Source organism: Schistocerca serialis, chromosome 4 (assembly GCF_023864345.2).
Source record: "Schistocerca serialis cubense isolate TAMUIC-IGC-003099 chromosome 4, iqSchSeri2.2, whole genome shotgun sequence".
NCBI classification, from domain to species: Eukaryota; Metazoa; Arthropoda; class Insecta; order Orthoptera; family Acrididae; genus Schistocerca; species Schistocerca serialis.
In genome coordinates, this window is record NC_064641.1 from 769,446,937 (window position 1) to 769,519,025 (window position 72,089).

Genomic DNA, 72,089 nt, shown 5'->3' on the forward strand with positions numbered 1-72,089 from the left:
TATGCTGTTTCGAGCCACTTACTGATTTAACGTAAGACCAGAACTTCCTAGGATTTTCTGTCAAGTCGGTACATAGAATTTTACTTTCGAATTCAATGAACGCTTCACGCATAGCCCTCCTTACGCTAACTTTGACATCGTTTAGCTTCTGTTTGTCTGAGAGGTTTTGGCTGCGTTTAAACTTGGAGTGGAGCTCTCTTTGCTTTCGCAGTAGTTTCCTAACTTTGTTGTTGTACCACGGTGGGTTTTTCCCGTCCCTCACAGTTTTACTCGGCACGTACCTGTCTAAAACGCATTTTACGATTGCCTTGAACTTTTTCCATAAACACTCAACATTGTCAGTGTCGGAACAGAAATTTTCGTTTTGATCTGTTAGGTAGTCTGAAATCTGCCTTCTATTACTCTTGCTAAACAGATAAACCTTCCTCCCTTTTTTTATATTCCTATTAACTTCCATATTCAGGGATGCTGCAACGGCCTTATGATCACTGATTCCCTGCTCTGTACATACAGATTCGAAAAGTTCGGGTCTGTTTGTTGTCAGTAGGTCCAATATGTTATCTCCACGAGTCGGTTCTCTGTTTAATTGCTCGAGGTAATTTTCGGATAGTGCACTCAGTATAATGTCACTCGATGCTCTGTCCCTACCACCCGTCCTAAACATCTGAGTGTCCCAGTCTATATCTGGTAAATTGAAATCTCCACCTAAGACTATAACATGCTGAGAAAATTTATGTGAAATGTATTCCAAATTTTCTCTCAGTTGTTCTGCCACTAATGCTGCTGAGTCGGGAGGTCGGTAAAAGGAGCCAATTATTAACCTAGTTCGGTTGTTTAGTGTAACCTCCACCCATAATAATTCACAGGAACTACCCACTTCTACTTCACTACAGGATAAACTACTACTAACAGCGATGAACACTCCACCACCGGTTGCATGCAATCTATCCTTTCTAAACACCGTCTGTACCTTTGTAAAAATTTCGGCAGAATTTATCTCTGGCTTAAGCCAGCTTTCTGTACCTATAACGATTTCAGCTTCGGTGCTTTCTATCAGCGCTTGAAGTTCCGGTACTTTACCAACGCAGCTTCGACAGTTGACAATTAGAATACCGATTGCTGCTTGTTCCCCGCATGTCCTGACTTTGCCCCGCACCCGTTGAGGCTGTTGCCCTTTCTGTACTTGCCCAAGGCCATCTAACCTAAAAAACCGCCCAGCCCACGCCACACAACCCCTGCTACCCGTGTAGCCGCTTGTTGCGTGTAGTGGACTCCTGACCTATCCAGCGGAACCCGAAACCCCACCACCCTATGGCGCAAGTCGAGGAATCTGCAGCCCACACGGTCGCAGAACCGTCTCAGCCTCTGATTCAGACCCTCCACTCGGCTCTGTACCAAAGGTCCGCAGTCAGTCCTGTCGACGATGCTGCAGATGGTGAGCTCTGCTTTCATCCCGCTAGCGAGACTGGCAGTCTTCACCAAATCAGATAGCCGCCGGAAGCCAGAGAGGATTTCCTCCGATCCATAGCGACACACATCATTGGTGCCGACATGAGCGACCACCTGCAGATGGGTGCACCCTGTACCCTTCATGGCATCCGGAAGGACCCTTTCCACATCTGGAATGACTCCCCCCGGTATGCACACGGAGTGCACATTGGTTTTCTTCCCCTCTCTTGCTGCCATTTCCCTAAGGGGCCCCATTACGCGCCTGACGTTGGAGCTCCCAACTACCAGTAAGCCCACCCTCTGCGACTGCCCGGATCTTGCAGACTGAGGGGCAACCTCTGGAACAGGACAAGCAGCCATGTCAGGCCGAAGATCAGTATCAGCCTGAGACAGAGCCTGAAACCGGTTCGTCAGACAAACTGGAGAGGCTTTCCGTTCAGCCCTCCGGAATGTCTTTCGCCCCCTGCCACACCTTGAAACGACCTCCCACTCTACCACAGGTGAGGGATCAGCCTCAATGCGGGCAGTATCCCGGGCAACCACAGTCGTAGTCCGATCAGGGGATGCGTGGGACGAGCTGGCCGTCCCCGACAAACCCCCATCCCGACCCCCACAGTGATGCCCATTGGCAACAGCCTCAAGCTGTGTGACCGAAGCCAACACTGCCTGAAGCTGGGAGCGAAGGGATGCCAACTCAGCCTGCATCCGAACACAGCAGTTGCAGTCCCTATCCATGCTAAAAACTGTTTTGCTAAGAACGTCTGAACTAATCTACAGAGAGCGCAAACAAATCGACAAAATTTAAACGGTTATTAAAATACAAGATTGCCTAGTAAATGCAGTAATGCTGCTACTTGCGCACTGCTGACACTGCTCGGCGGCGGAAGGAGACTAAGCGAAATTACACTATTCAGGTACTAAAACACGATGCTACACTCTCAAATACTATAATACGCTCGAAATTTATGAATTAAACAATGCAAGTACCAAAAACACGCAAAGAAATTAAGAATTAAACTATGTAACAAATGAGTGAGCTAGGAGTAAACGACTTGCTGCTCAGCTGCTTATCCAACGGCGGCAGGGAGCACACTGACTGCGACCAACCGACACTGGCCGTTCAAAACAAAACAGTAGACAAACGACTACGCGAATTTACACTATTCAGGTACTAAAACGCGATGCTACAACTCTCAAATACTATAATACGCTCGAAATTTATGAATTAAACAATGCAAGTACCAAAAACACGCAAAGAAATTAAGAATTAAACTATGTAACAAATGAGTGAGCTAGGAGTATACGACTTGCTGCTGCAGCTGCTTATCCAACGGCGGTTGGTGTAGTGGGACGAAATTAAACGTCACCCATCCACCAAGTCAGCCCAGTTTGCAGGTGACTATAAGTTTAATTTAGTTTTTGTTTATGTGTTTTCTTATTATTTGTAATAAATGTGAATTATCTAAAAGTTTTGTATTTTTTTTATGTGTTTCATGTACGGAGAGATCGGCGCAACGAACGGGGACAGCATCTTCGTTGCCGCGACCAGAGAGGAAATTGCTGGCCGCTATACGTCGCGGGTCGACAGCCAAGGAGCAACAGAAGATCCTGGAACCGAGTTGTTGCGTCGTGCTTCTAAAAATTAAAAATGAAGTTTTATACTCTTTTTGTACAACAATGACATCATATAGATCTTAAGCTTATTGAAATGTTAGTCACTGTCTGTCAAGGCTCAAGTTCACATCTGTATGTGTAGGAAGCTAATAAAATAGTGTATGCTATTAAAGTTGAAACACGTGTCTTGAAGATTTATTTATGAAGAATTGTGTGAACGGATTAATAATATATTTGGCAAGATTAGTAATTCTTACGTCGTTCACCGAAACTTTGAGTCTAAAAAGTTTATTTAATGTGTGATTCTGATATCGATCAGATCAAGATAACGTGTGTCGATATAATTTTCTGAGGAGAAACAAACGAACTTTAAATTCGAAAAAGTTACGAAAACCAATTGGCCCAAGTGATGTAATTCTCTGCACACGACTCAACTGATGTTTTACAGTTTCGTTCAAGAACCATTCTATGACAATTTAAAAAGAATATGAATCATTTTTGAAGTGGGTTGTAACTGACGTAGGTGACGAAGTCTGCACATGGTCATATATCAAACGAAAACCTAAATACGTCGTTACACTTCGCACCGTGGCGACCTTAGAAACAGGACTTGTGTGCAACTAAGGCACACAGGTACGAAACAAAACATCAAGAGTCCTTCGGAAGTCAACGCGAGTTTTCGTGGAGCCTTCACCAGCCAGCGGCGACTTCGTGGGTGTGGGCATCTGACGGAGCCGCAGCCAAGCAGTACGGTCACGCAGTTGTTCCACGAGAAGGCGCGTCTGTTGGGCAGCAGCTGAACGCTGCAAACCCCGACAACCTTTTTTCTCCCTAAACTAATAGGCCCAGTACGTCAGCTGCGGGGCGTTCCTCCGGCTGGTATTAGAGGTGTTGCTGAGGGCTTCGCCTGTCTACGGCGGTGCCGGGCGTGGTTGCAGCCAGCGACGTTTCCGGTGTTCGACTCAGCGTCCTGCCGGTTGCGGAAGCGGGGTCGCAGCATCTCAGCGGCTGCATCGACGGCTGTTTCTTCTGCAGCCCCATAGCAGCACACTGATCATCGAGAACTACAAATTACAATATTAGTGTCCGGTGAGTTTGTTTCAAGTTGGAAGTGGAGTGTTGTACATAGGAAGTGTGCTTTTACAGGATTGTTGATTACAAGTTTGCGTGTGTAAATAGTTAATATCTTACAATAATGTCGGGAAGTGAAATGTCAGACGAAGAGCAATCTATGTCCGATAGGAGCGTGAGATCCCTTTTTAGGGCGATCGCTAAATTGAAACAATCTAACGAAGAATCTACTGCTAGATTAAAAGAGGAATTAAAACAGTCTAACGAAGAATCTATGGCTAGATTAAAACAGTCTAACGAGGAATCTACAGCTAGATTGAAACAGGAACTAAAACAGGAATTAAAACAGTCTAACGAAGAATCTACTGCTAGACTTAAAGGGGAGCTAACAAAATCAACAGACAGGTTGCAGGAATATCTTAATGAAACCAGTCGAGAATTAAGTGATAAAATAGAGTCTTCTAAAGTTGAAATGCAGGAAAAATTAGTAGGACTTAGTAATAAGATTGCTGATAATTGTAAAAGGTTAGAAGAACATATCCAGGAATCGCGCGAGGAAAAAGCTCGCATGCGACATGATATTACTGACTTATCCGAGAGACTGGATAGTGTCAATATCTTAGTTGTAAATGAAATACAGAAAAATAACGATATGTTACGAGATGAATTTTCTATGCAAACAGAAACTGTTCGCAGAGAATTATTGAAATCTATTAAAGAGGTCTCTACCAAACCTGTAGAGATTTCTTCAATAGATAATGTAGAATTAGAAACATTAACTCATCAAGTAGAAAAGGACCATACCGAAATCGAAAACATGAAATTTTTAATTACTGAGATATGCAGTAATCTTGAGACTGCCAAAGATAATAATATTGACGAAGGTACAGAGCGTTCACATCGTGAACACAGTGAAGAATCGATATTAGCTAATCGCGTATCCAATACAGAAATGCGGATACAGGAAATTACGAAACGGTTATCGGAATTAGATAATAACGAGAACATTTCAGGTAGCAGAGGTAATAACATAATCAGAGACAACAGTCGCATCGAATTTGCTAGCACGGACGACAACAATATGAATAAGGCAATCACGGCAAGCCAATCCGATGCAACTCCGTCTCTGCAATCTAAACAAAATCCGACTATTTCTCTCGCAGAATGTCTGGATGATATAACGGCAAATTCAAATGTAGCAAGTCGATTTCCTGTATTCAAACCAGGAGGCGAACTTCATCCTATAATCTTTATAAAAGCTTTTGAAACATCATTATCTCCTAAATGGAGTAATGAAAAACGCATTCAATTTGTAATAGGACATTTAGAAGCAGAAGCTGCGGAATGGGCAGTACTGCATAGAAATGAATTCAGGGATTGGGATGATTTTGTTAAGCAGTTTAAACAAAATTATTGGTCAAGAGGAAAACAACAACACTTAACTTTAGAGTTGTTAGACCCTCCTCCATATTCTAAACGGTGGGGAGGTTATAGGAATTATTTTGAATGGCATTTAAACCGTGCTAAATTAATTGAAGAACCAATTATTGAAAGTCATTTAATACGAGTCCTAATTAGTAGGTTACCGTATTACGTAAAGGAAAGAATGATAGAAAGAGAATGGTCACAGCCGTGCGAATTGTTAGGATATTTAGAGCAGTTAGATATACTTAATAGAGAAAGGGAAGACGAGAAGTTTAGATTTGGTAGAAATGACAATCCTCGAAATAATAATAATGATTCAGAACCACGAAAAGCTAATAACAACAATCATAGTCGGTTCTGCTATATAAAACGTCAATCTAAAGATAAAGAGAGCCAACAAAATCGTGGTAATAACTCTAAAGTGCGGAAATTACACAATAACGATCAGGAGATAAATCATCCTCAAGTAATTAATGAAGGTGAAGTGGTAGGTGACGTCATCATAGAACGTTCGGAAAACTAGTAAAGTCCTTTAGTACGGGTCAACTAAAGGGAACTATTGGTCAAGATTACCCAAGACCCAATTGCAATTTATCATTAAGCTGCCAAAAGGACGATGACTGGCAACAAGATTTACTTCAGGAAGACAATCAGATAAGGGAGAATGTAACATATAAACCCGTTATTAAAGGTTATATTAAAGACACCGAAGTAAATATTATAGTTGATTCGGGTAGCGAAGTAAGTATTTTATCCAAAGAATTATTTCAGCTTAAAAGAAAATATTGGAATTTCCCGACTTTACCTGTAACTGGGGTGAAAATTATAGGAGTTACTGGTAAAAGAAGTCAAAATATTACTGAAGAAGTTTATGTAACTTTTGAAATTGCTGAACAATTAATTGCTCACTCTGTACTCGTCGTAGCCAACTTAAATGTGGCCATAATTTTAGGTATAGATTGGCTGTGTAAATATAAAGCTATATTAGATTTCAAAGATTCTTCCTTAACCATCCATAAGGAGGCATGTACTTTTAAGGTGAGGTTCTCTAATAGTCAAGTACCTGAAAATTGCTACGAGTCCTTACAGATTAAGTACGCACCGACCATGAATCTATTAACAGATTTTAGTGATCTTGGGTATGCAGTATACCAATGTCAGGCTAGTAATAGTATCGAAACCGAAGTGAAAGAAAAATGTTTATCTACGAATTGTCTATCCGAGCAAGAAAAGGAAGAGTTGGAATCTTTGATGTTAGAATTTAGAGCCGTCTTCTCAGATGAACCGGGGAGAATTAAAGATTACGTTTGTAAACTTAAGATTAAAGATAAAAAACCGCTCTTTAAGAAACCTTATCCCATTCCAGTGCAATTCAAAGAATCGGCTAGTAGAGAAATAAGTAAGATGCTAGAACAAAACATTATCGAACGATCATGTAGCGCTTTTAACAGTCCGTTGTGGGTAGTTAAGAAAGCTACTGGTGGGGTACGACTGGTTCTGGATGCCCGTGAATTAAATAAAATTATAGAGATGGAAAGAGACAGACCTATTCCTATGGAGGACGTACTTCTTAAGATCGCTGGTTCTCGTTATATGAGTACAATGGATCTAACCTCTGGCTACCATCAAGTAACATTACACCCGGATTCACGGCAATATACGGCTTTTCTTTTTGAAGGCAGATCATATCAGTTCCAAGTTTTACCTTTTGGACTTAATATATCAGTGTCAACTTTCATTAGGGCATTAGATTCTGCTTTGGGTCAGCAATTGTTACAAAAGATTATTTTATATGTAGATGATATTTTGGTAGCTACTAAAACGTGGGAAGAACACGTAACGATATTACGGGAATTGTTTAACCGTTTAATTGACAGAGGAATTACTTTAAAATTATCTAAGTCTTACTTCGGAAAGGAGGAAGTGAGATTTTTGGGGCATATAGTGGACAGTAAAGGTATTAGGCCAGACCCAGCACGTATTGAAGCTATTGCTCGATGCCCGAGTCCTAGAAATCGGAAACAATTGAAATCATTCTTAGGAATGGTAGGATTTCTGAGAAGATTTCTTCCAGGGCAGGATATTGTTAATCCTACATTACTAGATTTATTGAAAGAGAAGTCAGTATGGCTCTGGGGACAAAAGGAAGAGGAAGTTTTTAATAAGATAAAAGGAGCGTTAACCAAAGCCAAAATGTTATACCACCCAGATTTCGATCAGGACTTTGGTATGTGTACGGATGCCTCTGATTATGGTGTGTCGTGTGTAATATTCCAAGGTGATCTGACCAATGAAGAGGGATTATATCGGCCTATTGGATTCGCTAGTCGAACTTTAAATAAACATGAAAGAAATTATTTTGTATCCGAGAAGGAAGCTCTCGCAGTGGTATGGGGTTTTCAACGATTTAGAGGATTATTAATGGGAAGAAAAACAATGGTATATACTGATCATCAGGCTTTAATTTTTTTGAACAATTGCCGGTTACTTCACCGTAGGCTATTACGTTGGGTATTATACTTGCAAGAATTTCAGTACGAAATTAGGTATATAAAAGGATCTCAGAATGTAGTTTCAGATGCTTTGTCAAGGCTTCCCGTAGGAATGGAGAATATTAATATTGCAGAAGAACCAGGAACAAATTATCATGTTTATTTCCTTTTGACTAAGGAGAACGAACGTAAGGTTAAACGGATAGTAACTGCTGTTAAATGCAATCAAAGAAATGACGATCAATATAGGGACCTTATACAAAACCTTAATAATGGGGACGAAACAGTTAACACCCGGGGTGTGTGGTTATATTTTAACGACTTGTTGTATTGGAAAGCACAGAGGGAACACCAGAGATGGAAAATCTACATTCCGAAAACTGTTGTGGACGAGTTAATTACTTATATTCATGAAGGTTACGGGCATTTTGGAATTCATAAATGTATTAAACATCTAATGAAGTATTATTATTTCAAAAATATGTCACGTATTGTGAGAAGTATTATTAGGGCTTGTGAAACCTGTCAAAAGGTTAAAGTTAATAACAAATCCAAGCGTTATAAATTATATGCTGTAATTCCTCGAGGTTTGTGGGATCTACTATCATTAGATTTTTTCGGCCCTCTGCCTCGGAGTTCAGGAGGATTAACATATGTGTTTGTTGTAATGGAATGTTGGTCCAAACATGTGAAACTATATACTTTGAAACGAGCGAATACAGCAAGCGTTATACGCTGCCTCACCCGAAATTACTTTGTTAACTGGGGCATTCCTAAACGACTTATGTCTGACAACGGTAGTGCCTTTATTAGTCAAAGATTTCAAGACATGATAAGACAATATGGAATCAAACATATCTTAATTTCGAAATATCACCCTCAAAGTAATTTAGTAGAAAGAGTCATGAAAGAATTAGGACGATTATGTAGAACTTATTGTGCACATAAACATACTCGGTGGGCCAAACTAATGCCTGAATTCGAAAAGATATTAAATGAATTGCCTCACCTAACGACGGGATTATCACCTATAGAAATTTTAGGCAAACGAATTATAGGTGAGCCTTTACTAGCTGCTTTACCTTAGCCACCAGTAAATGAGATACAACAAGATATTCCAGACGAAAAAGTTTGCGAACAGATTGTAAAAAATGCCGAACGGAGAATTAAAAGTTATAATCAACAGGCTGTAGAACCCTCATTTCAGGTAGGAGATCTTGTGTTAGTACGATCTCATCCTAAAAGCTCTAAGATCGATAAGGAATGTAGAAAATTCTTCTTTATCTTTGAAGGTCCATATGTTGTACATAAGATTGTACATCCCAAAGCATTACTTCTTATGGAACCTTCATCAGGTGTAATTAAAGGATTATATAGTGTTGATCAAATGAAACTCTTCATTCCTAAATAAGTTAATATTTAGTATATGTTACATACGGAAGAGCGTTCATAGTTTATTCATGTGAAATTTTTCGTGATAGTTACGTATTATTTTAAAGAATAGAACAGAAAGCTTAAACAAGTGTTCTGCAATAATCTACTGGTACTTCAAAAAGAGAAAGATAACCAAAAAGGGGGATTTATATGGAGGAAACTTTGCTCTTAGGTCAAAAGGAATTTTGCATATTTTAAATTTACTCGGATAGTAGGAACCAAAGGGGATGGTTAATAGTTTTAGGGACCATGGGCGTCCAGAGCTATATGGCTCACGAGAACATAGCAGAGTGCCTTTAATAGAGGTTTGCAATAGTGTTAATATAGAACACACCAAACGGGGCTCTCTCGCTTGTTTCTCCTAAATAAATGGCCATTACCCAACAAGGTGTCCGAAGGTAAAGAAAGCCGTGCCGAGATTCTAAAGAGAGTTTTGCTGGATTTCTTCTTGACCTTAGGCATAAATAAGGCATTAGGGAAGAGAATGACGTAAAGTAAATAGTACTATTAGTTATTGTGAGAAACTTATTAGTAATATACATTCTTGAAAAGAATAACTCTAGTAAATAAATGAAACTGAAACTAATCTATCACAATTTGAACGCTCTGTCCTAATGTACAACGTTAAAGAACGTACTAAATTAGTATTTATTAGCAACTATTAACTGAAGAGGAGCAATCTCCCTATATTCGGTTACGAATTACCATAAGAGCACAATTAAGAGTAAATGACAAATAGTCACAACGATATCGTATTAAAAGGATTAAATCTCTCTAATAGCAAGGACTTTAGGTTACGTAAAATGTGAGGAAAATGTATTAACAGTTAAATATTGTATATTGAACAATTTTAATTTCGGTTAAAACCTGACAAACTGAGCTTGTGGGTGGGGTATGTAGTGGGACGAAATTAAACGTCACCCATCCACCAAGTCAGCCCAGTTTGCAGGTGACTATAAGTTTAATTTAGTTTTTGTTTATGTGTTTTCTTATTATTTGTAATAAATGTGAATTATCTAAAAGTTTTGTATTTTTTTTGTGTGTTTCATGTACGGAGAGATCGGCGCAACGAACGGGGACAGCATCTTCGTTGCCGCGACCAGAGAGGAAATTGCTGGCCGCTATACGTCGCGGGTCGACAGCCAAGGAGCAACAGAAGATCCTGGAACCGAGTTGTTGCGTCGTGCTTCTAAAAATTAAAAATGAAGTTTTATACTCTTTTTGTAAAACAATGACATCATATAGATCTTAAGCTTATTGAAATGTTAGTCACTGTCTGTCAAGGCTCAAGTTCACATCTGTATGTGTAGGAAGCTAATAAAATAGTGTATGCTATTAAAGTTGAAACACGTGTCTTGAAGATTTATTTATGAAGAATTGTGTGAACGGATTAATAATATATTTGGCAAGATTAGTAATTCTTACGTCGTTCACCGAAACTTTGAGTCTAAAAAGTTTATTTAATGTGTGATTCTGATATCGATTAGATCAAGATAACGTGTGTCAATATAATTTCTGAGGAGAAACAAACGAAATTTAAATTCGAAAAAGTTACAAAAACCAATTGGCCCAAGTGATGTAATTCTTTGCACACGACTCAACTGATGTTTTACAGTTTCGTTCAAGAACCATTCTATGACAATTTAAAAAGAATATGAATCATTTTTGAAGTGGGTTGTAACTGACGTAGGTGACGAAGTCTGCACATGGTCATATATCAAACGAAAACAAATACGTCGTTACACTCTATTGGTAGGACATGTTCTGAGGCATCAAGGGATCACCAATTTAGTATTGGAGGGCAGCGTGGAGGGTAAAAATCGTAGAGGGAGACCAAGAGATGAATACACTAAGCAGATTCAGAAGGATGTAGATTGCAGTAGGTACTGGGAGATGAAGAAGCTTGCACAGGATAGAGTAGCATGGAGAGCTGCATCAAACCAGTCTCAGGACTGAAGACCACAACAACAACAACAACAATGCCAATGATCTGAGAAATGCAAAAATAGTTGTTTGAAACACAGCAAAAAGATTTCTTGGGTCACACAAGATACTTCTTAATGTTAAAAAATGATTACAATTGCTAGAGAATGATGGACTTCATTATTAATGAAACAGTCACACATGAATGTTTCGAAAAGTTCTTTGAAGTGACTGAGAAACATTTGTGCAGAGATATTAAGACATTAGTAACTGACGATGGATTAAAATCCTGTAGTTAAGAGGTTGACATTTTGATTTTTCACTAAGGCTTTTTGTGATCAAAAACTATACCATACACTCCACAACAAAACAGAACAACTGAAAAGGAAAACAGGACTTTTGTTGAGTTGGTCAGTACTTCTCTGCCTGACAAGTGGATTGCTAGTTGAAATGTGGGCAGGAGCTGTGATTTATACAGCATTCACAATAAAATGGAGTGGGGCACCTGGAGAAAAGGAGGATACCATGTGAGGAATGTTGGCAAAAGGAAAGAATTTAAAGTTAAAAGTCCTCAGAACTTTTGTGAGAAATTTATGTTTATGTTAAAAAATGAAAAAAGAGGCAAAAATGAGAATTAAAAGCCAAATGTAGTTCTTTTGTTGTATATGGCCAGACACAAAAGATTATCATGTTTGGTTACCAGAGCAGCAACCAGTAAAATGCACCAACGTTTTATTTTCACAGGAAAACTGTTTAAGGACAGAGGACAGAGGAAATATCAACATCAAAAATTGTATATACAAATCAGTTATCATCTGAAGAAGAAACCTGCACGATGTTCCTTTGGTACGAAAGCCAATAGCATTCAATGAAGAGACAAACAATGGTGTATACTTCCATGATGTCAGCAGACAGGGCATAATAGCTAATGAGGGTGTTCAGACTAACAGCCAATATCAGCTAAGAGATTGCCATCATTTATATGTTTTAGATGTTATTGAATTAGATATATGTACATGATGAAGCAGTTAAATTTGATGAAGGATAATAATGCAGTGGTTGACGAAATTAATTCCATGAAGAGTATGGATATTTGTGGATGCTCTTGCACTCCGATAAGTCACTGATAACTGTTGGGTTCCGACTTCAAGGACTCTTTTGGTAGGAGTGACAAAAAATTTAAAAGAAGGACACATTCAGTTTTATATTAACTTAGTGAATCATATGTGCTCTGTTGAGCTTTCTTTTTGTGAACTCCTTGAAATATGCTGACCCTGAGGTTTTTTAGAGTCCTTTGGGAGTGAATGATGTTATCTTTGTACACTGTTTCTGAATTATCAGTGCTGATAGGATTTGCAGTAGTAAAAGTTCAAGTTTGATATTAATATTTAGTGATCCAGAACTTGCAATTAGAAGAAATTTGGTATGTTAACGACAGTTTATATGTAACAACACACAACATAAGGCACACATTGAGCACATTTCCTCTGCACTCTCTTTCAACCCCGCTGGGTGATTGACTTAATTTTGAAGCATTGTAATAACTAGGACCAGTATTATAAGGGAGTAGCCAGTTAATTATTAAGCTGTGATGTGAGATTTTAAGATGGGGAACAAAATAAATTTTCGGAGCTAAATAGTTCCCTTAAAATTGCTTGATAAAACTGGAAAAAATGGCAACCTACTGTGACTGTCAAGGTACTTTGTGCACCTACCAATCGGGTGAGACAGCCCTTGAAAGAACTGCTGTTGGGCGATGATAGGTGTTCATTGCTCATCTTGAGAGTTAGTCGCATTATCATTATTTACTGAATAAGATAAATTTGTTCTTGCCTATGTTGGAAGATACTGAACTAATGTAAAAAATGTGAAAAATATGGTATGTTGAGATAAATATGCTGCATCTTTCCTGTGGAAAGCCGTCATATAGTGCACAGACAGTGACATCACTGTCATTGCAGAAGGGTATTGGCCACTGTGAATGGAGAACTGACGCATTGCCATAGTAACCATGGCAACATCATGGTACCACTGATATTTGGGACTGGTTTGCTAATAGCATAGTAATTGTGAGGACAACAGAATAGCTGTAACTGAACTGCTGTGCAGTATACTACAAAAGTCATTGGGAGGAGGGACGATGAGGACATAGTTATTTTATTGGCAGGATGAAAGAGTAAGGTGGTGAAATGAAAGATCAACTGTTCACTAAGAATGATTCTGATATTATACACAGAAGATACATCTATTGTATGGGATGGTGAATCATAAATATGAGTGTTCATTTTTGGGAGTGAACAAACATCTGTATTTGAGAAAGTGAAGTTTCTGTTGTGTCAGCCAGACTTTTGACTAAGAATGATTCTGATATTATACACAGAACATACATTTATTGTGTGGGATGGTGAATCATAAATATGACCCTACCCCTGAATGCGCTACATTAAGGGGTAGTGTCAACACATAATAAATGAAGAAAGAATGGAATTTGTTTAGTGTTTTAAAGAGATTGTGTCACTGTCAAACTGATTGCTAGAACTGAGCATGTGCTGATGTCCTGGTAATGACATGGCTATGATAAGAACAGAATAGACAAGTGATGCCATTTCAGTTATCTAGCCAACTGCTGACAAATACTCTCCATGAGGTGTACAGATGACTGATTCTCATGTTCTTGTTTCTCTTTTTAGTTAAGTGTCATGTTAGTAATCCATTACACAGTTTGAAATAAGAGAATTGTATTTAAAATTAGTGCAACTAAAGTTGATTCTGTATCGAAACTCACACATGGGATCAATGGAGGCCATGGTATCTCAGTTATCATTCCAAATGCCTAACAGTCATTGGCTCCCTGAGCTGCAGCTGTTACCTGGCAACTGTAAGCAATATGTGTTGTGGTTAACACATTGACCATTCTCATGGCATACACACATTTCCTCACATTTTCAGTGGTTGAAGAAGCTAAAGTCTGATAATGATTGTACACAGGTTAGCAAAATAAGTGAGAGGACCGCGCTAAAAGAATTATGCAACTTCTCATTATACAATTACTAAAATAGACAGAGCAAGACAAATAGAAAAGAAGTACTGCACAATTATTTAACACACAAGAGAGAGGTATTATTCTAGATAGCAGTTTACTAAAAGACGTAAAGTAATCTTGGATGTAATCCATCTATAAATTCGGAGATAGGAAAAACTTCTCTAATTACACAACAATTTCACTCCTTATGACAGTCACAAAATAATGAGACCGTGATATAGAACAGATCACTGACTTAATTTTCAAATCAGAAGTTGTTAACTGCTGTTCAGTGTAGTTTTTTAAGGGGTTCACTACAGAAAAATTTCAGAGGGCTCTCAAAATTGTAATCTTTGCCGATGATACTAGACTAGCAGCCACACTTGCCAATGATGACTGTATGGACTAGTGTACACTATGCATCATTTTTCCACTCATTAGTTGCCTGTCTTGTAGCATTTTCTGATACCTAACTGCCAACTAACATCTGACCACACCATGTGTAATACGCAGCTGTTCCTCAGGATGCCATGCATTACCAACATAGCCTCTGTATAAGTTGTAGAGAGACACTCTACCATCTGTGGGACTCATAAGGGGAGGCCGCCAATTGTGAAATTCAGATTCGATTCATACTGCGCATAATGAAAGCTCACGGCCAGAGGTGTAATGTGGCAAAGCACCAAGATGCACTTCTCAGCCATTGTTGAGAAAATCGACAGTTAAAAGAAACCGTTGCAGTGAAATACTCTCTACCATAACAATTTTCTACAGCGTTGTGGCGCAGCGGTAAGCGCTCGGGTTCGTAATCCGAAGGTCGCCGGGTCGAATCTCGCGCCATATATATATATATATATATATATATATATATGAAAGTCGTTTGTCATGGAAACACTGGTGACTTCGAACATCATTATGTTTTCCGCAAACAAAGTTGTATTTCACAAATGTTATTAATTGTCTTCATAATGTTAACCACGTATAGTTAACGGAAGACGTAGAAGCGATATTCCGAAACGAATACGTATAGCGTAAGTCAAACGTGCGAATTAGAATAGAGACCCCACGAACACAAATTTGCTGTGGCAGGTATGAAATATAAACTCCGTTACTCGTTCGTTACACTTGAAGGACAGATGTTGAATGGGCCGAAACGAGCCACCACATAACAGCGTAGTTGCCTGCTAATTTCGAAAGAAGGTAGATGCGGTACCTAGCGCAACTTATAACATTGTCGAAATTCAGTGCGGACGGGAGAACTTTGGTACACCCTGTTAAAAAAACGGAAAAATGGAGGCGGTACAATTGGAGAGCGATCCGCCTTCACCAACATGCGTAAGCAATTCATTGATTTTTATATATATATATATATATATATATATATATATATATATATAATTACAGAAAACTAATAATAAAAGAAGTTGCATGGTGCGAGATTCGATCCGGCGACTTTCGGATTACGAACCCGAGCGCTTACCGCTGCGCCACGACGCTGTAAAAAATTATTAATCGTAGAGAGTATATTTTACCGCAACGGTTTCTTTTAACTGTCGTTTTTCTCGACAACGGCTGAGAAGTGCATCTTGGTGCTTTGCCACATTACACCTCTGGCCATGAGCTTTTATTATGCGCAGTATGAATCGAATCTGAATTTCACAATTGGCGGCCTCCCCTTGTCAGTAAAATGTATGTTCTACATTAAACTATCTTTCTTTGTAGGGCATTTTCTAATGTAGTCCTCTCTACCACCCACTTCATCTCCTTGCTGACAGTGATGATGTGCCACCAGTGTCTGGCTGTGGAATCTATCAATTCTGAGACTGTCCATCAATTGGTTCCAGGAGCCAAAATCTCGTGGTCCTTATTTTTGGTGTGACAATCAAGATCTTGACCAAAGTTTCCTTACAAATTCATAACCATCCAATTGAGAGTCAGTGAATCAGTGGCACTGAGGCACAAAGCATTACGATAGCAGATTGGCCTCAGTGCATGCACACACTGTATGTGTAGTACAGTGCGTGCCATTGTTCTCTTTTTTTTTTTTTTTTGTTTTTTTTTTGGGTTGTCTTTGGTCAGTGAATGGGTTCTCGCGTCCGTCGGCCGTCGTAATTTAATATATATATTATTATTGTTATTATTATTTTTTGATTGTTGCCGACTTACGTGGTGGGCCTTAATAAAAACGATATTTAAGTTGAACAATGTAATAAACTTTTCATATTAATTTCCTCGGCTAGTCAGTTCACTTTAAAGCAAAAGATATTTAGTTATTAATTACAATTGCAGCCCACACACGCGCGAGAGTATTTTTCTTACCTCCGTTAACCATTGTATTGTAGTCAGAGTCCTGGCTCTGGGTCTCGGCTATGGTACTGAAAATAAGAATCTTAAAGCTAAGTATTTCTGCAACTTCGTGCGGCTGTGGAGAAAAATTAATATTATGCTAATAGCGGGCGAGTTTTCCGCTTCCGCTAATTTTTCATAAGTTAATATCGCCACGTAATGGCGTCGTTGGCTGCATCGGCCGCTGCGATTGTTGAACTGTAAATTACTTGAATGCAGGTTAATTCAAGGAAGGCGGACATGAAATCGGGATCACCTCTTACAAATTAAAAGTGCACAATAATATTAAATCGGTATATTATATGCTTAACTCATACAAATATGCTTACATTTGCCAGCACTCGCAAGATGTTGTACGTACACAATAAAGACAAGAGAAGAAGTGAAGTCGACTAAAAAAATTAACAAAAGAGCGTATCTTGTCGTCTCTTTAGATCATTCTGTCATAAATTATTTCTTTGCAATCTAAACCTACACAGAGAAATTATTATTTTACGGCTACATGATAAAAATTTGGCACTGGGGACGCTATAGGGTCAAGAATGCCAGAGATGGAAAAGGTAACAACACAGGAGGTGGCAAAGCTCCTGTCACAAGAGATACCACAGTTGTACATGGGCAGTGCAAAACTGCACAGGGAAATAGAGTTGCTGTAAGAGGGAAGCAGTGAAAGCACACCTAATCCTACTCCGCCAATCTTAGCCATGGACTTTGGCACCTCAGCTTTGCTACAGACTTTTCTGGAAAGCTAGGTGAAGACATTATGTTATTTACAGAAAATATTCAGACCACAGAAGGGTTATGACACTGGGGTGAGTGATACCTAATGGACATAACCTAACTTAAGCTAAGTGGTGAAGCTCACACATCACTGCATGTCGTGTTCAGTTATGCATTTGTGCAGTTTTTGTTGCACTTCAGGAGGGCTTGTTAGTATGTTAACAACCAAAGAAGCTGATAATGCATTGGAAAATTGAACAATATTGGATTGAAACCCTTGGAAGATTTTACAATTTGTATAGGAAAATTGAACAAGAAGATCTATGTCCTTATAGATACAACACTGCAAATCAAGCAATCATATAAGAGATGGCTTATTGGACCTGGATGCATTTTACAGGATCAGCTGCTGAGGTTTCTGAGAACTTTGCAAGAGGTGACAATCTCAGTTGCAATGCTGGCAAAGGTCAACAAGTTGATACAACTTAAGGAGGAGAAGATAATCTTCTGGCAGAGGTAAATGTTACGGCTGCTGGCAGTCTGGGTACAGACAAAGAGCACATGGGGCTCCACATTATAGAAACTGTCATCAAGCAGGGCATCAAGAAACAGTATGTAGGTGCCACTAGGCATTGGCACAACATACAGCACCATGGTGTAGGTTCGGTGGAAGCACCAGAGGATTGAATGGGAGCAGTCATTGGGTATCACACTACATAAATATGGCCACTAATAAAAAGTGCACAGAGACAGGGTGGATTTTTGTTTAACAAGTGCAAAAAGGGAGTGAAGAATGGGGGGGGGGGGGTAGGTACCCACATGAATGTGACAGAGGGGGGGGGGGGGGCTGTCCACATGTGTGTGACATCAAGGGAAACTGTGCTGAGATGTGTATGTATGTGTAGTCAGCAAGCTCTCAGAAGAGTTGAGGCTTTTTCTAAATTTAGGAAGCGTAATCAGAAATGACATAATTATGTAACAATTATAACTGGGAGAATGTTAGCTGCTAATGACTTAGCAAGTGCATTAGGAGGGTGACAGAAAGTGTCAGGGAGGTGTAGATACCAACCTATTATGTATTATATTTATTTGTATTTATATGTATTTATGTATATATGTATTATATTTCACAAAATGGATATAGTTGACATTCAAGAAATGTTCAAAACAAACCATTAAATTGCATCACCACCACAAATGAAGAATAGAGTGACACAGAAATCACAAAGGTTTGCACAATCAAGATCAAAGGTGAACTCCTTGGTAGCTACAAACCATACTGGACATTCAGCTAGGTATCCACTCTTAAAGAATGCATAGAGAATCGTACTAGTGTAAAGGGGTGGTGAGAACTGATGGAATGTGATCACATGCAACTGAATGGGAAACATTCTGTGTGGAGCTTGTCATGAAACTCGCTATCCCTTAAGGCAGGTAGTGTGATGATACGTTTTATTGGCATGGAAAAAAAAATGTCCAAAGGCTGAATTTGTCCAGGGGTTCCAGGTGGTATGAATTGGAATGTCACACACTTTTCAGAAGTGATGTAAAGGAGTATAATTTTTATACACAGACCAGGAATAAAGAAAAACAAGTATTTTGACCAGTTATTGGTCAAAAGCAGTGCCCATATCATAGTTTTACTTATCTTATGCTCATTATCCCACACTCGCTTCCTGTGACGTAAATATTCCCTATTGCCCTTGCAAGATCATGCACACAAGAAAGAATCGTAAGGGGTAGAGCACCTCCAACTTCTCACAGCACAATAAATAACTTTCCAGGCAATTTACCATCCACATTAACATGACTGTAAATGCACATAATTGTTTATGAATGCATTAATGCACTTAAATTCGTTGATTTTGATACAACTCTCTTGGTACCTCTAATTTCTAGGGTTCTTTTCATATGCATCTCCTCTTCAAATCCCCATTGGTCAGATTTGAAAACAAATCCCTTATTGAACAATGGAATAAATTTGTTTATTTCATCTATAAATTTTCAGACTGATTCCACAGTTTGCTGTGCATCATCAAGTTGACACTTTGTTTGAAATTTCATTATCTTATGTCTTCTTTCATTATCTTATGTCTTTCAGTTTTGTAGCACTGTTTGAAGTTATGCAACATTCACTGTTTCCCTTGAAATCACTGTAACCTGTGTTGTGTGCAGTTTGATGTGCATAACATAGTAGGTAACTACCATTCGTATCCTGTAAATTGTATCAAGCATCCTCAAAATGTGCGAACACCAACTTTTGTAACAAGTGTGCCTTGTCCTCCCTTGAATATCCATAGTTTCTCCTATGCACTACCTGTTCATATTGCTGTGGACTTACTCAAAATCTGATCTTAATTGCATTTCTACCATGCTGCAGATAATCTTCCATGTATGTAATTATATTTGGTACCTGCTTCTAGGACAATGATTGTCCTTTACTATGTTTCAATGGAGACAGGATTTGTTGTTTCCTGTCTGACAAGATGATGAACTACATGGCTCAACATCTGCTTCAGTATCATTTTCACTTGTTAAGCATGTACTGTCCTCATTGTATACTTCATGTACATTGTGCATGCAGCTGAGCATATATGACACCCCACATTGCAGTGCCTCAGCCTGCAGAAGCGCTAATATTTCATTTACCATTTCTTTCTCACTCTGCAAAATTCCTTGGGTTCCTTACTGGTGAAATGCCAACATTGGCAACTGTTGTTGTAGATATAATGCAATATTTGCTTTATTTATGGTTGCCATTGCTCTGTAGTGTATCATCAATACTAGCACTGTAGCACTGTTGTGAGTTACCCGTTAACTAAGCAGTTCAACTGCGCTCCATAACCTCATGCTGTGCACCCATTGGACACCTCCAGTCCCGCCCCTGGTGTCATTAGCAGTCAGTATTGGGGTAGCATATAAGACAATATGTGGGGTGTTGAATGCAGTAAATACGACTGGCCTTTTACAACCTCGCACTCAACGGGTTACTTATTAGTCAGAAAAGTCTGAGGCAAGTCAAGACGTGTTGATGTTTAAACAATGATCTCTCTGAAGAGTAGCAAGAAAACAGCTACATGACTGTGAACAATGACAAGACAGCTGGAATGGAGAGTTTAATGGGAAGAGGTCCCAGAAGCGCACAATGATATTGGTAACCACCTTATAAATTTTATATAGTGTCCTCAGCATGCATCTATGAGAAACTTTACATCTTTTTTGGCTAAAGAATGTACTATTATCCGACTGGAAGCTATGATTTGTAACTACAGAATAAGTGGTGCATTTGACACTGTGGAATACTGTCTAAGTGTATTAAACATCAGACTCTATTGTGTGACAGCATACGTTACCATTATCAGCAGAAGATGGCAAGCATTATCTACTGCATGATAAATCTAATATCACAGCATGGGGACAACATAACATTTCGCTGGGTCTAAAAAATAACTGAAGGTAGGTAGTGGAAAGCATAGTGGCTCTCATTTGCCATTTATATGCATGTGTATTAAAATCAGATGTTAAAACTATTTTTGAGAATGCTATTTCATCAAAATGTCAAATAGTTTCTACTGTGTGACAACATAAGTTGGCATTATCAGCAGAACATGACAAAAATTTTGTACTGCAAGACAAAAATAGCATGTTGTTACATGAGTGAGGTGGCTCAGTAGTTAACATACTGGACTTGCATTCGGGAGGACAATGCTTCAAACCTGTGTTTGGTCATACAGATTTAGGTTTTCCATATTTCCCCAAATCGTTTCAGGCAAATGCTGAGATGGTTCCTTTTAAAGGGCATAGATGTTTTCCTTCCCTATCTGAGAATGTGCTCCTTTTCTAATTATCTCATTGTTGATGGAATGTTAAACACTAATTTCCTATTTCTCCTCCTTCTCCATGATGTTACTATAATGTTTAGCTGATTCTGAAAAGTAGTGTGGCTGAAAGCATAGCAATCCTTGTTTCTTACCTATATGATCGTGTATTACATTCACATGTTAAAACTACTTTTCTGTATGTTATTTCATTGAGTCTCATGTAGTAGTAATGCAGCCAATGGTGGCCAAGTATTTATTTATCATAACCTGCAAGTTAGATCAGTAATATCAGTAAACGAGCCAAATATGTTTTGTACAGTTACAGAAGGAATCTTGACATATTTTGATAAATAATACAGGCACTTTTTGATTTCCTTTTTTTGCTGTCAACAACTGCACCTTAACAAGTAAGTTAGATCAGCCAGTGCCAATAAATCAGCCATGTCGGATTTATACCATTATAGAAGAAATATCTACGAATCTTGATAAATAACAGACAATACTGACAATTTTTGGTGTCTTTAAAGTGGGGTACCAAGACTGAAACGATGTCACTGACAAAAGCTAGCCTGTAAACTAGACCAGTAGTGTCCATAAGAGAGCCACATGTGTATAGTTATGGAAGATCTCTTAATGTATTTTGATGAAAATAACAGACAGTTTTAAGTGCTATTTTATTTTGGTGCAAATCAAGCAGCCAACATGTTGATTTAAGTGTTTATGAAGGTAATATACTGTATTTGGAGCTTTTTAAAGTTATACTTGCGTATTACGAAAATATGTAGTTTAAGTTACACACCAATTTTGGCAAAATGCGCCATTTGAGCATGCTTTGTCGTACTGAATCTCAGAAAATGTGATGTTCGTGGATAAACATGATATACATTATGTTATCAAAAGTTTCCAGACACCTCCAAAACATACGTTTTTCACATTAGGTGCATTGTGCTATCACCTACTGCCAGGTACTCCATATTAGCGACCTCAGCAGTCATCAGACACCGTAAGAGAGCAGAATTGGGTGCTCCACGGAACTCCCGGACGTGAGAAAACTCGGATTTCATGGTCGAGCTGCTGCTCATAAGCCACACATCACGCTGGTAAATGCCAAACTACGCCTCGCTTGGTGTAAGGGGCATGAACATTTGACGATTGAACAGTGGAAAAACGTTGTGTGGAGTTGCGAATCATGGTACACAATGTGGCGATCCGAAGGCAGGGTGTGGGAATGGCGAATGCCCCGTGAATGTCATCTGCCAGCGTGTGCCAACAGTAAAATTCGGTGGCGGTGGTGTTATGGTGTGGTCGTGTTTTTCATGGAGGGGGCTTGCATCCCTTGTTGTTGTACGTGGCACTATCGCAGCACAGGCCTACATTGATGTTTTAAGTACCAATGTTGTAGAGCAATTCGGGGATAGCGATTGCATCTTTCAACACGATTGAGCACCTGTTCATAATGCACGGCCTGTGGCGGAAAGGTTACGCGACAATAACATCCCTGTAATGGACTGGCCTGCACAGAGTTCTGACCTGAATCCTATAGAACACCTTTAGGATGTTTTGGAACACCAACTTGGTGCCAGGCTTCACCGACCGACAGTGCAGCATTTCGAAAAGAATGGGCTGCCATTCCCCAAGAAACCTTCCAGTACCTGATTGAACGTATGCCTGCGAGAGTGGAAGCTGTCATCAAGGCTAACGGTGGGCCAACACCATACTGAATACCAGCATTACCGATGGAGGGCACTTCCGGTCCAGATTGCATTCTTGTCAGGTTCCTTTTAGAGTATGCTGATACAATATCTCAAGTTGCGCAAGTCACATCAATACCCAAGAAAGGAAATAGGAGTAAAATTCTGACTTAACAACACCCTTATCGCTAACGTCAAGCTGCAGTAAAATTTGGTTACATGTACTATGCTCGAACATTATGAATCACCACGAAGAAAACGGTTTATTGACAAATATCCAACACGGATACAATAAATATCGTTCTTGTGAAACACAAGTAGCTGTTTATTCTCACGAATGAGCGCTTTTGACAGAGGATTTAGAATTGAATCCATATTTTTAGATTTCCAGAAGCCTTTTGACACAGTTCCTCACAATCGACTTCTAATTGGAGTATCGTTTCAGTTGTGTGACTGAATTCGTGATTTCCTGTCAGGAAGGCAACAGACGGAAAATCATCGAGTAAAACAGAAATAATATCTGGAGTTCCCCAAGGACGCGTTATAGGCCCTCTATTGTTCCTGATCTACGTACACAAACGATTTAGGAGACAAACTGAGCAGTCCTCTTAGTTTGTTTGCAAATGATGCTGTCATTTACCATAACGTAAAGTCATCAGATGATCAGAATGAATTGCAGAATGTTTTAGACAAGATATCTGAATTGTGCAGAAAGAAGCAACTGACTATAAATCATGAAAAGTGTGAAGTCGTCCACAGGGGCACTAAAAAGAATTCGCAAAATTTCAGTTGCACGCCAAATCAGAAATCTGAAGGCTGTAGCCGCAACTTAATACTTAGAATTGCAGTTACGAATAACATAAATTGGAACGTTCGCATAGAAAATGTCGTGGGGAAAGCAAACCAAAGACTGCAATTTATTGGCCGAACACTTAGAAAATGTAACAGGTCTACTAAAGAGACTGCTTACACTACGCTTGTCCGCCCTGTTCTGCACTATCGCTGTGAGGTGTGGGACCCGCATCAAATAGGGTTGACGGTGGACATCGAAAAAGATCAAAGAAGGGCAGCTCGTTTCGTATTATCGCGAAATAGGGGAGAGAATACCACGGTTATGAAACTTGAATTGGGATGGTAGTCATTAAAACAAAGAGTTTTTTCGCTGCCGTAGGATCTGCTCATGAAATTTCAATCACCAGTATTTTCCTCAAGGTGTGAAAGTGAAAATATTTTGTTGGCGCCCCCCTACATAGGGAGAAATGATCATAATAACATAAGAGAAATCAGAGCTCGCACGGGAATATTTAAGTTTCCGTTTTTCCCGCGCGTTGTTCGAGAGCGGGACGGTACAGAAGTAGCTTAAAAGTGGTTCGGTGAACTCCCTGCAATGCACTCAATTGTGAGTTGCAGAGTAATCATATAGACGTAGATGTAGATCAATAGGCGATGTTATTACGGGGATATACAGGGAAATATTACGTGGTACTTGTCTAACACCTTTTTCATGGAGTACACAACTGTACTGGTATTAATACTTCAAAAGCCAAAAACGAAAACTGTCACAGATTCCTAACAAGAAATTTAGCTCAGTGAGGATTTCAAATTTACACGCGCTCGAAACACACGACTATGGCCACATTTAACCTATATCTTTGGACAATGTCAAAGGAGTGTGACCCGAGACCAATCAGTCTTATACACTGAAGTAACTAGTATAGGCATGCGTATTCAAAAACAGAGATACGTAAACAGGCAAAATACGGCGCTGCGGTCGGCAACGCCTATACAAGACAATAAGTGTCTGACGCAGTTGTTAGATCGGTTACTGTTGCAACGACGGCAGGTTATCAAGATTTAAGTGAGTCTGAACGTAGTGTTACAGTCGGCGCACCGGCAGTGGAACACAGCATCCCCTAGATAGCGCTGAAGTGGGGATTTTCCCGCATGACCATTTCACGAGTGTACCGTATATATCAGGAACCCGGTAACACATCAAATCTCCGACATCGCTGCGGCCGGAAAAAGATCCTGCAAGAACGGGACCAACAACGACTGAAGAGAATCGTTCAGTGTGACAGAAGTTCAACCCTTCCGCAAATTGCTGCAGATTTCAATGCTGGGCCATTAACAAGTGTCAGCGTGCGAATTATTCAACGACACATCATCGATATGGGCTTTCGGAGCCGAAGGCCCACTCGTGTACCGTTGATGACTGCACGACACAGAGCTTTACGCCTCGCCTGGGCCCGTCAACACCGACATTGGACTGTTGATGACTGGAAACATGTTGCCTGGTTGGACGAGTCTCGTTTCAACCTGTATCGAGCGGATGGACGGGTATGGAGGCAACCTCATGAATCCATGGACTCTGCATGTCAGCAGGGGACTGTTCAAGATGGTGGAGGCTCTGTAATGGTGTGGGGCGTGTGAAGCTGGAGTGATACGGGACCCGTAATACGTCTAGATACGAATCTGACAGGTGACATTTCCACAAGCATCCTGTTCGATCACCTGCATCCATTCATGTCCATTGTGCATTACGACGGATTTGGGAAGTTCCATCACGACAATGCGACACCCCATACGTCCAGGATTGCTACAGAGTGGCTCCAGGAACACTCTTCTGCGCTTAAACACTTCCGCTGGCCACCAAACTCCCCATACATGGACATTATTGAGCGTATCTGTGATGCCTTGCAACGTGCTGTTCAGATGATATCTCCACTCCTTGAACTCTTATTATGGACAGCCCTGCAGGATTCATGATGTCAGTTCCCTCCAGCACTACTTCAGACATTAGTCGAGTCCAGCCACGTCGTGTTGCAGCACTTCTGCTTGTGGGGGCCCTACACGATATTAGGCATTTGTCCCAGTTTCTTTGACTCTTCAGTGTATATTTTGGCGCCATGTAGAGATATCGTTAAACTAAGCTGGACGGCATACTTATTACATATCCATGAGACACGGCCATAATGTTCCTCGACTTTGACAAAGCCTACGATAAAAAAATATACACATATCTTACCAAAGTGATGGAAATGAACGGCCTGAGTCCCTCTTTCGTGAATAATGTTAATAATTGATTACGGGGGACTTGCACGAATTTTGTGACAAACGACACCCTGACAGTGTTCTCTCTAGACTTAGGAATAGAGCAATAAAGCAAGGTTGCCCTCTCTCAACTACGCTGCACACCAAGAGTATCCAGCCGGCCGCGGTGGTCTAGCGGTTCTAGGCGCTCAGTCCGGAACAGCGCGACTGCCACGGTCGCAGGTTCGAATCCTGCCTCGGGCATGGATGTGTGTGATGTCCTTAGGTTAGTTAGGTTTAATTAGTTCTAAGTTCTAGGGGACTGATGACCACAGCAGTTAAGTCCCATAGTGCTCAGAGCCATTTGAACCATTTTTGAACCAAGAGTATCCAATCCGCGGCCTGCGGGCCGCATGCGGCGCAAAACAAGTGTCAGTGCGGCCAAAGAAGTGAGCATCTATCACACGATTGGAGAAAAGTTCATAGAATTCAGTCTATGTAAAATGTGCGGCTCAAAAGCAGTGTGGTCAGATAAGCTAAACGGTTGGACACTCCTATTCTATACCGTAGTCATAGGCTCTTGTTGCGCAAACCACATCGTAACCTAACTGTATTCTAGTTTTATGGCTTAAAATCTGTGGTCTAAGCACATACTAATGATGTCAGCGAACTCCTAAAACGTTATCGAGCTATCGACGAGGTGAAGGGTATCCTAGAAGTTTTCAAAGAGGCTGTGGTGCACCTTTGAACATCAACAAACCTGCGATCTTGACAATTGGTCAAGGAAAATCTATTACAGGCGACTCTTGGCTTCCCTGTATGCTCATAAAGAAACAACTTGGCATGTACGATTTGGTGCGACCTTGGGACATACAGGGTAGTTATAATTAAACTTTCAAAACGCTGTAGAAATCACACCACTGGTCAGAATGACGTCAAATTGCAACGGAATATAATCGGAGAAGTGGGAAAACGTATGGCAGAAGAAAAAAATAGTGTGAAAATTGATCAATAGATGGCGCTGTATGTGTCACAATACGTAAATGAAAACACCTGTCATTCGCACGACCCATATAAATTGGTATAAACACGCTAGGTACACGTCTTTTCTTCCTTTCGCGTCTGCGACGTTCGCCATGACTGTCTCAATGCAGGATCGAGCTCTGCTTGTAAGGCTATATTACAAGCATGATTACTGTGCACACGTCGCTCTGCGGAAGTTCCGGACACTGAAGGGTTTGAAAGAAGGCGTTGGTCCGATGACTGCCGTGGGTCTGGAGAAAATGATTCGGAAATTCGAAAAGACAGGTTCTTTTTGTGTGCAACATGGTAGAGGGAGGAACCGAATTGATTCAACGTAAGTGGAAGCAGTGGCCACAGCAATGCAGGAGGAGACGAGCAGTGGTGGGCAATTGTGTAGTGCTCGGAGAATTGCCCGAACTTTGGACAAACCCGTGAGCACAGTGCGTAAAATCCTACGAAACATCCTTCTTTGCTATCCATTCAAGATTACCCGTGTGAACGAATTACTTCCTGTTGACCTGCCAGCAAGAGAGACCTTTGCTTTAGAATTTCTTGCTCGCACTGAAGTGGACAATGATTGGCCCTGTAAGATTTTGTGGAAAGACGAAGCCCATTTCCATCTGACAGGATATGTCAATACACAGAATTGTCGAATATGGGCAACCTGAAAAGGTCACTGCGTGGTGCGGGTTTACAGCATCATCTATCATAGGGCGATATTTTTTCGAAGAGACAGGTGTTTCCGGTCCTGTTACCTGTACCGTCACTGGTAGGCGCTATGAGTGTATTTTGCGCAACCACGTCATTCCAGCTCTTCGACAGCGTGAATGTGCGGATGGGATCATTTTTATGCAAGATGGCGCACCTCCTCACATTGCAAATCCAATTAAGCAGCTGCTGAAGCGCCATTTCGGAAATGCTAGAATTATCAGCCGCCATTTCCCTACAGCCTGGCCGTCCTGATCACTTGATCTTAATCCGTGTGACTCTGGCTGTGGGGCTATCTGAAAGACGTTGTGTTCAGTGTTCCGATTGCAAACTTAGCTGCATTGAAGGCACGCATTGCGCAACAAATTCTGAACGTGGCCCCGGAAACGATTCGATCAATTGTGGAACATGCTGTTTCTCGATCTCAGCTTTTTGCAGAAAACGGTGGACAGCATATTGAACATTCGATTTAATTTGGATTGATGCTTTTTATGTGGGTTTCGGCTTCAGGACAATTAAAAACAAATGTGATTGATGGTTTTTATGCGGTTTTTGGCCTCAGGAAAATTAAAAACCGATTTTTCCCATCCGATGTGATATGACCTTGCTGTGGTGGATGATAATTACGTAACTAACAGTATTACACCTGTACACCCATGCACATTGAGTATTATAGCTTGTTAAACGTCAAACGAACACCTTAGGCATTGTTGTATGATTCATTTGTCATTTGTAGTCGACCTCTATTAAATTATGATGGTTGCAGCGCCATCTATTGCTACATTTTGTAACTATTTATATTTCTTCTGCCATACGTTTTCCCCCTTCTCCGATAATATTCCGTTGCAATTTGACGTCATTCTGACCAGTGGTGTTGTTTCTACAGCGATTTGAAAGTTTAATTATAATCACCCTGTATAAAAGCATTCTTGCGTGCACGAAATATGAGAAAACTAGGTCGTCTATAGAGGACTTTTTTCGTCAGCCCTTACACTCTATCCAAACTGCAACACGTTGCCGCCATCTTGCCAGTGCCAACAAGGGCGGTCCAATCACTTTTGGCAGCGGCTGCCTGATACATTTAGAAGCTGAATATTTTTAAGGTATCCTTCAAAACAACAGCGACGACATGTGTCATGGGAGCCCTCAGCCTGAACAACCAAGGAATTCGTGCTTTGGCTATATGCCTGCGGCCATCACGGAAAATACTTATCAGCCAACGAGGACACTGTCACAAAGCGACTTTACCAGCTGTCACACACACGAAATACGACTCTGTCAGTAGATATTGCCAATATAAGCAAAAGCGTGAACATGTACCGCTATATTATCTAGAGAGCACATATATTGAAGACTGGCTTTTCCAGAAGAGGGCTGCTTAGATATACCATCGCCTATTACAGGAATCGTATCACGCCACTCGAAGAAAAATACGTGGCTTGCGATTGCACACTGGTTTGCGCTAATATCCTACGCTACCTACAGATGCCCGATCCAAATGATAAGATGTGTTACCTGAAATTGTCCCCCCTCAACAAAGAACACAGAATAAATTTTGAACTGAGTCTTCGACAGGACAGTGTCCCACACCATTCAAATCACAGACATCTTGCTGCCAGGCTCCATACTCTTCCCCAAAGCTAAGCACAGCAGTTATTTATGTCCGGCAGGTCGTTTTACATGCTACACGCTGTATGCCACGACTCCAGATGTGTTAGATTTTCGCATATACCTACTCAGCCAACACTGGCAGACCAAAAACAAATTTGGTCTTCGGTACGAGAGAAAATCCCGCAATTTCTGCAGCGTACGTCCCGTCCGCCTGCTACATCAGCGTTTCGCATGACACAACAGAGATGAGGGATGCCTTCATCACAGCGATAAAACCAAAGTAGATGCTTACGGTACGATCGAGGCTGCTGCCGCAGACGAAAACACAGCCTCATTTATCAGCCAACGGCTACCAGGGCCTGCTACCCGAGCAGGGCGGATCGACAGCTCCGCCAGAGGACTATTTTCCTATGCCACTCACCTGGTCGAAAATAGTCCCAGAGGATCCATCCGCCAACTGATCTTATAAGCCGGCTCACCGCTGGTTAGTAGCCCTGACAGTGTTTACATGCGAGTACGTGTGCGTTGTTCGTTACGGTCACGAGTGTTGCTCAGCGTTGTTCAGTCATAGTGTCTGAGCCGATGTTGATTTGTCTTTCGCCTTCTAAGGCAGCGTTGCTTTTTTCGTACTCGTCCCGTTGTACTGGGCCTTTATAGGCGACAGGCGTTAGTGTATTTCGCCTGCCAGCGGCCTGAGTATGTCAGTCGAGCCGAAACAAAGCATGAACAGGGCCAAGGACTGGAATCTGTGGCTAGGCGACTCTTCCACTGCCCCTTCATGCGGCAATGTGACACCGGCCGCTCGACGGCAGTCCCGGCAAGGTGCTAGAAGCACTGATACTGACATCAGCCAACACGCTAATGGCAGAGCACATTGTATCTCCTGCCACAAGTCACCAGTCATTACTGACAGTGATACCGATTTACGTGAAACCTGCCCACAGCCTCGCATGAGGGACCGATCTTCCTCTTCATCATCTGACGATTCCCATGGCCGCCTGGTGTTTGACCTCTCATCCAGTGATGGTCAAGCCATGTCGACCCCCAGCACTGATACAACCAACTCCCACTTGGACACCCCATCGGGTGCTGTTTCGTCTACACCATCTCGTTGACCCAATGGACCTTCTGGGGATTCCGAACCTGTTGGTCCCCCCCATGGTTGAAAATCTAAGCAGGCTTCTGCTCGCACCCATTTCAGCGGCCATGATTCGGATTCAGATGCCTCCACACATGGAGCAGCCGCACCTGTTGGTGCCATAGACCAGGACATGGGCCCCCTTCCAACCTCCACTTCTCAAAATCCACTGCCACCACCACCAAAGAAGGAGAAGATCCCATGAAATACATTAAACTGAACAATGAACTGCAACACCTTACTGCAGGCCAACTGTGGGCAGTTTACCAGAAAGACCACGTCAAGTACCTGCTTGACACAAAGGTTCATTATCTACAAATCCTCAATTTTGTGAAGTCATGGGTTATGTACTACAACACTCGTCAGGCTTCTGGCGACACAAGAACAAAAATCTTCATCAAAGACCTTCCCTGCGAAGTTACAGAAATGGACGTCAGGGATGAATTACTCTGTCTCAAGTTCCTGGACCCTTTGGTCCACCAATACAACAAGAGGGACCATGAGACCCAGAAAACAATCCCTACGCCCACCCATGTTATGTCCCTTATTAGGAGGGAGGATGTTGAATGCATTTACCAAATCAGGTTTCTCCTGTGCACCAAGGTGCATACTAAATCATATGAAGGCCGCAATGACCCCTCCATCTCCTGTCGGTGTCAACATTTGCGACACACTGGCAATTACTGTTCACTGCCATTTCAGTGTGTCAAGTGTGCCTGCCTGCATGTGTCAGAGGACTGCAAACTCCCAGCCTCAGAAAAAACCCACATGTGCCTGCTGTTTGGGCGCCTCTCACGATCCCCACCATCATGATTCCTGGAAGGGTTGCCCTACGTACCAGGAGGCTATGAAATCTTCCCACCCTCCAAGAAGGAAACCAAGGACAAATCGGTCACCCCCACCATTGTGGGACTCCAACCATTTCCTTGGTGGGGGCTCCATCTCCTATGACCACATTTGCTGCTGCAGCTGTCTCCTTCTGCTCATGTGTCTTCAGTGAATAAATACCAATGCACACCAAACTGAAAGACTGTCTGCACCCTCCTCACACCCACCTGTTGTAGTGCCACAGCCCTCCACTGCGGCACCTTCTCCACCAGCCACCACGATCGTCCTGCCTGCCTTAGGGCCCACCAGTCCACCCGGGATATTCCTCCAGTGGTGAACACAGATGCTTCTTTCCGGGATGACATGAGAGAGATCCTCTAGGTCATCTCTTTGTTCATGCAGCCCCACATCAGGGATGTCATTCGTGAAATAGCTCAAAAGATCCATTAGTCAGAGGAGAAGCTCACCAAGGTCATCGCCCTTGTTGATGGGCTCACACAGATTTTCTTATAATGGTGAATTGCCCACCACACAATCATCAGCCTCGTTAGGATCTAGTTGTCTGTATTTTTAATGCCAATGGCATTAAAGGTATCAATAGTGAACTGAACACTTTCCTCTATGACCATCATGTGGACATTTTACTTGTCTCAGAAACCCACCTGAAACCCACCTACGGTTTTCGTCTCTGCAACATGGTTTGCTATCGCACTGACCAACTCCATCGCTGAGGTGCGGGCATGGCATGTTCCTACATAAGACACTTGTCCATAATCATGAGGTTCTCCAACGACTAGAACATATAGAGGCTACGGCAGTCACTGTTTCTACCCACCTTGGTGCTATTATTTCTGCTGTGGCATATTTGAGCCCAAATTCCCACTTCTTGAAGCGGACCATGACATCATTTGACAAACTCATTGTTGGGGAAGATCTCAATGCCAAGCATCCAGCTTGATATTCTCGCATTGCTAATCCCAAGGGTGGACACCTCATTGACCTGGATGATCGTCTGGTGCTGTCAGTCTATGCCTCCCCCCCCCCCCCCCCCCCATATACAATTCCACTCTGACTGCCAGCTGGACATTCTGGATGTGGCCAATTTCAAGAACATTGTGGTGCAATTTTCGTTGGAAACACTCCACAAACTGGCCTCTGACCATGACCCTGTGCTCCTACAACTAACCAACGTCGTTCTGTCTTTAGACATCCGTTCTACCTTGACCATCATGGATTGGGACAAATTTTCTAGGATCATGAACAACACGACTTGGCAACACCTCAGCCTGACAACGCCTGTCTATCTGGTTAGTGCTGTTGATTGCCTAAGCACAAAAATTCAGAAGGCGATGAAGGCCTCTACTTCCTCTGTCCCAAGGGCTTTGACCCTCTGGATGATACGCCTCCCCTACTGCACGAACTCAAAATCGAGAAGAACTGCTACCACAGGTGGTGGAAAAGTTACGTGATCCTTGGGATAAGCATCACATGAAGTGTCATCACCAACGTGAATTCTGCCACCGCTTTGTCGATTGGAAAACAGGACAATGGGAGGACAATATGTCCGCTATTCTCCTCCAACATAAATCCGAATGGGCTGTTATCTGAGCCCTACAGCACTCTGCAGTGAAGACCAACCATCCCATCTGCAAAGTGCATGGCTTAACTTATGATGCCCTCCGTGTGGTAGAAACTCTGGCCAGTGCGTTTGTGGACCAGAATCAATTGCTCATCCAGGGCCTTACGCTTGATGAACTCCAGGATGAATGCGATATTCTGACGGTTGCTGCCACTTTTGTGAACTGTCATGCTCCCATGGAGGAGAGTGAATGTGAAATGAAAGACGAGTTCCATGCACAGCTAGAGGCAGTGAAGGACGCTCTACCAAATGGACACCTGAGGATCCTCCTTGGTGATCTGAATGCCAAGGTTGGGAAAGAACAAATATACCAAGACGCAACAGGTAGGCACAGTCTACACAACGTAAGCAATGACAATGGAGTTAGGTTCATCAGCTTCGCTACATCATTAGGGTTGTTCATCTCCAGCACAAACTTCCAGCGGAAAAACATACATAAAGGAACCTGGGTATCACCAGATGGGAGAACTGTAAATCAAATAGACCATGTTGCCATTGATCTCAGAGCCAAGAGATGGGTGTTAGACGTTAAGACAGCGCGGGGAGCCGAAGGTGGGAGTGACCATTTCCTGGTCAGAGGCCGTTTAAACATACAGTGTAAAGGAAGAACGGGGCCTAAGTTAAAAAGAGTGGAAAGGTACCATGTAGAGAAACTGAAAGATGAGGCAACGAAGACCAGATACCAGTTGCAACTTAGTAACCGCTTTGAAGCACTCAGTGAAATGGACGCGAATCAGGACCTCGAACTAATGTGGGGAAACATCCAGAGCTCAGTTAGGGATACAGCAAAGGAAACACTCTCGGGAAACCCAGTGGGCAAGAAGATCTGGTTTGGAAAGGAATGTGCAGATCCCCTGGAAAGGAGAAAGGAAGCCAGGAACAAATGGCTGAAGGGGACAAATCTGGCAAAGGCCAAAGCACAATTTGAGGAGGTCCGAAAGACTACACAAGCAATTGTGAGAAGAGCAAAGAGGAAATACATGAGGAATATCATCACTGAAGCAGAAACAGGCTTCAGAAGACTAAAGACTAGGGAAATGTTTCTGAGGGTGAAGTACCTCTGCAAAGGACACAAGGCCAAGCAGAAATTTGTCAAAGATTCCCGTGATAAGTACCTGACAAACGATAGGGACATATCTGAGAGATGGAAAGAGTACTTTCGACAGCTGCTAAATTGTGATGAACCAGAACTGCAGTTTGATTTCCAGTACCCAATTACAGCCGATGCAGACTATCCCCCACCTACCCTGGACGAGATAAAAACCAGAATCAGACACTTTAAACAGAATAAGAGTCCAGGTGAAGATGGAATACAGGCTGAAATGATCCTGGCAGGAGGAGAGAAACGTGCAGAACAAATACACCGACTGATACAGGCAATATGGACCGAAGAAGAACTACCAGGAGAATGGAAAACAGCTCTGATTTGTCCAATACATAAGAAGGGCGACAAACTGAAATGTGACAACTATCGAGGAATCGCCCTGCTTAACGTCTGCTATAAGATCCTGTCCAATTGCCTCATACATAGAATTCAGCCAGTGGCAGAATCGGTGATTGGGGAGTACCAGGGAGGTTTCTAGCCAGGATGGTCAACAGTAGATCACATCTTCAGTCTCCGGCAGCTCACTGAGAAACTGGGTGAATATGGTAAACATTTGCATATTTTATTCGTTGATTTTCAGAAGGCCTATGATTGCATACATCGCAAGAGCCTGCTCAACTGTTTAAGGGAGTTTCGCATAGCAGAGAAACTCATCAATCTGATAAATATCTGTCTGAACGAAACACGTGCAAAGTGAAGATGGGAAATCGCGTAACTGAGGAGTTTGAAATTGTGACAGGACTCAGGCAAGGAGATGGGTTGTCCCCTATCCTGTTCAACTTTGCCCTCGAGAAGATCGTACGTGAGACCTTCCAAGAGAACGAAGGGATTGAAATCGAAGGAAAGAGACTGGCATACTTAGCCTATGGAGACGACATCTGTTTACTCTCTAGGTCGGAAGAGGAGTTGGAGCAAATGACCAAAGCACTAAAGGAGGCTGTCAGCAAATTTGGGCTAAACATAAACGAAGCCAAGACAGAGTACCTCGTTATGACGCATGGACATTGTCAGACTGCTGATCATCTACAATCACTGCAGGTTGGGGACCATTCCTACAAGAGAGTGCAAGAATTCAAATACCTAGGGGCACTTTTCACTGAGAACTCGTCATGTGAAGCAAAGATCAATGCCAGAATACAAGCAGGAAACCGATCTTACCACAGCCTAGCACAACTGCTTCGGTCCAAATCTCTCTCCAGACAGTTCAAGATTCGACTGTACAAAACCCTGATCCAGCCTGTTGTTCTATATGGCTGTGAGACATGGAGTATCCGGAAACAGGACTTCCATAAGCTCCTTGTTTTGGAGAGAAAAGTGCTTCGGAAGATCTTTGGTCCGGTTCTGGATGCAGATAAGGGAAATGGAGGATCAGATACAACCAAGAGCTTGAGGAACTATACCAGCAGCCCAAAATAGCAGGAACTGTCAAAGCCAAACGAATGCAGTGGGCCAGCCATGTGGCCTGGATGGAGGATCACAGATGGCCTCGGAAGCTCCTGGATTTCACACCTACAGGAAAGAGACCGCCAGGGAGACCCAAGAAGCGTTGGAGGGATGGAAGATTTAAACGAAGTGTCAATAGATGTGGACGAATGGCGGATAGCAGCAATGGACAGAATACAGTAGAGGAGGAAACTTGTAGACGTGTGCGGTCCACTGGGCCTGATCACGTAGTATTAGTAGTAGTAGTTGCCACTTTTCAACCTCAGACTGCCCCTCAGCTTACATCTCCAGCGGAAATTCAACGGATACTCTGGTGGAAATGTGGGCAGTCGGCTTCAGGTTTGGATGGCATCTTAAACAAACACCTCCACTGGCTCCCATGCAAGCCACTTGTCTTATTTACCAGCTGTCTCACAAACGACCTTTTTCCCCCCACAGTGGAAGCAGGCCAAACTGACTGCCATCCCCAAGCCCTCAAAGGATCCTACAGTCCCTACTAAAAATAAGACCATTAGCCTTCTGAATACCATGGCAAAGGTTCTAGAACCTTTGATCGTCCACTGCATTTCTCAGCCTCTGGCAGTGGCTGGGACAATCTGTCCAGAACAGTTTGGCCTCGCTTCACACCTGTCAGCCGAACTCCAAGTTCTTAGGATCACAGAACATGTCAGCAAGGGCTTTAACTCCACCATGTCGACACCAGCGGTTTTCCTGGACCTGCAAATCGCGTATGACAAGATCTGGCAGATCAATCTTGTGTAAAAAATGCTGACACTGACGACCATCCTCAACATCTATGTCAAGACCATGGATAATTTCCTCCATGACCGAACCTTCTTGGTTATTCAGCAAAGAAAATGCTCGAGCTTACGTCACATGTCGATGGGTACCCCTCTAACCTCTGTGTTGTCTCCCATCCTCTTTAACATTTATTTTAATGATATGCCAGTCACCCCACACGGCCACCTGCCGCAATGCGCCGACGGAATGCGCTCTATACGACCGGCCGCAACACGGACTAGCTCGCTGCTTTTCTCCAGAAGCAGGTGGGCGCCACAGTGACCTGGCGACGTTCAAACAAGATTGCCCTAAATGCCGCCAAAACTACGGCAGTCTACTTCACTAAACGGTGTCCAGTCTTCCACTGCAATATCACTATTGCAGGCGTCTGGGTCCCATGGTCCCCCAATACCAAATATATAGGTGTCCGGATGGATAAAAAACTGCTCTTCCACAGACTTGCAGAATACGTCATCCAAAGAGGACAGAAGCTGATAAAAGCGTTGTACCCAATGTTCAACAGAGGGAACTGAACCTAGAAACCTACCTCCGACTGTACTGGATGGTTGTCCACTGTTCCCTCACCTATGGCTCCCTGAGTGACAAACATGCTCACTCTGAAGACATCCATTCGAGAGAATGTTAGGCGCCTCTATAAAAATGAGGGTGCCCTGCACGACACGGTCACTGGCTTACAAAACATTGCTACCACGATTCCCCGACATCGGCACCGCCACCCTGTTCCTCTCACCATCCTTGAGGAATCAGATTCAGACCATGGCTAACGATAGCTCTGTTATGGCCACTAATGACATCTCAGTTTTGATACAGCCACTGGATATGTGTCGACCATAATATGACCACCTATATCCATACAGAATGTCGTTGTGTTACCTTTTGCCTCCCACCTTGTACTTCCACCGTCGGAGGGTGGTATGGGTCTTCAAGTCCGACCGCCACACCTTCAACGTGCGCACCAATGATGTCCTTAGTATGACATCATTGTAGGATAGAACATTTTTACCTTACTCCAAGACAGTAAGATCGTGATCCATCGGTGACGCCGTATTTCCATATACCACAAAAAAAGGCTAGTAGGCAGGGATCGGCCATCCCAGCCGCAACATCCACGTGCCTCATCTGCTGGTAGTTCTGGATTGTCAGAAGTGGTATTTGCGGACTGTGACGTAAGAATGTCGTGTAACGGTGATCTGGCCCCCCTGGACAGTTTTCTGGTAATTCTGTGCCGACCACTCTCTAGTGGATTTGTTTCCGTCTCTTCTTTGGTGGATTTTCTCGAGCGAGAGACTTGTAAGAAAAACATTTTATATCGTTATTCTTCTTTTGTAAGATTCGAAGCAGGATTCATACTTGCTTTCTTCCTAAAATCGTGTCTTGTTTCGATTACTTTGTCGACATCAGCAATGTTCTTTTTTATTGTTTTTACCCATTAAAAACAGACTGAGGAATATCGTTCGCGTTTCGTATCTGCTACCGCAGACACAGAAATTTCCTTGAACTGATTCTATCAGTCTTAGCGAAGAGATCAGACGTTTAGGTGACAGCGCTCGTCTTTGCTTGTATGAACACGGCTCAAATGTTGAGTTTCAGAATTTTTTCTCGCTCTAACAAGACATCAGATGTCCTCAAAGATTTTAACTTATCAAGAAAAACTTAACTTTTTTTCACTTAATTAAATTCCGAACAGACTTTTGTTTTGTTAATTTTGTCGTTCAAAGAAGATACCTAACTTCCAAAAGGATTCATATTTTAAAAGAAACTTGTTTTTTATCGTAGTATAGAACAAGTTAATAATTTCCTAGGAGAGGTGTTTATAGAAAATATTTTAGGTTTCAAGAATACATTGCTTCCCAATGGCGCATTACTTCCAGAGAGAACGATTAGTTTGGTGTGTTTAACGTGACAGAAAATACACACTGTATCCGTTTCATTCAGTGTATGAAGCCACGATGAAGAAGCCTCCATAGCGACACACTGGACTTAAATTTTATTTTAGTGGCAGGTATTTTTTAATTTTCACTTTTTATTTCGCTATTATATTTATTTTTTAAATCCATTCAATTTATAAACAAGGTAGACATTTTTGCCCGTTATTTGTGGATGTCTCTCCCACCATCAGCCGTCAACTCAGTCGTCAACAGTTGACAGTTGATGGCTGAAGAGACATCACAGTTACAGGTAGTCTGCGTAAACGGGTTATGTTGGCCACTAATGCATCGTATATATTGATCGTGATAACACGTTCAGTATCAACTAAGGCCTGAACACGGTGCACTGAAGAGCCGGAACTGGTAGCTACACAATAAATGACATCTTAAGAACGGCTGTAGGTTTTTCACTTTCTTACAATAGTGAATGGCCGTAGTCCCCCAGGCCTCCTGACACAATGATGAACAACAGAAACCTCTCAGTAACTCATCTACACATCTACATCTAGATCTACGTGATTACTCCACTATTCACAATAAAGTGTCTGGCAGAGGGTTCAGTGAGCCAACTTCAAGCTGTCTCTTTCACGTTGCACTCTCGAACGGAGTGCGGGAAAAACAAAAGCACTCCGGCTTCAGGCCACAAGTGGTCCACCGGGACCATCCGACCGCCGTATCATCCTTAGCTGAGGAAGCGGATAGGAGGGGCGTGTGGTCAGCACACCAATCACACGGTCGTTATGATGGTTTTCTTTGACCGGAGCCGCTACTATTCGGTCGGGTAGCTCCTCAATTGGCATCACGAGGCTGAGTGCACCCCGAAAACTGGCAACAGCACATGGCGGCCCGGATGGTCACCCATACAAATTCCAGCCACGCCCGACAGCGCTTAACTTCGGTGATCTGACGGGAACCGGTGTATCCACTGCGGCAATGCCGTTGCCGGGAAAAACAAGCGCTTAAATTTTTCTATGCGAGCCCTGATTTCTCTTATTTGATCGTTATGATCATTTCTCCCTATGTAGGTGGGTGGCAACAGAATGATTTGGCAATCAGAGGAGAAAACTGGTGACTGCAATTTCATAAGGTCCCGTCGCAACGAGAAACGCCTTAGTTTTAATGACTGCCACTCCAGCTTATGTATCACGTCTATGGCAATATCTCCCCTACTTCGCGATAACACAAAACGATCTACCCTTCTTTGAACTTTTTCGATTTCATCCGTCACTCCCACCTGATGCGGAACCCACACCGCACGGCAAACTCCAGAATAGGGCGGACAAACGTGGTGTAAGCAATCTCTTTAGTAGACCTGTTGCACCTTCTAAGTGTTCTGCCAGTGACTCGCAGTGTTTGGTTTGCTCTACCCACAACATTATCTATGTGATCGTTCCAATTTAGATTATTTGTAACTGTAATCCCTAAGTATTTTGTTGAATTTACAACCTTCAGACTTGTGTGACTTATCGCGTAATCGAAATTTAGCGGATTTCTTTAAGTACTCACGTGAATAACTCCCCAGACGAAGTGCTTTACTAACCTATAGTTACACTCGTTTGTCTCTGATATATACAAGGTATTAATATTGTCGCAACATGTATTTGATAAGACTGAAGTAAACGTATTCACAAATGTGTACGCCATATAAAAATACTCTATTAAGAATATTCTGACCTTTTGAAATGTAGTTGGCTATAAAAATAATTTAGTCCGTTTCTTACAGGACAGAGTATCCAAACAAAAAAGTTAAGGCGCATTAATGCAGAAAAAAAATCGCACGAAAAGCTGTACTAAGTACAAACTTACCACACTGCAGTTCTTTTCCCCTTCTTATTCTATTGCCCGTCCATTTCGGTTATTAGTGGCTATCATACCTATATCACCCTTGATTGGTCAAAAAAGTTCCCCGCTCATATGTGAAGTCCATGTCCTTAAGTTTTAGAACCCAGATCTTGCGTTTCATCCTTGTCCTCTTTTTACCAATTATCTTTCCTTCAAGAATGTTCGGCAGCGGCTTATACTGTTTCCATTTCATATCACATGTCCAAGGTATTGTAATTTTCTGAATTTTACAGTGTTCAGGACTTCTTCACCTTTCTTCATTTTGCGGACATATCCTTGATAGCAGTTTCATCTGTCCATAGCACTCTTACCATTCTCCTGTAGAACCACATCTCAAATGTCTAAAGTCGTCTGCACATTCTCTCGGCCAAAGTCCACGTCTCAGCTCGATAGAAAAGAATGTGAAATATGTAACAACGCTGAAAACTTTGTTTTGTTTCTATTGGAAGATGACGGCTCTTAAACACATTAGTAATTTTACAAAACGAGGCTCTGGCTTTTTCAACACGGACTTTAATTTCTTGCGAGTTATGTTGGTTCCCAGGTATGTGAATTTTTTTATTTACTCAGTAAATTTAACATTATTTTTTTTATGACAGCGGGTATGCCTTTCATGCTGACAACTGATAATTTTGTTTTTGACTTCTAGGCCATAATGCTCATTACTTTCTTTGATTCGAGAGATAAAATGTTGAAGACTATTTAAGCTGTCAGCAAATATTACAGTATCACTAGCGTAGCCGATATTGTTCAGCTTCGCTCCATTCTAGACCATTCTTTCTTCGACATTTTGAAGGGCTTCTTTGAGGACAAAATCCGAATAAAGATTAAGTATCAGTGTCAACAAAGTACAGTCCTGTCTCACTCCTCGGCATATCTTCAATTGTCAAATTTCTTATTTTCTATTCTCACGACGGCATATTGATTCCAACACAGATTAATGATCATTCGGAGATCTTTGTCACCTATCTCATTACTTTTTAACACTTCTGCCATCTTTTAATATTGTACAAGCCTTTTAATAGTCAATAAAACATTTCATGTCTCCACGCCTCTGGAGTAAGTTTGAATGGAGAACGGAGCGTCTCGAGTACGGACAGCATTTCTGGAGCCGAACTGTGTAGGTGCTATTTGTTCTTCACAACCATTGTCGACTCTATTGTCAATAATTTTTAGAAATATTTTCAGGAGATGGTTCATAAAAGTTATTATTCTGAAATCACTAGCCAACTTCTTGTTTTTGGCAGGGTTACGAACTCTGAGTGAAGACATATTCGAGGAATGATGACTGAATTATACGTTTTATTGAATAGTCAACCATTCTGTTTAGCCTCCATCAAAAAATTAAGGCATTCAGAATGCATGGCTTCTGATCCTTCCGCTTTTCCATTTTCCATTGGCCTTACTGCTGATCTCACTTTTGCTATTATCTGGTCCTGTTTCTCCAGCAACTTTAGGTGGATCTGACCTATCGTCATGGGAAAGTTCTTCTACTTTTACTTCATGATCTGCGAATCCGTTTCTCTTTCTATCTGAATGAATTTCGCTGCGACATTTCAAGGGGTGTTGCAGTATTCTTGAACTAAAAGATAGCTTTTTCTGCCGTGACATGCACCAAGCGTGAAAGTCGTTCTGCTCTGTGAGTAGTCCTTTTAGATGTTTTTATACTTGTCAAGGCAGGAAATGTGCTTTCTGCAAGATCTCTTGTGGATGGTACAGTTCATTTAGTGGCACCAAGTTATAAAATTCACGTAGAGCTGAACCTAAATTTTTGCTCTTTCATGGACACACCTAGTCATACGAAAGTCGGTGTTCCTGACGAAAGTCGTGTGCTAAATCAAATGAAACTATATGGTTCCAGAGACCGATTCCAATCTCAAACATCTATTATGTACGTATGCAGACCCAAGTGACAAATGAAAATTTGAACCAAATCCGGGATTCGAACCCGAGTCTAGTGGTCACTAGGCAGGTGCACTAACCACCATTTTTTTTTAAATCTCATTTTATTCGTGTTTGTTCGTTGCTTCAGCTCATGGTGGACGTCGCAAGACACCCGTTTCAGTTCATCGCTGATCAATTAACTCATTTTTTTTATTACAGAGGGCAGCTAACCCTCTGACCGAACACGCTGAGTTAACCGTGCCGGAGAACCACTACCCCACTCTGGCACAGTGGCTTTGCACAACTGCACGGCCTATCCTAGCACGCCTCCCTCCTCAGTCCAAATTCCCAGTCACACTTCAGCCCACACTTCGGTCTGCATAAACAGGGTGGTCCATTGATAGTCACTGGGCCAAATATCTCACGAAATAAGCATCAGACGAAAAAAGTACAAAGAACGAAACTCGTTAGCTTGAAGGGGGAAACCAAATGTCGCTATAGCTGGCCCGCTAGATGGCGCTACCATAGGTCAAACGGATATCAACTGCGTTTTTTAAAATAGGAACCCCCATTTTTTATTACATATTCGTGTAGTACGTAAAGAAATATGAACGTTTTAGTTGGACCACTTTTTTCGCTTTGTGATAGATGGCGCTGTAATAGCCACAAACGTATAAGTAATTGGTATCACGTAACATTCGGCCAGTACGGACGGTATTTGCTTCGTGATACATTAACCGTGTTAAAATGGACCGTTTACCAATTGCGGAAAAGGTCGATATCGTGTTGATGTATGGCTATCGTGATTAAAATGCCCAACAGGTGTGTGCTATGTATAATGCTCGGTATCCTGGATGACATCATCCAAGAGTCCAGACCGTTCACCACATAGTTACGTTATTTAAGGAAACAGGAAGTGTTCAGCCACATGCGAAACGTCAACCACGACCTGCAACAAATGATGATGCCCAAGTAGGTGTTTTAGCTGCTGTCGCGGCTAATCCGCACAGCAGTAGCAGACAAATTGCGCGAGAATTGGGAATCTCAAAAACGTCGGTGTTGAGAATGCTACATCAACGTCGATTGCACCCGTACCATATTTCTATGCACCAGGAATTGCATGGCGACGACTTTGAACGTCGTGTACAGTTCTGCCACTGGAGACAAGAAAAATTACGGGACGATGACAGATTTTTTGCACGCGTTCTATTTAGCGACGAAGCGTCATTCTCAAACAGCGGTAACGTAAACCGGCATAATATGCACTATTGGGCAACGGAAAATCCACGATGGCTGCGACAAGTGGAACATCAGAAAAACGTTGGCGGGTTAATGCATGATGCGGCGTTATGGGAGGAAGGATAATTGGTCCCCATTTTATCGATGGCAATCTAAATGGTGTAATGTATGCTGATTTCCTACGTAATGTTCTACCGATGTTACTACGAGATGTTTCACAGCATGTCAGAATGGCGATGTATTTCCAACATGATGGATGTCCGGCACATAGCTCGCGTGCGGTTGAAGCGGTATTGAATAGCATATTTCATGACAGGTGGATTGGTCGTCGAAGCACCATACCATGGCCCGCACGTTCACCGGATCTGACGTCCCCGGATCTCTTTCTGTGGGGAAAGTTGAAGGATATTTGCTATCGTGATCCACCGACAACGCCTGACAACATACGTCAGCGCATTGTCAATGCATGTGCGAACATTACGGAAGGCGAACCACTCGCTGTTGAGAGGAATGTCGTTACAAGTATTGCCAAATGCATTCAGGTTGACGGACATCATTTTGAGCATTTATTGCATTAATGTGGTATTTACAGGTAATCACGTTATAACAGCATGCGTTCTCAGACATGATAAGTTCACAAAGGTACATGTATCACATTGGAACAACCGAAATAAAATGTTCAAACGTACCTACGTTCTGTATTTTAATTTGAAAAACCTGCCTGTTATCAACTGTTCGTCTAAAATTGTGAGCCGTTTGTATGTGACTATTACAGCGCCATCCATCACAAAGCGAGAAAAGTGGTCCAACTAAAACATTCATATTTCTTTACGTACTACACGAATATGTAATAAAAAATGGGGGTCCCTATTTAAAAAATTCAGTTGATATCCGTTTGACCTACGGCAGCTCCATCTATCGGGCCAAGCATAGCGCCATCTGGTTTCCCCCGTCAAGCTAGACAAGTTTCGTTCCTTGTAGTTTTTTTCGTTTGACGCTTATTTCGTGAAATATTTGGCCCGGTCACGATCAATGGACCACCCTGTGTACATCATAGATGTCTGAGACTTGAAAAAGTCTCTGGAGCCATACAGTTTCTTTTTATTAAAGTACCTGTGCCTGTGTTTCAGGCAGGATACTCCATTTCAATCGATGCTGATGTGCTATTCCAATACAGTTGGAGAGCCTCTGCAATGCTGTTTGAGGTGAGAGGGAAAATCAAGTAGGCTGAGGCATAAATGGGAATTTGAATTGAGGAAAGCAGAGTACTAGGGTAGACAGTGCAGTTGTGCAAAGCCACAGTGCCAGGGTGGCGTAGTGTTTAGTGCATCTGCCAAGTGAGCGGGAGACCTGAGTTCAAATCCCAGCCATGGTACAAATTTTCTTTCCTCGATTCAGTCTGCATATATACGCCAGATCCTAAATTCTGTACAGTCAATGGAAGTGTAAAAATAGGAGCAGAAACATACAACCACTTTAATGCTGGAAAACATTCATCACCTTGGGAAAATATATAGGGTCAATCAGAGCAAGATCTCTTGTGACATACTCGACGATGTTCTGGGATTGTGATCGTTGTTCACTCTCATGTTTGGTGCTTCATCTGGGCACCTGTCAGTCGCCTTCAGGTCAGCTGTCGATGACTGAAGTTGACTACCCACGTTGTGCCATTTATATGCACGCTGTATGCATTTCAAGCACGCTTAAAGCTATGTATTACCACACTTTTCCTACAGTTGTTGCAAGTGGAGACACATAAACAGTCTTTCACATACCATGAGGTTAAACGACCTTGCAGGCCAGTTCGAGGTCTGTGTGCCCCTTAGGACCGATCCATCGTTGCAGCAGGTGCCAGCGCGGCGGTGCTCCATCATGTTGGGAAATGCAATTTTCGACATACTGTCCCAATAATGAAAAACGTGGATCTCCAACTCAGCTTGGTAAGAGATTACTGTAATCGTCTTTTTCGGCAGAAAAGAATGGGTCATAAATGTTTTCTAAAGAAACAGCATAAAACAGCATTGAAGCTTTGCAGACTCTGTTACGTGCTTGATTAAGGCATGTGGATGGTGTGTTCCCCAGTTTCATACATTGTTGCAGCTCTCTTCTGTATTTAAAAGGAATGCAGACTCATGACTGAATGTGAAAGGAAATTGTTATCTCCCATGTCCACGCCCAAGATGAATTCATAACACTCTGCAGGATGTCGTTTATCGCAATCATAAAGCAGTTTTAGTAACTGAGTCATGTATTATTTGAAACACAAACATCGCCTAAAAACACACCAGAGAGACACACGAGGAACGGGTAACCTTCGTCTGGCATGACGACTACAGTTTTGCACAGTACACGCAAGACCGTGATAAAGACGCCCTAAATCTTGAATAAGCACACGGCAGCAACACATCGATTTTCCCTTTCTTTTTCAGTCTGCTGGTGCCATCATCGAATGCTTTTGAGCTGCAGGATATGCAGCACTGTACTGTCAACTAATATCACACTGCGCAGCTGTAATTGAATTGAGTTATTGAAATGGAGAACGCAAAACACCTTTGTTGCTGTTGTTAGATGCCCCAGGGATTGTCAGCCGCCGGCCATTGTGGCCGAGCGGTTCTAGGCGCCTCAGTCCGGAACCGCGCTACTGCTACGGTCGCAGGTTCCAATCCTGCCTCGGGCATGGATGTGTGTGATGTCCTTACGTTAGTTAGGTTTAAGTAGTTCTAAGTCTAGGGGATGATGACCTCAGATATTAAGTCCCATAGTGCTTAGAGCCATTTGAACCATTTGATTGTCAGCCCTGGAGGGTGAAATGAGACATCAGGACGACAGTAGATTTGTTTAATTAACTTCTGTATTCTGGGTCTCGGCCTCAGTACATAAGGAAGAGTTTGGTGGAGGAGTACAGTTGCCTCCTATGCGAAACAATACACGTCTGGCATTGCTGACAGCACAAAGTTAGGGTTGGGTTGTTTGGGGAAGGAGACCAGACAGCGAGGTCATAGGTCTCATCGGATTAGGGAAGGAAGTCGGCCGTGCCCTTTCAAAGGAACCATCCCGGCATTTGCCTGGAGCGATTTAGGGAAATCACGGAAAACCTAAATCAGGACGGCCGGACGCGGGATTGAACCGTCGTCCTCGCGAATGCGAGTCCAGTGTCTAACCACTGCGCCACCTCGCTCGGTGACAGCACAAAGAGTGCGGCCGAGAGTGGCATCACTTGAATGCCGCTGTCAGCGACTCCTCTGGCTTCGAAGATATTGACAGCACGGCAGTGCAGATGGTGTTACTGTGGAGGCAGCCAGCGAGTTGGTGTCTCTCTACCGCGGCGGCGGCTGCACTCGGTGACTCAGGGCAGGCTGCCCCATCCTGTGGTCGAACAGGGGACCCCATACTGCATTTTGGAGTGTCACAGGCTCATGCTGGAGGCATGGGTGAAGAATATTTTAATACAGAAATGGCCGAGTAAGAGACGCCCGTTAAACCCACTGGGCAGAACAGGTAATAGGATTGTGGAAAGGGCCAAGGGTTGGGGTCAGTTTCTGCTTCTAATTGTCATTTATTGTAATTTAATAACCTTTACAACCAGAGTGGCACATAGCCAAATATTTTCCTAATGCAACTCATTCACGGCTGAAGGCCTCCAACAAGAAATCTTAACAAGATAAAAATCCAGTTAAGATAGCAATAAAATAATTCAAAAAACAACATACGCAAGGTGCTGTACTAGAATATATTACCATAGACCTTTAAAGGCAGAAGGCCAACAAGAAATTTAAAAAAATCAAAAATAAGATAGCAATAAAATAATTTAAAATCCAAAAAAGCAACATATGCAAGGTGCAATACAAATGGCTGAGGGCCACAATTAAATTTCAAAATTTTTAAAATATATTACCATAATCTTTGAGGCAGAAGGCCACAGTGTTTAAGCTTGAAAGATAAATTTAAAAATTAATTTTGCAAAATTTTAAGAAAACAAAACAAATAGCCATAAGGCTAAAATTTAAAATAGCTGACAACAGATAATTAAACACCAGTGGCACTCAGAAAGCCTCCAGGGAGGTTGGTCTGCCCTCGTTCACTTATGTGAGAGAGGTCGTGAGCCCAACTATACTTGATCCATCGGAACCTAACCAGGGGACAGCCACGGACCGACCGACACAATGACTTGCTTCCCATCAATCAGTACATGAGAACTCAAACCGGGAATGTTACAAACGTGATAATCCACAATGGAGTATGTATTAGCTGTCAAAATTACACACCATGTTGGACAGCGACAACACTTGAGGAAAGGACGATGCCTGAAATTACGTTAGTGGCCAGGGCAGGTAACCGGAACACTAATGGCCACTAGGCAGAAAATTCCGCTGGTACACTTGAATTTGAAACACGGTAATAGTTAGCTTCGCTCAAAAGAACACTGCCTGAATTTACGTCAGTGCCCAGAGCAGGTAACCAGAACACTAACGGCCACAAGACAGAAAATTCCACTGGTGCACTCAAATCGTAATCGACCAAAAATGTTAATTGCACCGCATGGCGGCTAAATCTTAGCTGTAGAACCACTCGGTGTTGCTCACCGGAAAACCTTCCCAACAGCAAACCACCAAAGCGAACCACCACAACATGAATAGACGTGGCTTGGGTAGCTGAAACCACTACTCAACCTTGACGTCCTGGGTCGGCGAACCACGAAGCTTGTAGCGATCGGACAGCTCCACACATGCTTCGACACTGCGCAGGGGTTGCCAGCGGCCCCATCCGCCTGCACCGCGCGGAGATAACTCTGCTGGTCCGCAGCAACCGACCGACTCCCTCCAGACCCCCTTACCGGAAACTAAATGCACCAAACCAAAGATGGTACACGGTGCAAATATCGTTACACATCACTGCTGCCACACGTAGGAGAAAGAGGAACCACAACGTAATCACGACAAGGGCGGGAAACCAAACACAGATAGACCGTGAAGTTCACGAAAACGCATTGTTGGGAGAGAGCACGGCTCAGAGTACTTATAAGCTTCAGACTATGTTCGTTTTGGGCGTAAGGCATGTACTCTAAACACTTGCATGGTGCAAGTGAGGAAAGGCTTCCATTCTTTTGCTAGTGCATTGCTGCATCAGCTGTTGCTATACTTGTGCCCAGCTGGCTCTTCTTTGCGATGCCTGTCGGCCATGTTTTGCTTCGTGATGCATAACGCTCTTGTCTGCCTGCTATGTTGCAACTAACTTCCACTGTGGCATACTTTTTGACCGAATATGGTCGATAAGCTACATTGCCCCTCTTTTTATGAAGGCTTGGTCCCCCAGATTGACCAAACTAAATTATCCTTTACACTAGAGTTCCTGGCGGTGGTCCTCTGTGGCCCTGTTTCGCCTCCTTAACCCTGTCGTTCAATCTTACACATTTCTAAAGGGCCCCTTGCATTGCTCCTTAACTCAAACGCTATGGGAATTATTTCATTACTAGCCTTCTTGCAGAATAACTTCTAACTCTCTATTACAAATTTACAAGCTAAAGTGAATCAGTTATCCTTAATACTACCCCCTTGTACATTAATCTTCCTTCGGCTGTTTTTATTCATGGGGTATCCTGTCTACTGGAATCTGAACGACAGCTGAGTCCGAACTAAGTCTTGTGCTTCTTCTACGTATCAAAACAAGGACTACACTCAGCAGAACAAGTGCCTCTGTGGTGACTGCATTGTAAATAGTCAGTCTTGTCTCTTTATGATACTGATTTCCCTGATAAAAAATTTACATGCTGGACTGAGGTTTTCAGGGAGATTCATCCCTCTTGCTGGTTCAGAAGCGTGTTTATAGTCTGCATTTATTCCTGCCCTAGAGTTTGATGTAAGCAGGTTAGATTTGCGGCAGGTAGCACTTCAATGGGCTCCTCTGGCCACTGCAAATGAGGCTGTGAAATATTCGTGTGAGTTATCTCTGAAATCATGTCGGGAAGATGGAAAGTATTATCTCGCACGCTGTTCCATTTAGTAACAAACCACTCCTTTTTATGTGATTCTTCAGTTTCTCCCGGCGTATTTGTTGCTCGAACAGTCCACGGGTATACTGCCGGTTCATAGTGTCCAACGAGCAGAATATTTCAGCGATCAGACATGTCGCCATCGTCAGGTGCGCTGACGAACTGAGCTCCCGAGGGCGGGCAGCCGATTTAAATCCCCTCCCCCCGCGGGCCGCTCTCTTCGCCGTCCGCGCCCGCGCGCCGGCGGTCGCGAAGACGTGGGCGTCGGAATCTGTCGTAGTGTCGATGTGCTTGCTACGACCGCCCTGGTCGCCAGTTCGTACTTCTTGCTGAGAGTCTTCTTAATTACAGTCAATGCCGGGTCCCAAGCCTTGCTGAGATTGTAGCCGCAGTCTCAGTTGATAAGATCTTCCCTCGTGCGAATTTCGATAGCCTCCCTTATAACGCTGTCCCTATATTTAGAGATCTGTGCCAGGATCTTGGTACGCTCATAATCCATCTCTAGGCATGTAATGCTCCAAAATGAAAGAGAGTTAGCATAACCTTCCCTGCTGATGGTTCTGTTCGAAACTTCTTTGGTTTTGGTGATGAGGAATGGCGCCATTTCTTCCTCTCTCCCTTCGTTTCCGGTTGGTGCAAGTGAACCCAGGTTTCGTTCCCAGTAACGATTCTTGCAAGGAAGCCATCACCTTCTCGTTCAAAGCGCCGAAGAAGTTCTTCAAAAGCATCAACATGTCGTTCTCTCATTTCAGGAGTCAGCTGCCGTGGAACCCATCTTGCAGACACTTTGTGAAACTGGAACACATCATGTACGATGTGGTGTGCTGACCCATGACTAATTTGTAAACATGCTGTAGTGTCATTCAGTGTCACTCAGCGGTTTTCCTTCACTATGACTTCAACTGCTGCAATGTTCTGTGGAGTTACAACTCGTTGTGCCTGACCTGGACGAGGAGCATCTTCCACTGAAGTCACACCATTTGCAAACTTCCTACTCCATTCGTAGACTTGCTGCTGTGACAAACATGCATCACCGTACTGAACCTTCATTCGTCCATGAATTTCAATAGGTTAGACACCTTCACTACGCAACAACCGAATAACAGAACGCTGTTCTTCCCTGGTGCAAGTCGCAAGTGTGGCGGCCATCTTTATACTGGTACTGCGACGGTATGTGTGCATCTGCACTATGCTGCCACCTACAGGCCATTCTGCACGCTGTTTGTAGCACGCTTACCAACTTACAGGACAACGGCGCGAAATTTCTATTTGTTATTACAAATTTAAGGGTTTCATTTGACTCACCGTCGTGTCTGCTCTCTGTATTCTATTACAAATATGCCTAATCACTCTGGAAAATTCGTTAACAGACTCTCCAGTCTTTGTTTTCTTCGTTTTCACTATGTCGAACAGTGATGGCATTTTAAGACCATATATACTACCTCAAATGGCGATAATCCTGTATTCGTATGATGTTTTGAGTTGTAGGCAGAGACGATGTACTCGGAACATACATACCAGTTGGTGTGATGTAAGGCAACATAGTATCCACGCACTCTTTCAGTTCTTCCATTGGCTTGTCGATGGAGAGGGCTCGTCCTTAACTTCTTCACATCCAATAACTTACACAATACCTTGAACAGATCTGACATGTATTTCGTCTCCTGATTTGTTAGTATCATTTCAGGCACACTAAAACACGAGTATCCAATTATTCACAAGATCTTGTGCCACTGTTGCTGCCTTCTGGTTTGTCATCGCGATCATTTCTACGTATCTTGAAAACTGATCTATGATTGTGAGTACATATTTATTACCTGCAGGTGTTTTACTGAACGGACCTAAAACATCAGTTCCCAGAAATTCGAATGGTGCCAACGTTTCAGGTACCCTCTACAATGGTACTTGGGTTCGACACAAATCCACTGTCTGTGCGCGCTGTATGCAATTCCGCGCATACTGGGTTACGCCCATCTGTCTGTTCCTCCACCAAAACCTTTCTGCTACTCTTCTATTGGTAGATCTGCAACATCCATGACTCGCTAATATGTGATCACGAGCTTCTTGTAGCACTCTGTTCCTTGCCTTCGCTGGTACCACTACCTGCGGTCTTAACTTGATCTCTCTACATAGCAATCCACCCTGCATACAAAATTATGACTGCTTAAAATACTGCTTACATTCGTCATCCACTATCCGTGCAGTTTGCCATTCCTTATGCTGATTATTCCGAACATTGCTTCGCAACTCCTCTCGGCTGTGTTTTGCTTCGCGATGCATAACGCTCTTGTCTGCCTGCGGCTCGCTCTGTTGCTACTCACTTCCGCTCTAGCGTCCTCTTTGACCGAATATGAACGATATGCTAACTGTATTATCGCCATATCAACTCGACTCACGTGTTGTAATTGTGCAAGGCGAACGATACTCGTGTTACTACGGACTCGAGACAAACCGATGCGCGGGAGCGCATGGTACTGTATCCAGCCCACAGTAATGTTAGATTTTGCTCGAACGATCACGTGACATTTGACTCTCTTGGCGAAAGTGCAAGGGACATGCGAGGCACAAGGAACTACCCACAACAACATGCTATACCTCTGCTTCAAAAATGATAACCTCTCGAAACACCAGAGAAAAATAATATTAAATAATACCAATGAACAAACTCGTGTTGTATTTGAGCCCGCATCTCGTGGTCGTGCGGTAACGTTCTCGCTTCCCACGCCCGGGTTCCCGGGTTCGATTCCCGGCGGGGTCAGGGATTTTCTCTGCCTCGTGATGGCTGGGTGTTGTGTGCTGTCCTTAGGTTAGTTAGGTTTAAGTAGTTCTAAGTTCTAGGGGACTGATGGCCATAGATGTTATGTCCCATAGTGCTCAGAGCCATTTGAACCATTTTTTTTGTTGTATTTGAAGAAATTTGCAATGAGAGTTCTCATATAGTATGTAAAGATATATAAACATTTATACTGTTTTAAGTAAAGGTAAAAGTCAAAGGCGAATATCTTGCCCTTCAAACAATATTACATGACTCTGAAGTCAGTACAATATTTAGTTAATATAAACTGTAATATTGGGGTGCAGATGACCATTTCGATCCCTGATCATATATTAGGATGACATGTGAAAATGTTAGAAGCTTATAATCAGCTGGAAAACAAGAAGGTAACATTCAGATAATACAAAATATTAATATCCAATAAACGAAATAAATTATGTTAATCTGACTGCAATTGAGATTCAGAGACTAATTGATTACAGCTACAGGACCCGTCATGGAGATCGTACCAACAGATGTCGCTAGAGCGTGGAACGAGTGAAAGCTCGAAAATTAGACTGAATCATGATCGAAATCTTTTATTTATTTATTAGATGCTGTTGTTATATATCACCTGCATCATAGAAGATATTGCAGTCCGTGTTTCACAGTTATTTTCGTTCTTAAAATCTGTAATTCATTAATAACACTAATAAGGAAACATTACCAACCTGATCTCATATTTTAAGAAGAAAAATAGCAAAATTGCAAGATACCAGCTCCACCAATCGATCCCACACGAAAATTTGGCCATACTTCTCATAGTACGCAGTCATGACCTTCTGAAAGTGTACAGCTTTTAAACTTTTTAGTCGCTCCGCTCCACTGCAGCTACCAAATATGCGAGCGTTAGGTTGCGTGATGTTGAATGTGACGGAAGAGGAGGGGGGAGATGGACACATTTGTCCAACGTGTTTTTAAATCTTATTCCAGAACACACTTTATTTTACACGAAAAATTGTAAGTAATATGAATTCGTAATATGTGAATCTCACGCAAATGTATGTTCAATATTATTTCAGCAGTAGTTTCGTATTGATATTCTGCAGCTATATATACAGGGTGAATCACGAAGATAGGCAAATACTTTAATATGTTATTCTACAAGTAAAACTAAAGAAAAACGGTCATATAAACATAGGTCCACAAATGTTTAGTTACGGAGTTACGGCTACTGAAAGATTTTGCTTGAAATTTAGCAACTTCGCGAATATGAAGCCATCACAATATTGTACGAGGTTAAAGTTAAGCAAGATATCCATTTATTTTGTTGTTATTGATCTGGTGAATCTAATAAAACACATCCCAGACGTGTATCTGCAGTAGTTTTCCAGAACATCCTGAGAAGCGAAGAAGTGATTTCGTAAAATTTTTAATTTATTAACTACTTAGCCCAATTTGTTTTTTAAATTCCAGACAATTGCACTAAGTTTTCAATAGAAGTTGTAGAGAATTTAATTTTGGGAAAATGGTGGAAAAAACGTTAACTGAAACTGTATGAAAGTGTCAGACAGCACAACAGCGAAGTTAATAATTAAAGAGCGCTATGCTACTCTTTAAATGACACACTAATTCGTTTCATCCACTTAAACTGCATTTGTGAATCCTAACGTAAAAATATTGAAAACAAAGCGATCGCTGACACCAGGTTAGAAACCGCACACTTTGCCATGATAAACAAAGCATTGTAGCAATGTCAAAACTAATTCCCAAACCTCTTACTCTCTCCACTCTTTGGTATTTCAGGCTCGGGCATTATACAACTGTAGCGGGACGGAGCGAGTGGTAAACAAACGACGCGCACGCAAGTTTAACGGTTGCTACAAATGGGACATGCATGGAATCTCATTACTTCCCTGATTTTCTCTCATCAGTGATCATCAACTGTTTTCTAACTTCTTAAATTATTTTGCATTTATCTAGAAATTTTATGTAATCCAACGGCTAAAGAGCGGCATTTGGCTGCCCTCGGTAGAGAGAACGCTCTCCACAGTATCGGCGAGGTGGGGAATGTATGGGAAACATTAAGGAGAAGAAGTGACAGTATTAGAGGACATGTGTTAAGAGATTCAGGAACAGCTTGCATGGTGTAGGGCAAGATAGAGATTGGAATACATCAAACAAATAATTGAAGATGTTGGGTGCGGTTGCTACTCTGAAATGAAGAAGTTGAGACTAGATATGAATTCGTGGCGGACTGCGTGAGGCCAATTAGAAGATACGTGAGACAGAAAAAGGACAGTGGGCAACGAAGGGCTGCAGTCCCGTAAGGTCAACGAATATCAGAATGGTGTGAAAATTTCAAGATTAAGAACAACAGTAATTAGTAGGCAGGACACATCGTTCATTTGCTTGATCTTTTTACATCGTGTTTCTTTCAAGCCGCTAAATAACAGCAAAAAGTATAATTTTCCCTGTCTGTGTCTGTGGACGCAGTTTCCATAAAAAAGAACCTCTGTTTGTGATCTTATTTGTGCGTAATGTACGCTTTACTCATGAGTAACCTAATTAGCGTTTCGCTTTGAGATACTGGACCTATATCGTAGGGAAATATACCGCCGTGACGAAAGTTGTGGAATAGCACCTAATACCGTGTTGGACCTCATTTTTCCCGGCGAGGTGCATCAACTCAACGTGGCGTGGACTCAGTAAGTCGTTGGAAGTCCTCTGCAGCAGTAATGAACCACGCTGCCTCTACAGCCATCCATAACTGCGAAAGTGTTGCCAGTGCAGGATTTTGTGTACGACCGGACCTCTCGATTACGTTCCATAAATGTTCGATAGATTTCGTGTTGGCTGATTTGGCTGGCTAAATCATTCGCTCGAATTGTCCAGAATGTTCCTCAAGTCACTAATGCCCCAGTTACCTGCCCTGGAGGTTAGCGTATTTTCGCGGCAGTGTACCTTTCCTTGCCTCGCTGCTGCTGTATGGTAAGGCGTATAGTTCGACAGCCTCCTTGATTGTAGTTCGGATATTTTGTCTCTTTTGGACTACTTTGGTCGTAGTGGTTCCTTCTTCTTCCTGATATTCTAAACACCGGATTCTGAAGACGGAGTGCTGTCCGCCGGTTCCGCCTTGCCTGGGTTATTCCATCGTTGCGTTGGTTATCAGACGTTAGGTAGATTTTGCAAGAGTGTTCGTCTGCATTTCAACTGTCACTAGTTTGAGCTGCTATCCGGTTAAGTGAATACAACTCTTGGCTGCCTGTCTCATCGTTTACAAAGTTGAACGACTTTCCCAGGTCGATCCTTGGTGTACTCTCTGAGGCCCACTTCTCTCTTGATTTGGTCAGATGGTGATGATTGTTTCTTTTTAAATATTTTAATTCTGAATTATTACTATTGGGGCCTTCAGCCGTGAGTGCAACTAGCTTAAAAAGTTTTTTTATTAGACATTGTATCTTAACAGTCAAATTTGATAATTGTTCCTTACTGTCAACCTTATTTGTAATTGTTTCCAAATAAATTGTACGTGATTAAAATAAAAAAAAAGCTGAGCAACCAACGGTAACTGAGTATGGCCGTGTCCACACCAAATCCTGCCTTTCCCTAGGTCCCAGGTCTCACCCATGTTATTGTCCGCTTAAAGGTGTCGCGATGCTTTTGATCAGATATTGTATATCTACGCAATCTTATACAGGGTGTTACAAAAAGGTACGGCCAAACTTTCAGGAAACATTCCTCACACACAAATAAAGAAAAGATGTTATGTGGACATGTGTCCGGAAACGCTTAATTTCCGTGTTAGAGCTCATTCTAGTTTCGTCAGTATGTACTGGACTTCCTCGATTCACCGCCAGTTGGCCCAATTGAAGGAAGGTAATGTTGACTTCGGTGCTTGTGCTGACATGCGACTCATTGCTCTACAGTATTAGCATCAAGCACATCAGTGCGTAGCATCAACAGGTTAGTGTTCATCACGAACGTGGTTTTGCAGTCAGTGCAATGTTTACAAATGCGGAGTTGGCAGATGCCCATTTGATGTATGGATTAGCACGGGGCAATAGCCGTGGCGCGGTACGTTTGTATCGAGACAGATTTCCAGAACGAATGTGTCCCGACAGGAAGACGTTCGAAGCAATTGATCGGCGTCTTAGGGAGCACGGAACATTCCAGCCTATGACTCGCGACTGGGGAAGACCTAGAACGACGAGGACACCTGCAATGGGCGAGGCAATTCTTGGTGCAGTTGACGATAACCCTAATGTCAGCGTCAGAGAAGTTGCTGTTGTACAAGGTAACGTTGACCACGTCACTGTATGGAGAGTGCTACGGGAGAACCAGTTGCTTCCGTACCATGTACAGCGTGTGCAGGCACTATCAGCAGCTGATTGGCCTCCACGGGTACACTTCTGCGAATGGTTCATCCAACAATGTGTCAATCCTCATTTCAGTGCAAATTTTTTCTTCACGGATGAGTCTTCATTCCAACGTGATCAAATTTAAACTTTTCACAATCAACATGTGTGGGCTGACGAGAATCCGCACGAAATTGTGCAATCGCGTCATCAACACAGATTTTCTGTGAACGTTTGGGCAGGCATTGTTGGTGATGTCTTGATTGGGCCCCATGTTCTTCCACCAACGCTCAATGGAGCACGTTATCATGATTTCATACGGGATACTCTACCTGTGCTGCTAGGACATGTGCATTTACAAGTACGACACAACATGTGGTTCATGCACGATGGAGCTCCTGCACATTTCAGTCGAAGTGTTCGTACGCTTCTCAACAACAGATTCGGTGACCGATGGATTGGTAGAGGCGGACCAATTCCATGGCCTCCACGCTCTCCTGATCCCAACCTTCTTGACTTTCATTTATGGGGGCATTTGAAAGCTCTTGTCTGCGCAACCCCGGTACCAAATGTAGAGACTCTTCGTGCTCGTATTGTGGACGGCTGTGATACAATACGCCATTCTCCAGGGCTGCATCAGCGCATCAGGGATTCCATGCGACGAAGGGTGGATGCGTGTATCCCCGCTAACGGAGGACATTTTGAACATTTCCTGTAACAAAGTGTTTGAAGTCACGCCGGTACGTTCTGTTGCTGTGTGTTTCCATTCCATGATTAATGTGATTTGAAGAAAAGTAATAAAATGAGCTCTAACATGGAAAGTAAGCGTTTCCGGACACATGTCCACATAACGTATTTTCTTTCTTTGTGTGTGAGGAATGTTTCCTGAAAGTTTGGCCGTACCTTTTTGTAACACCCTGTATATTTTAAATTACATCGAAGAAAATTGGAAAAGTCATTTTGTTTATTGGTTGTGTCAATGTGCGTGAACCATAATGATTCATAGTTGTCTCACTCAGACTGACGGCTCTCTCATTTCGTACGTGTTTCACGAAATTTTTCAGTTGTGTAAATGCAACAGCGGAACATCGTCTCGAAAAACAGCGTCGCGCAGTAGCAGTGTCCGCCTGGCAGTGTGTAGAGCCGAATATTGGTCAGTGGGTCCAGTGAATGTTTGGGAAATGAGGCGAACGGCCATGGAGTGCAGAACACACAGGCAGAGTGCGGGAAAACTGGTGACCGAGATACCACCCAATTGCGTCACGAGGCCAGCGTCAAACTCTTCCACTCTGCTGTGTCACGCTGTCACTGCGGCAGGCGACTGCCACTGGACTCTCTCAGTCCATTACTATCCATCACACTCTCCCGCGAATGACATGTATGTCAACAACGTAAAAGGACAAACACCTTGCCGCCACGCGACAGGGCGTCTCGCCTCGACCGTAGTTCGACATGCGAAGCGGAGTAAACGCCACGTGACGTCCATCACACGTATGAGACTGGATCACGGATGTTACGCGCTAGTTGTAGTGTCTAGACATTGTGATCCGGATCAGACTGACTTTCCCGATCTCAGACATGCAATACACACATGCTCTAGATACAAGAAACCACAAGAAGTACTGTACAGAAAACTGGTTGCTAGGAGTTTTCGCCTGCCTATAAATGTTACCTTTTACACTCTGAATATTAGAGATAAATGCATATGTGAGAGTGTTGTACCAGGAGGATGGTGTACCTGGAAACATATGTCGTTCCCTGATCGATGTTTAAACGTAGTAGTTGATTTTAGAATCATACGAAGGAATTTGCACTGGAAACCGCCATTGAAATTTCCAGCAATTTGCAGCGTTTGATAAAATTACGAAATCCACAAATTTAAGAGCTATATAATATACACTCCTGGAAATTGAAATAAGAACACCGTGAATTCATTGTCCCAGGAAGGGGAAACTTTATTGACACATTCCTGGGGTCAGATACATCACATGATCACACTGACAGAACCACAGGCACATAGACACAGGCAACAGAGCATGCACAATGTCGGCACTAGTACAGTGTATATCCACCTTTCGCAGCAATGCAGGCTGCATGGAGACGATCGTAGAGATGCTGGATGTAGTCCTGTGGAACGGCTTGCCATGCCATTTCCACCTGGCGCCTCAGTTGGACCAGCGTTCGTGCTGGACGTGCAGACCGCGTGAGACGACGCTTCATCCAGTCCCAAACATGCTCAATGGGGGACAGATCCGGAGATCTTGATGGCCAGGGTAGTTGACTTACACCTTCTAGAGCACGTTGGGTGGCACGGGATACATGCGGACGTGCATTGTCCTGTTGGAACAGCAAGTTCCCTTGCCGGTCTAGGAATGGTAGAACGATGGGTTCGATGACGGTTTGGATGTACCGTGCACTATTCAGTGTCCCCTCGACGATCACCAGTGGTGTACGGCCAGTGTAGGAGATCGCTCCCCACACCATGATGCCGGGTGTTGGCCCTGTGTGCCTCGGTCGTATGCAGTCCTGATTGTGGCGCTCACCTGCACGGCGCCAAACACGCATACGACCATCATTGGCACCAAGGCAGAAGCGACTCTCATCGCTGAAGACGACACGTCTCCATTCGTCCCTCCATTCACGCCTGTCGCGACACCACTGGAGGCGGGCTCCACGATGTTGGGGCGTGAGCGGAAGACGGCCTAACGGTGTGCGGGACCGTAGCCCAGCTTCATGGAGACGGTTGCGAATGGTCCTCGCCGATACCCCAGGAGCAACAGTGTCCCTAATTTGCTGGGAAGTGGTGGTGCGGTCCCCTACGGCACTGCGTAGGATCCTACGGTCTTGGCGTGCATCCGTGCGTCGCTGCGGTCCGGTCCGCGGTCGACGGGCACGTGCACCTTCCGCCGACCACTGGCGACACCATCGATGTACTGTGGAGACCTCACGCCCCACGTGTTGAGCAATTCGGCGGTACGTCCACCCGGCTTCCCGCATGCCCACTATACGCCCTCGCTCAAAGTCCGTCAACTGCACATACGGTTCACGTCCACGCTGTCGCGGCATGCTACCAGTGTTAAAGACTGCGATGGAGCTCCGTATGCCACGGCAAACTGGCTGACACTGACGGCGGCGGTGCACAAATGCTGCGCAGCTAGCGCCATTCGACGGCCAACACCGCGGTTCCTGGTGTGTCCGCTGTGCCGTGCGTGTGATCATTGCTTGTACAGCCCTCTCGCAGCGTCCGGAGCAAGTATGGTGGGTCTGACACACCGGTGTCAATGTGTTCTTTTTTCCATTTCCAGGAGTGTACAAGGAGCAGTAAAATGAAAACGAGACAGATAGAAAAAAGTAAGTAAACTGCTAATTATTTCAAACGTATTTGTCGTAACTGTTAATACACTGAACAGCCAAAGAAACTGGTACACCTGCCTAATACCGTGTAGGGCCCCCGCGAGCACACAGAAGCGCCGCAACATGACTTGGCATGGGTTCAACTAATGTCTGAAGTAGTGCTGGAGGGAACTGACACCATGAATCCTGTAGGGCTGTCCATAAATCCCTTAGAGTACGAGCAGTTGGAGACCTCTTCTGAACAGCGCGGTGCCAGGCATCCCAGATACACTCAATAATGTTCATGTCTGGAGAATTTGCCCGCCAGCGGAAAGCTTTAAACTCAGAAGAGTGTTCCTGGAGCAACTCTATGGTGATTCTAGACGTGTGGGGTGTCCCATTGTCCTGCTGGAATTGCTCAAGTCTGTCGGAATGCACAATGGACTTGAATGGATAGAGGTGATCAGACAGGATGCTTACGTACGTGTCACCTGTCAGAGTGGTATCTAGACGTATCAGGGGTCCCATATCACTCCAACTGCCCACACCGTTACAGAGCCTCCAGCAACTTGAACAGTCCCCTGTTGACATATAGAGTCCACGGATTCATGAGGTCATATCCATATCCGTAATCGTCCATCCGCTCGATTCAATTTCAAACGAGACTCGTCCGACCAGGCAACATGTTTCCAGCCATCAACAGCCCAATGTCGGTGTTCAGTCGAGGCGTTAAGCTTTGTGTCGTGCAGTCATCAAGAGCCCATATCGATGATGTCTCGATGAATGGTTTGCACGCTGACACTTGTTGATGGCCCAGCATTGAAATCTGCAGCAATTTGCGCAAGGGTTGCACTTCTGTCACGTTGAACGTTTCTCTTCAGTCGTTGTTGGTTCCGTTCTTGCAGGGTCTTTTTTCGGCCACAGTGATGTCGGAGATGTGATGTGTTAACGAATTCCTGATATTCACGGTGCACTCGTGAAATGGTCGTATTGGAAAATCTCCACTTCATCGCTACCTCGTAGACGCTGTGTCCCATCGGTCGTGTGCCGACTAAAGCACCTGCGCCAGTCATTTGTCGTCTTATATACGCGTCGTCGACAGCATCGCCTTATTCCGCCTGTTTACATATCTAAGTATTTGAATACGCATGCTTATACAAGTCTCTTTGGCGATCCAGTGTATATTTGGAAGGTGCATCTAGTGGTACACTGAGGTACTTATATGAATGTAGTATATTGTAGCAGTCACGTACATCATTCAAAAGAACAGCCGGCGCGAAAATTTTGCTACCCGATTGTGGGGGATTGTGACGTGTTTTCTTTTTTTTTTCAATGAAGAACAGTTTTTGTTTTCAGAAAACTATGTCAGAAGTACAGGGTGATTCAAAAAGAATACCACAACTTCAGGAATTTAAAACTCTGCAACGACAAAAGGCAGAGCTAAGCACTATCTGTCGGCGAATTAAGGGAGCTATAAAGTTTCATTTAGTTGTAATTTGTTCCCTTGAGGCGCTGTTGACTAGGCGTCAGCGTCAGTTGATGCTGAGATGGCGACCGCTCAACAGAAAGCTTTTTGTGTTATTGAGTACGGCAGAAGTGAATCGACGACAGTTGTTCAGCGTGCATTTCGAACGAAGTATGGTGTTAAACCTCCTGATAGGTGGTGTATTAAACGTTGGTATAAACAGTTTACAGAGAATGGGTGTTTGTGCAAAGGGAAAGTTCTGGACGGCCGAGAACGAGTGATGAAAATGTAGCACGCATCCAGCAAGCATTTGTTCGCAGCCCAGGAAAATCGACTCGCAGAGCTAGCAGAGAGCTGCAAATTCCACAATCAACTGTATGGAGAGTCCTACGAAAAAGGTTAGTTGTGAAACCTTATCGTCTGAAATTGGTTCAAGCACTGTCTGCAGCTGATAAGATTAAAAGAATCGATTTCTGTGATTTTATCCTTGCTCAAATGGAAACAGATGAATCTTTCGTTTCAAAGATTGTGTTTAGTGATGAAGCAACTTTCCACACTAACGGGAAAGTCAACCGTCTCAATGTCTGTATATGGGACACTGAGAATCTGCGGGAAACAACTCAGTATGAACGTGACTCGCCTAAGGTGAACGTTTTCTGTGCCATTTCAGCCAATAAAGTTTTTGGTTCCTTTTTCTTCGAAGGTGCTACTGTAACTGGACTACAGTATCTGGAGATGTTAGAGAATTGGCTGTTCCCTCAGCTCGAACAAGAAGCACAACGATTCATATTTCAGCAGGATGGAGCGCCACCACATTGGCACTTATCTGTCCGTAACTAACTGAACGTCAACTACCCGAGGCGATGGATCGGCCGCCAGGCAGCCCGTGACAGAGCACTTCATCACTGGCCTCCAAGAAGCCCTGATCTTACCCCCTGCGATTTTTTCTTATGGGGGTATGTTAAGGATATGGTGTTTCGGCCACCTCTCCCAGCCACCATTGATGACTTGAAACGAGAAATAACAGCAGCTATCCAAACTGTTACGCCTGATATGCTACAGAGAGTGTGGAACGAGTTGGAGTATCGGGTTGATATTGCTCGAGTGTCTGGAGGGGGCCATATTGAACATCTCTGAACTTGTTTTTGAGTGAAAAAAAACCTTTTTAAATACTCTTTGTAATGATGTATAACAGAAGGTTATATTATGTTTCTTTCATTAAATACACATTTTTAAAGTTATGGTATTCTTTTTGAATCACCCTGTATTTCGATAATGCTTTATTCATGAGGACTTAATTCTCTCTTCAGAATAGCCATATAATGACCGTTCATGATTAGGCTGTAGAGCGCTGCTAAAGCTGACGTTCCGATTATTTTACTTGACGAAAATAAAACAGAAGAGCATAAAAGAATGGAGGAAGACACTGCAGAGCACCCTTCCATCCCCACGCAAGTCTTGCATTTGCTAGGTACTTGTTATCTTGGGGACGTCTTTGTAATAACACGCTTACAACGGATGATCTTCCAACTAGACGTATAATTTATTTAATCAACTTTTGACAGCGTCCTTCAGGTACGTGTATCGTAGTTCCGCTGTGGTTAATGTTAATGGAAGGGCTATGCTCTTACATCAAACATGTATACTTGACTGCACGGCGTCCGTGTTCTGTTTCCTTTGTCTAACTTGCAGCGTGAGATACGATCGATGAACCACCTTCAGCGCACATTGAAATTTTTCAGTTTTCACGCACCAGGGCATCATGTTATTTCGAAAACGTAGTCATATTCCTAGATGCGACAAATAGTATGCACAAATTACAGCATACATTTCAAGTTTCGTTTACAACAATATAAAGAAAAAAATGTCACAATATTACTTCAAATTTTTTTGGCACTTTGAAGTTTTTAGTATTATGTTTTCGCCTAGACTAATGTTCACAGTGCATTCAAGAAACAGTGCCAAATTTGTTTTTATAATTCTATTAGTCACCAAGGAAGAATAATCACTTTTTCCCTTCAAATAAAAGTTGGCCACTTTTCATGATAAGAGAAGTGTATTGATGTATCAATGCAGCCGCTCTGACGGGACATAACGTAGGAAAATTAATATAAAACTGAATTTTTTCTGTAGTTCATTTTTATTGGTTTTGGAACCTTCCCCATACAGCCAGTTTTCAATTGAATGTCCCTCATGTATCCTTGAGAGTGAGCCATTGCTCTAAACCGACAGCAGCAAATAAAATTTTAAAAACGACTTTGGTGGATTATTATTGCAAATACCATTGGTTTTTCGTTCTTTAGTTTTTTACATTTCAGAAGTTTACAATAATATAATGCATGTTCAGGTACAAATTTACACAACGTTAAAACTACATATTTTAATACACGATGTTGTTCTTTCAGTTTCAGTCTATATTAAACACAAATTCCTAAACTTATAAGAAATCGTATCTTGGAACTCGTCTGAAATATGCTACAAATTTTTAAAGAGCAACACAAGTCTTATATCAGTTTCTTATAGCGAAATGTTTGCGTTCACTACAAATTTGTACTAAAGTCTATACGCTGTTATACCGCTAGTGGCTAAGAAAGGGACTAGGCCACACTTTGGTAACTGATGACCAGTTTCCCCAAGATTACTTTCGAGTATTTTTATGTGGTTTTTATTCTTCTCGTATTATATAAAAAGGTGAAGTTTGTCACTGCAGATACATTAGGCTGTAGCGCTTAGGGTGATCATGTATATTTCTTGAACTTTCAATGACTAAATTTCAGAGCGCCGGCCGTTAGGACCGAGCGGTTCTACGCGCTTCAGTCGGGAACCGCGCTGCTGCTACGGTCGCAGGTTCGAATCCCGCCTCGGGCAAGGATGTGTGTGATGACCTCAGGTTAGTTAGGTTTAAATAGTTCTAAATCTAGGGGACTGATGACCTCAGATGTTAAGTCCCATAGTGCTCAGAGCCATTTGAACCATTTTTGAAATTTCAGAGTTATAATAGTTCTGAAACTTACTGATGTTTTTGTCTTATTAAATAATGGTACTTCTCAGATCATTGGATGCATTAACCGTTAATGGTTACCTCTGTTGTTCGCCGTCAGCTGCTTTCTGATTGCGGCTTTCACAGCCGTTACTGAGATTGCGTTGTATTGTAACCCTAGAACATAAGGGGGGGAGGTGGGCAAATATTACACTGCTACTAAACCATCGTAAATTGTACTACACCAAATTTATTCAGAAGAAGTCATAATGTTTAGGTTATTCATTAGTTAATTAAAATTATTAAGTCCCTATGGTATGACGCATGCCAAATTAAGTGCAAAATGTCCTGTTTTATACTCTACCGTAATCGTAAATTTTAGGAGGGTTTAGTAACCTATGGTTAAGTGTCTCGTTTCCATTTGCGTGTGGCAGTACGGAACTGTATCTAATACCTTAGTAAAGTCAAGGAACACGAGGTCTATCTGGGCGACGGTTTCTAGCGCCTTCTGTGTCTTGTGGACGAACAAAGCGAGATGGGTTTCACACGATCGTTGTTCAGGATCCATGTTGATTCCTACAGAGGAGGTTTTTGGTCTGCAGAAACGTCATAACACGCGAGTTCAGATCATGTTCCAAAAGTTACATCAGAGATATGCGCCTACAGTTCTGTGCGTCTGGTCGACGACCCTTCCTGAACACGTGAGTGAGCTGTGCCTTTTTCCAATCATCGGGAACACTTCGCTCCTTCAAAGACGTACGGTACTCTGCTGCTTGAAGGGGGCAAGTTCTTTTGCATACTCCATGTAGAGTCGTATTGGTATCTCGTCAGGGACAGTGGCCTTAACTCTCTTGAGTGATTACGGTCGCTTTTCTATTCCGATGGAGTACCCCAGCACAGTTACACGCCGTTATTAATCACACACATGTATCGATTAAAAAAGATAATGGGTATAATATCAAGTACCGGGTGATCAAAGAGTCAGTATAAATTTGAAAACTTAATAAACCACGGAATAATGTACACTCCTGGAAATTGAAATAAGAACAACATGAATTTATTGTCCCAGGAAGGGGAAACTTTATTGACACATTCCTGGGGTCAGATACATCACATGATCACCATGACAGAACCACAGGCACATAGACACAGGCAACAGAGCATGCACAATGTCGGCACTAGTACAGTGTATATCCACCTTTCGCAGCAATGCAGGCTGCTATTCTCCCATGGAGACGATCGTAGAGATGCTGGATGTAGTCCTGTGGAACGGCTTGCCATGCCATTTCCACCTGGCGCCTCAGTTGGACCAGCGTTCGTGCTGGACGTGCAGACCGCGTGAGACGACGCTTCATCCAGTCCCAAACATGCTCAATGGGGGACAGATCCGGAGATCTTGCTGGCCAGGGTAGTTGACTTACACCTTCTAGAGCACGTTGGGTGGCACGGGATACATGCGGACGTGCATTGTCCTGTTGGAACAGCAAGTTCCCTTGCCGGTCTAGGAATGGTAGAGCGATGGGTTCGATGATGGTTTGGATGTACCGTGCACTATTCAGTGTCCCCTCGACGATCACCAGTGGTGTACGGCCAGTGTAGGAGATCGCTCCCCACACCATGATGCCGGGTGTTGGCCCTGTGTGCCTCGGTCGTATGCAGTCCTGATTGTGGCGCTCACCTGCACGGCGCCAAACACGCATACGACCATCATTGGCACCAAGGCAGAAGCGACTCTCATTGCTGAAGACGACACGTCTCCATTCGTCCCTCCATTCACGCCTGTCGCGACACCACTGGAGGCGGGCTGCACGATGTTGGGGCGTGAGCGGAAGACGGCCTAACGGTGTGCGGGACCGTAGCCCAGCTTCATGGAGACGGTTGCGAATGGTCCTCGCCGATACCCCAGGAGCAACAGTGTCCCTAATTTGCTGGGAAGTTGCGGTGCTGTCCCCTACGGCACTGCGTAGGATCCTACGGTCTTGGCTTGCATCCGTGCGTCGCTGTGGTCCGGTCCCAGGTCGACGGGCACGTGCACCTTCCGCCGACCACTGGCGACAACATCGATGTACTGTGGAGACCTCACGCCCCACGTGTTGAGCAATTCGGCGGTACGTCCACCCGGCCTCCCGCATGCCCACTATACGCCCTCGCTCAAAGTCCGTCAACTGCACATACGGTTCACGTCCACGCTGTCGCGGCATGCTACCAGTGTTAAAGACTGCGAAGGAGCTCCGTATGCCACGGCAAACTGGCTGACACTGACGGCGGCGGTGCACAAATGCTGCGCAGCTAGCGCCATTCGACGGCCAACACCGCGGTTCCTGGTGTGTCCGCTGTGCCGTGCGTGTGATCATTGCTTGTACAGCCCTCTCGCAGTGTCCGGAGCAAGTATGGTGGGTCTGACACACCGGTGTCAATGTGTTCTTTTTTCCATTTCCAGGAGTGTAGATAGAGAGGTAAAAATTGACACACATGCTTGGAATGACATGGGGTTTTATTAGAACAAAAAAAGAACAAAGTTCACAAAATGTCCGACAGATGGCGCGTCGTTTGGTGATGATCGTGTGCTCAGCCGTCACTTTCGTCATGCTTGGCCTCCCAGGTCCCCAGACCTCAGTCCGTGCGATTATTGGCTTTGGAGTTACCTGAAGTCGCAAGTGTATCGTGATCGACCGGCATCTCTAGGGATGCTGAAAGACAACATCCGACGCCAATGCCTCACCATAATGCCGGACTGCTTTACAGTGCCGTTAACAACATTATTTCTCGACTGCAGCTATTTTTGAGGAATGATGGTGGACATATTGAGCATTTCCTGTAAAGAACATCATCTTCACTTTGTCCTACTTTGTTATGCTAATTATTGCTATTCTGATCAGATGAAGCGCCATTTGTCGGACTTTTTTGAACTTTCTTATGTTTTTGGTTCTAATAAAACCCCATGTCATTCCAAGCATGTGTGTCAATTTGTACCTCTCTATCTACATTATTCCGTGGTTTATTCAGTTTTCAAATTTATACTGACTTTTTGATCACCCGGTACTTCAACAATGAGCACCGACAGCGCAGTGCTGGAGTAACCGTTCCTGTCTAAATGGCTGCTCAACGCAAAATGTGTTTAGCATTTTTATAACTTTTATTAATGTATGTGGTACGTTTGTCTACCAATGTTAAATGTTAAAATGATTTGTCAGAGCAGAGGAACTGTGTGTTGTAACGTGTGAATCACGGTACTCGAACGCGTTTCAGTTTTATAAATTTACCTTTCATGTTATCTTTGTCGTTTATGGTTCAAATGGCTCTGAGCACTATGGGACTCAACTGCTGAGGTCATTAGTCCCCTAGAACTTAGAACTAGTTAAACCTAAGGACATCACAAACATCCATGCCCGAGGCAGGATTCGAACCTGCGACCGTAGCGGTCTTGCGGTTCTAGACTGCAGCGCCTTTAACCGCGCGGCCACTACGGCCGGCAATTGTCGTTTATAAAAATGATAGTCTTTGGTGGCAGCACATAGGCAGCCCATTTCGGCAAACATTGCAGTACTGAAGCTGCTGTGAGCTACGTTATAGTGGGCGTACCTCCCCTCTGTCTCCATCTTGCTGGACCCTCTCCTCCCAGGTCAATGAGCAATTACAGCGGAACATTATACTGTGCGGCATTACTGAATGAAAGTGAACAAGGCAAGTCTGCTTGTCTCTACACAGTTACAGGACGAAGACGAGTGTCGCTTGCGCGCTGCACATTAACAATGACTTTTAAAACGACAGTAGTTTAAAACTACTACTGATATTATACATACTTTTCTGTCGTATTATAATTCAGAGCGTTAACATTATATCAAGTGGCCGCTACTAACTGTGAAATGCCCAGTGAAATTTTAACAGTTGTGGCACCTCGGGTTGATGCCCCAAGCGGCTGCTTACGTCGTTTGGATCTTAAACAGGTCCTGGTCAGGCAAAATATATTACACCACTGCAACGACTTAAAATCACATGATCTACAGAATTCGTATTTGTCATGGTTGGGCGGCCGCTGAGGCCGAGCGGTTCTAGGCGCTTCAGTCCGGAACCGCGTGGCTGCTACGGTCGCAGGTTCGAATCCTGCCTCGGGCATGGAAGTGTGTGATGTCCTTAGGTTTAAGTAGTTCTAAGTCTAGGGGACTGATGACCTCAGATGTTAAGTACCATAGTGCTTAGAGCCATCTGAACCATTTGTCATGGTTGATTACAGTTAACGGCTTGCCCGGGGTAAACACACTAATCAGCCAGAACATTGCAACTAGCGACCTACTAATCTATATAACCCCGTCCAGGCGATAGCAGCCTCACCTAGCGAGGAATGACTTCTAATCAGACACACGCATGGTGCATATAGTATCAGTGAGCGTGCTGTCCGTGTATAGAATGGCGAATAAACGCGATTTATATGAGGTTGACCGAGGATTGGTCGTGAAGGCCCGGAGGCTCAGCTCGAGCATTTCGAAAACTGCCCGACTTTTCGGGTGTTCGAGGAGTGATGTGGTGAGTGTCTTCAACACGTGGCGAAACCAAGGTGAAACTACGTCCAACGTCGTGCGCTTAGGTAGCCTACCCTCATTACATACACTACTGGCCATTAAAATTCCTACATCAAAAAGAATTGCAGATGATAAACGGGTATTCATTGGACAAATATATTATACTAGAACTCACATGTGATTACATTTTCACGCAATTTGGGTGCATAGATCCTCAGAAATCAGTACCCAGAACAACTACCTTTGGCCGTAATAACGGCCCTGATACGCCTGGGCATTGAGTCAAACAGAGCTTGGCGTGTACAGGTACAGCTGCCCATGCAGCTTCAACACAATACCACAGTTCATCACGAGTAGTGACTGGCGTATTGTGACGAGCCAGTTGCTCGGCCACCATTGACCAGACGTTTTCAGTTGGTGAGAGATCTGAAGAATGTGCTGGCCAGCGCAGCAGTCGAACATTTTCTGTATCCAGAAAGGCCCGTACAGGACCTGCAACATGCGGGCGTGCATTATCCTGCTGAAATGTAGGGTTTCGCAGGGATCGAATGAGGGGTAGAGCCACGAGTCGTAACACATCTGAAATGTAACGTCCACTATTAAGGGGAGCCGGAGGTGCCTATGCTGCCCATGTTAAAATCACTAAGTTTGAGGAACATTTATGAATAATCTACCAAATTGAAAAATTTGAATTTTTTTTTTACATATAGAGTGGTTTAGTATTGCAGTTATGACAGAGGGATTCTGGAGTATCTTTTCTAGTTTCCTTTCAATTATTTTTTTATTAATGACCCAAATTTTTTTACAAATAATTGCTTTATAATTAAACTGAAATGATACTACTGAATATATTGCCAAATGGCTGTGTTACAATGTAAGTTTGACCACTAGGAGTGCTGTATAAAAATTTCATCTCTCTAGCTTGAGTGGATTTTGAGAAAATGTTCCTTATATTCGAGAAATTCTAATTTACGGGAAATGGCTATCAAAGTTTCTCAATACATTCCTGCACTATAGGATGGATTATCAGGGTCTTCTTCTTCGTCCTCCAAAAGCTTCCTCATCTATCTTCTTTTCTGGCCTGTTGTTCCATCATACTTCATATGCCTTTCTCTTCTTTCTACTCCCCTTATCCTTTCTCTGTCAATATTTCTTAGTGCTCGAACAGTGTTCACCCCAGCTGTAAATCCTAATGCCTTCAGAACTTCACACTTCACACTGTTCCCGTGGTTGTAGGTTGCTATTGCATCATAAATGCCAAAGTGCAGTGTTTTTATGCTTACAAACACCCTTTTAGGAATCACTTTCCAAATCAAATTGTTTACACTCTCATTAGGATTCTGCATCTTTCTGTGTAGACATTTGTGTAACAATTCTGGCTGTGTTAAGTCATGAAAAATTGGTTTTATTGCATTTATCACAGCTGCTGGCAAACCATGTTTGTGATCACAGTCCTTTTTTGCATTATATTTGCAACAGGAATCTTTTGGGCACAGGCTGTGTTGAGGGTATTCATTGGAAGAGGCAGTATGAAGGAACAATGCCTACACTGCTTTTCGAATGTCACTAACATTACTAGTATTTTGTCTTATAGCATACCCATAGTATCTCTGTAGACGTTCAATCACCTCATCAGTAAACCTGCCTCTCCCTCCTATGGTCTTTCCATCACTGAGCTTACTTGAACCCAAAGTTTGTTTGAGCCTTCGAAGCCGTGCACCCATACGCTTTTGCACATGCCCAATGCATTCCAACTTTTCAACTACAAATTCATTTCCATATGGTTTCAGTTCCTCTAAGTCTTGAAACCTTTGAAGTCACCATCCCAAAGGTAGTATTTGCTAGAAGATGTCACAGGGCTATGGCCGGCCATATGTTGCTTAGCAGAAGAACGCACTGTTTCAGTAATTGTAGTATCGCAACTTGGTATTAGTGTTAATTTTCTTTTCCCTACCTTCTTCCTCTTCTTATATACACGGCTACTAAAACGTGGCATCGTAACCAGAACAACACTTTACACAAGAAGTATAATACTACCAACAACAGGCGCAACACTGAACTAATTCGAAACGGTAAACAGCAAAGAGACGATGTTTCGCGCTCTTAGCGCTTCATTTGTCACAGAAAACAATGTAGCCAACCCTTGCACACTCGCTGTATGCGTAACAAAAGGCGCTGTATGAGTAACAGGCCGAGAAAATCCCAAGCAGTTCGCCAGGACGTCACGAGAGGGTGTTAGATGCATTCAGCGGCCGCCCATTTCCTCTGCAGGCGTGGGGGAAAATGGTAATAACTCCACTTCTAGGGCGAGTAGAACAATAATTCAAAGTTTACATTAAAGAGGAATGTTCCAATTAATTTTCAGTAGCAAAACAAAAAAAATGGTAATTTTTTGGATTTGACCACCTCCGGCTCCCCTTAAAAGTGCCGTCAATGCGAACTAGAGGTGACCGAGACCTGTACCAATACCACCCCATACCATCACGCTGGGTGATACGCCAGTATGGCGATGACGAATACACGCTTCCAATGTGCATTCACCGCGATGTCGCCTTACACGGATGCGACCATCATGGTGCTGTAAACAGAACCCGGACGTTTTGCCATTCGTGCATTCGGCATCCAGGTTCGTCGTTGAGTACACCATCGCAGGCGCTCCTCTCTGTGATGCAGCGTCAAGGGTAACCGCAGCCATGATATCCGAGCTGATAGTCCCTGCTGCTGCAAACGTTGTCGAAAGGCTACAATCCGACCTTTATGAAATTCGGAAACGTGATGGCACGCATTTCTCCTCTTTACACGAGGCATCATTCACCAGGCAACGCCGGTCAACTGCTGTTTGTGTATGACAAATCGGTTGGAAACTTTCCTCATGTCAGCACGTTGTAGGTGTCGCCACCGGCGCCAACCTTGTGTGAATGCTCTGAAAAGCTAATCATTTGCATATCACAGCATCTTCTTCTTGTCGGTTAAATTTCGCGTCTGTAGCACGTCATCTTCGTGGTGTTGCAATTTGAATGGCCGGTAGTGTATGTCGGACGTCATAGGATGGGAAGACTAGGAAAACCAGAACAGGTGCCCAAGGGTGGCAGAACTAACATCATTCTTTAATGCTGGGCAGAGTACAAGTGCGTCTGAACACACAGTGCACCGAACACTCCTAAAGATGGGCCTCTGCCATCGACAACTATGACTGAAATAGGCAGTTGACCATCGTCACTGGACGTTGACGCAGTGGCAGAGCGTTGCATTGTCTGGTGAATCCCGATTCCTTCTTCATCATGCCGATGGTGCGAATCCGTCGTCTTACAGGGGAATAGCACGTTGACACTGTATTAGGGGGCAGAGACAACGGCGGCTCCATTATGGTCTGAGAAACATAAACATGGGCGTCTATCGGTCCAATGGAGCTCGTGCAAGGCATCATGGCGGCCAAAGAATGTTGCAGACCACTTACATGCC

General features: G+C 43.1%; 1 pseudogene; it reads right to left on the minus strand.

The window, feature by feature from the left end:
• Positions 1 to 39,088: 39,088 nt before the first annotated feature.
• Positions 39,089 to 39,206, minus strand: LOC126475919 (5S ribosomal RNA; annotated as a pseudogene).
• Between the last annotated feature and the right edge of the window lie 32,883 nt (positions 39,207 to 72,089).